This window comes from Manis javanica, chromosome 3 (genome assembly GCF_040802235.1).
Source record: "Manis javanica isolate MJ-LG chromosome 3, MJ_LKY, whole genome shotgun sequence".
NCBI lineage: Eukaryota > Metazoa > Chordata > Mammalia > Pholidota > Manidae > Manis > Manis javanica.
The window spans coordinates 138,114,064-138,186,152 of NC_133158.1; positions in this window are offsets into that span (position 1 = coordinate 138,114,064).

A 72,089-nucleotide genomic window follows, 5' to 3' on the forward strand; every position below is an offset into this window, starting at 1 on the left:
TTATATCTGGGCTCTATTCTCTATTCTGTTCTATTGATCTATGTGTCTTTTTCTGTACCAGTACTATACTGCTCCCATTATCATAGCTTTGTAGTAGAGTTTAAAATCAGAGAGTGTTTATCTCCAGCTTTGTTTTTTCTCTAGATTGCTTTGGCTATTTGGGGCCTTTTGTGGTTTCATGCAACTATCTTTGCACGTTGACACATGGCAACTACACTTATTATGGTAAGCATTTAGCAATACATGTGATTGTTGAATCATTATATTGTATACCTAAAACCAATATAATATTGTATATTAACTATATTTCAGTAAGAAAATAAAGAGGACAGGATACAGAAAGAGCAATTTTCCTTGAGGTAGAGGGGGAAAGCTGCTGTCCCACATAATACCTACATGTACATCCTGCTCTGTTCCCAGCACCAGGGTATATAGATTTGGTAACTGTGCAATAAACAGTTTTCATGAACATATACAGAAATCCTGAATAGACAACAGTTTTTTAGAAGATAAAGCAGGGAAAGTATTTTTGAGTAAGTTTAGAATTCAAAGAAGAGAAGTAGAAATTAAATCACTGATAAATAGTGTCTGTTCATTCTCTTAAGTTTCTTCCACAGAGTGAGCATTTTATTTTTAATCAGGTCCAACTCATTAATTAAAAACAAAAAACAAAAGTAAGAAATAATGTACTGGAAAATGATTCCTTATGACTTATGTGCTAATGAGTTTAAAAAAACCTAAAGGATTATAGGATTTTAATATTATATAATTTGCTTTTTCATATACAAATGCAAATGTAAATATAGATATAAAAATGTGTGTATACTAGCTTTTTGTAATACTAAAAATAAACATATCTGCCAATGTTCAATAGAAAATACTATCATACTGATATGTAGTGGCTATGATTTGGTGCAGAAAGCTAAGAATAGATTCTATTACAAAATAATGCTCTTCAATCTATATAATTCTTCTGGTGTTTTTTCTTGAGTGATGTGGATTTTCTCTTGTTATAAATATAGATGAAGATCTAAAGGGTAAGTAAAATGCTGTAGAATTTAGATAAGCTTTTAAGTTCTTTCCCATGTGCCATAGAGCAATACTGAGTCATTTTTTGGATGGAGTATAATCTCTCTGGAGTCTTGGTGAACTGTTCTTATTAAGACCATGAGTTTATTTGTTGCTTTAAGCCACTAAGTGATTTCAGTTTGTTGTACTTTTTTACCTAGTCAATCCTTTGAAATTCTTTAAGAAGTAGGCAAGTTACAGACATTGTAGACTTTTGTGGAACTGATCTCTGAACTTGAAAATGTTTTGATCTACTGCTATTTTGGAGAGATTCATTTTTTTAAAAAATTAATTGACTTGAGTGAACCTTTTCAATGCATAGAATTTCAAGATGAATTTCAAGTGTGATTCCTAGATCATGACTGGAAGGAAGGAAGGAAAGAAGGAAGGAACGAAGGAAGAAAAGAAGGAAGGAGGGAAGGAAGGAAGGAGGGAGTGTGGGAGGGAGAGAAAAGAAACTGGGAGTATTTACTAGTGCCAAGCATGTAAACTAGATTCAAATACAATGCATAGTATTAACTGACAATTGGTCATGGGCAAGTTAATCATTAATTTCCTTTTTGTGAAAAGTTAAAATACTGAATTAAATATATTCCATAAAACCTACCAATTTCCAAGTGTTGTTAATCTGTGTAAAGTAGATCACAATAAAGTGTCTTAGTATTGTGGCACTTACAAAACAATGTAGACTCTATGAAATAATTTAACTTACAGGAACTCATGGCTAGGCAACAACTTATCAAGGTTTTACTAGTGAATTTCTTTATTGATCACATTTTAGGAGTGTCCACCAGGGAAAAAGTAAGCTAGACCATTCTATTAGTATATCTCTGTTTGAAATTTCCTATTTAATTATGTAACTATAGGAAAAATACCTCTTTTATGCCCATTGTGAAGTGATTTTTTGCACAAAAAGACCATAAAAGTTTAGCTTGAGTAATTTCTACGTAGAGAATACTACTAGATTGGATCACATTACCAAAAAAAATCTATTTGTACATACTAAAGATTTATATCATCCAACAATTAGTAGATAGAAAACCATGAAAGCCAGAGGAAGAATCAAGAATAGTTAAAATAGTTTGTATAAAGAAAAAGAACTTGGTAGAAGAAGAAAAGAATAGTAGTGATACTTTTGGCCAGTAGAGAAATATATTGTAATTCAAGAGACTGAAGACACATTTGTCTGGTAAACATTCCCAGTCGTTAAGTGATCAGAATCCTTTGAAAACTATTTCCCCTATGTGAATATTTTTCCAAAGCTGTTGAACTGAAATATGACTTTAAATAATTTTAATTTAACAATTGTATTCTCATAAAAATTAAAAATACAGAAAAGGCAAATGTATCTTTTGATCTACTTTCTCCCCCAAGTTCTACTTTCTTCTCCAAGCACAATTAAGTGTAATTCATAATTTCAATTTTCTATAAATATATGTGCACATAGAAATATATAGTTTGGTTTTGACTGTGTGTCTATTTTCAATAGTGTAATACAGAAATGAATGATTCGGCAACTTAGATTATTTGTGTTCAAAACATTTTGTTTTGTTTTTGTTTTGTTTCAATTAACTGTATGTATAGGAAATCTTTCCATACAAGTACACAGAGATCAATTTTACTTTTAAAACAATGTCATACACATTAAGATATATTGCTTTCATTATATTTTAAATTTTTTATTGCTACTAATCAAAAATATTGATGTGTATGAATTTTGCATTTGTCATATTCATTAAACCCCTTTATTAGGAAAAAGTTTATCAGATTATTCTTATTAAATGTCTGTACTTAAATATTAATAAGATATATATTTAATATGCACAATAAGATATATGTTTAACATGTATGCTAAAATATATACAATTTTTCTTTGTCATGATAATTCATGGAGCTTCCAAAAATATTAGGAAATAGTGTTTTTTTTCTTATATTTTACTTTAATGCAAATTATTTTAATTAATTCTTCATTAAATATGATATTGTAGTTCCTTAATAGATATCAAGCTAACAAGGAGGCTTATTTTTATTCCCCTTTTGTATTGAATAAACCAAATCAGAAATTCATTTATCAAATGCTTTTTCTTCATTCACTGAGATTTTATAATGCTAATAATATTCTAACTCTTTAATATGAACCAGTTTCCCAATGTACCATTCTTGAATCTCTGAAACAAAATGTACTTACTTATCACGTTGAATGCAGTTTCAGTATAATGATTTTTTATATAATTGCATTCATGTTCAAAATTTAGTGTAAACAATATAATTTTCTGTGTCCAGTTTTGCTTTCAGGGCTATGATATCACATACAAAGTGAGTACAAAAGCACCAAACTATATGAGCCCTTATATGAAATACAACCAGTCTCAACATTCCAAGTGGAAAATAAGTATCACCATACTGTTTTAAAAATAAATGCAGGACATTTGTAATGGACAAAAATTTATGTAAAAACATGAAAAATTTTAAACTAGTAAGATGGACACAGACACAATATGAAAATACTTGCCTAAAATGGTAAAAAAAATTAACAGCAAAATATACTTTGATGAGAAAATCCTATTAGAGATAAAGAATACTTGATAGTGAAAAAAGGGTTTACTCAAAGAACATAAGAATCCTACATTTGTTTGAATGATTGAGACAACTTGAAAATACATAAGCCATTAGTTTCAATAATTAAAAGGAGAAATGAACAATTCAAGATTATAGTTGGAGGATTTTAATACACTACTTTTCAATAAGTAATAGAACAAACAGACAAAATAATAAGTATATAAAATTAGAAAATAATATTAAGTGGACATAATTTATATTTTTACACATTACTACCAAAACACTTTTCTTGAGTGAATGTGATTCATATTCCAAAATATACATACTATAGGCCATAAAGTAAGTCTCAAACATTTAAAAACCTTGAAATAAATGGAGATTTTCTCTGAGTAGATGAAATCACACTGGATATCAACAGAGAGTTAAGTAGAAATTTTTAAATGTTTGAAAACCAATCAACCAATTTTAAAATAGCCTGTGGAACAAAAGGGAGTCAAAATAGTTGTTAGAAGATATTGGACTGAAAAATAATGAAATGTCACATCTCAAAGATTTAAAACAGTGAAAAATCTACAATTTAATGTTTAGTCTCAATGTTCTAGATAAATACTGCATAGAAAAGTATAAGAGATTAGAAAGTAATTAATTTAGAAAAAGAAATTAAGCAATTGAATCAGTGTAAACAACATCAGATATACATTAGACAAATAAACAAAGAATAACCATGAAATAATCTAATATTTAACAGTCTAATATCAAAATCCAATAGAAATGGGGCAACATTATTGATTCTATAAACATTAAAAGGATAACAAGATTTGAAAAACAGTTATTAGTAAATTTGAGAACTAGGATGAACAAGGATTCATTGATTTCTAAAATTAACACCAGAAGAAAAAGATATTCTAAATAGAGACAGACTGCGTTTCAGGATTAAGTTGATGCATGGGTGATATCGATGTTGATGGTGAGGGGTCAGTTGCAGGGGCGAGAGCTAGTGTTAGGGTTGGGTGTTCAGAAAACTGTACCAAGAGGATATAGTTGCGGTTAGATTTCTTGTCTGGCTGTCATGTGAGAGTGACAGCGAGATTTAGAATCAGGCTTACAGTGAGGCTTGGGGGACGTTGATGGTGACTGTGAGGGTTCTGGCCAGGAGCCAGAGCTAGGGTTAAGGTTAGGTTTTTGCTAAGGTGTAAGGGTTGTAGAAGGTTATGATTAGAGTTAGGTTCTAACTCTGTTGTGAAGGCGAGGGCAATATTGAGATTCATGGTTGTGGTGAGACATGAGTGATGGTGATACTGACTGTGAGGGGTCAGGTCCATGTGCCAGGGCTAGAGTTAGGGTTAAGTGTTCGGTAAGGTGTACGGTGAGGATCGGGTTGTGGTTTGAGTTGGGTCAGGATCTTATGTGAGGGCAAGGGCAAGATTTAACCTCAGGGTTATGGTGAAGTGTGGGTGACAATAAGGGGTCAGGTCCAGGGGGTAGGTATAGGGTTAGGGTTATGTGTTTGTTTAAGTGTACTGGGAGGACAGGTAAACAGTTAGAGTTACGGTTTGGCTCTGATGTGAGGGCGAGGATCATATTGAAGTTCAGCATAATGGTGATGCTTGGGTGACCTAGATGGTGACTGTGAGGGGTCAGGTCCTGGGGCCAGGGTTAGGGTTGGGGTTAGATGTCCAATAAGGTGCATGGGAAACATAAGGTCATGGTTAAATTTTGGGTTTGGCTCTGATGTGAGGGCAAGGGTGAGATTGTGATTCAACATTAAGGTGATGCGTGGGTGATGTCAGTGTTGACAGTGAGGGGTCACGTACATGGGCAAGGACTAGGGTTAGGGTTAGGTGTTCGGTGAGGTGTATGGGGAAGATAGGTTCAATATTAGAGTTTGGGTCTGGCTCTGATGTGAGGGCAAGGGTATGATTGAACTGTTGAGTTATGATGAAGGGTTGGTGACAGTGATGGGTTGGGTTCAGGCATCTAGGGCTAGGGTTAGGGTTAGGTTGTTCTGAAAAGTGTATGGAGAGGATATGGTTGCGGTTAGATTCATTGTCCGGCTTTCATGTGAGGGTGAAGGCAAGATTTAGGATCAGGCTTACGGTGAGGCATGGGGGACATCGATGGTGAATGTGAGGGTTCACGCCAGGAGACATGGATAGGTTTAGGTTTAGGTGTTTGATAAGGCATACGGGCAGAATAAGGTTTTGTATAGAATTAGGGTAAGGCTCTGATGTGAGGGTGTCAGTGAAAATGAATTTCAAGATCATGCTGAGGAGTTGGTGATGTCTAGGCTGATGGTTAGGTGTCAGGTCAAGGGGCCAGGGATAGGGTTAGGGTTAGGGGTGTGCTAAGATATATGGGGAAGATAGGGTTATGGTCAGAGTTAGGGTCTGGCTCTGATGTGAGGGCGAGGGCAAGAGTGAACTTCAGTGTTATGGTGAAGCAGGGTTTACCATGAGGGCTCAGGTCCAGGAGAACATGGCTAAGGTTAGATTTGCATGTTTGGTAAGGTATACTGGAAGGATAGGTTTACTGTTAGATTAGGTCTGGCTCTGAGGTGAGAGCATGAATGAGATTGAGGTTCAGGGTCACAGTGAAGCTTGTGTGACGTCGATGGTGATGGGTCAGGTGCAGTGGCTAGGGCTAGGATTAGTGTTAGGTGTTCAGTAATGTGTATAGGGTGGGTAGGGTTATTATTAGAGTTAGGTTCCATCTCTGATGTGAGAGTGAGGTTGAACTTAAATTTCAGGATTAATGTTGAGGTGTGGGTGATGTCAATGCTGATGGTGAGGGGTCAGGTCCAGAGGCCAGGGCTAGGGTTAGGATGAGGTGTTCGCTAAGGTGTATGGGGAGGATAGGGTCATGGTTAGAGTTTGGGTTTGTCTCTGATTAGAGGACGAATGTGAGCTTACACTTCAGGGTTAAAGTCATGCATGGGAGATGTTGATGTTGATGGTGACAGGTCAGGTGTAGAGGTGAGTGTAGGGTTAGGATTAGGTGTTTGGAAAAGCATACAGAGAGGATATGGTTGCAGATAGATTCATTGTCTGGCAGTCATGTGAGGTTGAGGGAGATATTTAGGATCAGGCTTACGGTGAGGCATTGGGACATTGACGGTGACAGTGAGGGGTCAGGTACAGAGGCCAGAGCTAGGGTTAGGGTTAGGTTTTTGCTAATGTGTATGGGTTGTAAAAGGTTACAATTAGAATTAGGTTCCAGCTGTGTTGTGAGGGTGAGGGAGATATTGAGATTCATGATTATGGTGAGGCATCAGTGATGTCGATACTGATGGTGGGGGTCACGTCTAGGGGCCAGGGCTAGGTTTAGATGTTCAGTATTGTGTACGAGATCTATACAGGTATGATTAGAGTTAGGTTCTGGCTAGGAAGTGTGGGCAAAAATGAGATTGAGGTTCAGGGTAGCAGTGAAGGTTGTGTGACATTGATGGTCAAGGTGAGGCATCAGGTCCAGAGGCCAGGGCTACATCTAGGGTTAGGTATTCGGTAATGTATATGGGGTGTTCAGGTTCATGATCAGAGTTAGGTTCCGGCTTTGATGTTACGGTGAGGACAAGATTGAGAATCAGTGTTATGGTGAGGAATGGGTGATGTCGATGTTGACGGTGAGGCGTCTGATACAGGGGTGATGGCTAGGGTTAGGATTAGGTGTTCCGAAAAGTGTAGAGAGGATGTGGTTGTGGTTATATTTGTTTTCTGTCTGTTTATGTGAGTGTGAGGGCGATATTTAGGGTCAGGCTTATGGTGTGGTGTGGGGAATGTTGATTGTGACAGTGAGGGTTCAGGCCAGGAGCCAGGGCTAGGTCCAGTGTTAGGTGTTCGGTAAGGCATAAGGGTAGGATAGGGTTTTGGTTAAAGTTAAGGACTGGCTCTTATGTAAGGGTGACAGTGAAAATATGAGTTTCAAGATCATGGTGAGGTGTTGGTGACATCTCGATTGACAGTGAGGGGTCGGGTCATGGGGCCAGGGCTAGGGTTAGGGTTAGAGGTTCAGTAAGTTATATGGTTAGGATAGGTTTACAGTTAGAGATGGGTATGGCTCTGATGTGAGGGCAAGGATGAGATTGAGGTTTAGGGTCATGACGAAGGTTGCGTGATATCGATGGTGATGGTGAGGGGTCAGGTCCATGGGCCAGGGCTAGAATTTGGCTTAGGTTTTCATTGATGTGTATAAGGTGAATACGGCTACAATGAGAGTTAGGATCAGGCTCTGATGTGACTGTGAGTATGTGATTGAGTTACAGGGTTAAGGTGAGGCATGTGTGATGTTGATACTGATGGTGAGGGGTCTAGTCAAGTGGCCCAAGGATTAGCGTTAGGTAAGTGCAGGATAGGGTTACGGTTAGATGTAGGGTGTAGCTCTGATGTGAGGGCGAGGGCGAGATTGAACTTCAGAGTTATGGTGAAGAGTGGGTGACAGTGAGGAGTCAGGTCCAGTGGTTCAGGGCTAGGGTTACGGTTATGTGTTTGGTAAGGTGTACTTGGAGGATAGGTTACCAGTTAGAGTTATGGTCCAGCTCTGATGTGAGGGCAAGGATGAGATTGAGGTTCAGAGTCACGGTGAAGCTTGAGTAATGTCGATGGTGACAGTGAGGGGTCATGTCCAGGGGCCAGGGCTAGGGCTAGGGTTAGGTGTTCGGTAATGTGTACTAGGTCTATACAGTTATGAATAGAGTTAGGTTCCGGTTCTGAAGGTGTTTGGTAAGGAATATGGGAAGGATAGGTTTTCGTTAAGAGTTAGTGTCTGGCTCTGATGTGAGGTCGAGTTTGAGAATGAGCTTCAAGATCATGGTGAGGTGTTGGTGACATCTCAGCTGATGGTGAGGTGTCAGGTCCCAGAGCCAGGGCTACTTTTAGGGTTAGGTGTTCCGTAATGTGTATAGGGTGTACAGGTTTAGTGTCCAGCTCTGATGTTAGGGTGAGGGCAACATTGAGGTTCAGTGTTATGGTGAGGCATGGGTGATGTTGATGTTGATGGTGAGGGGTCATGTACAGGGGCGAGGGCTAGCGTTAGGGTTAGGTGTTTGGTAAGCCATATGAGAAGGATAGGGTTTTATTAAGAGTTAGTGTCCATCTCTGATGGGAGGTCGAATTTGAGAATGAGTTTCAAGATGATGTTGAGGTGTCGGTGACATCTCTGCTGATGGTGAGGGGTCAGGTCAAGGGATCAGGGCTAGGTTTAGGTTTAGGAGTTGGGGAAGGTGTATGGGTAGGATAGGTTTATGGTTAGAGCTAGGGTACTGCTCTAATGTTAGTGCGAAAATGAAATTGAGGTTAAGGGTCATGGTGATGCTTGGGTGATATTGATAGTGATGGTGAAGAATCAGGTCCAGGGGCCAGGGCTAGGTTTAGGGTTAGGTGTCCAGTAATGTGTATGAGGTGAATATGGTTACAATTAGAGTTAGGATCAGGCTCTGAATTGAGTGTGAGTATGTGATTGAGTTTCAGGGTTATGGTGAGGCATGGGTGATGTCGATACTGATGGTGAGGGGTGAAGTCCAGTTGCCAGGGCTAGGGTAATTTTAGATGTTTGGAAATGTGTACCAGGAAGATAGGGTCACAGTTAGAGTTTGGGTCTGGCTCTGATGTGAGGGCCAGGGCAAGATTGAACTTCAGAGTTATGGTGAAGGGGGAGTTACAGTGAGGGCTCAGGTCCAGGGGACAAGGGCTAGAGTTTGGGTTAGGTGTTGGTAATGTGTACAAAGAGGATATGTTTGTGGTTTGATTTGTCATGTGAAGTTGAGGGTGATATTAAGGATCAGGCCTATGGTTAGGAGTGGGGGACATCGATGGTGACTGTGAGGCATCAGGTCAATGAGCCAGGGCTAGGGTTAGGGTTAGGTGTTCGCTAATATATATGAGGTGGATAGGGTTACAATTAGAGTTAGATTCCAGCTCTGTGTTGAAGGCAAGTAAGATATTGAGGTTAAGGGTTATGGTGAGATATGGGTGATGTCGATACTGACTGGGAGAGTTCAGGTCCAGGTGCCAGGGCTAGGTTTACAGTTAGGTGTTGGGTAAAGCTTATGAGAAGGATAGGGTTTCATTTAGGGTTAGGGTTTGGCTCTTATGTGAGGGCATGAGTGTGAATGAGCTACAAGATAATGGTGTGGAGATGGTGACGTCTAGTCTGATGGTTAGGTGTCAGGTCAAGGGGCCAGGGTAGGGTTAAGGTTAGGAGTTTGGTAAGGTTTACTGGGAGGATTGGTTTACAGTTAGAGTTAGGGACTGGCTTGATGTGAGGCCGAGGATGAAATTGAGGTTCAGGGTCACAGTGAAGCTTGGGTGACGTCGATGGTAATGGTGAAGTTTCATGTCCAGTCGACATGGCTTGGGTTTGGGTTAGGTGTTTGGTAATTTGTACAGGGTGGATAGGGTTACAATTAGAGTTAGATTATGGCTCTGATGTAAGGGAGAGGGTGAGATTGAGGTTCAGGGTCATGGTGAAGCTTCAGTAACGTCGATGGTGATGTTGAGGGGTCAGGCCCAGGGGCCAAGTCTAGGGTTAGGGTTAGATTTTCACTAATGTGTACGGTGTGGACAGGGTTACAATTAGAGTTAGGTTCTGGCTCTGTTGTGAGCCAAAGGCCATATTGAGATTAAGGTTTTGGTGAGGCATGGGTGATGCTGATACTGACAATAAGGGTCAAGACCAGGGGCCAGGGAAAGGGTTAGGGTTAGGTGATTGGTAATGTGTACAGATATAATCACAGTTAGAGTATCGGTCTAGCTCTGATGGGAGGGTGAGGGTAAGATTCTAAATCAGACTTATTGTGAAGGGTGGTTGACAATGAGGGGTCAGGTCCAGGGTGTACACTCCTCACCGTAAACCTGAAGCTCAATCTCACCCCCACCCTCACATCATAGCCGGATCTTAACTGTAACCATAGACATATCTTGTCTTTACACCTTACAGAACACCTAAACATAAACCCAAGCCATGTCCCCCGAATCTGACCCATCATCAGAATCAACATGACCAATGCCTCCATGCAACCCTGAAGCTCAATCTCAGTGTAGCCCACACATTACAGCCAGACCCTGAATCTAATAGTATCCTATTCATCCAGTACACCTTAGTGAACACCTAAACCTATCCCTAGTCCTGGCCCCTGGACATGACCCCTCACAGTCAACATTGACATCATCCACACTTCAAAGTAAACCGGTAGCTCAATCTCGACCTCACCCAGACATCAGAGATAGGTCCTCACTGAAACTGTAACCATATCCTGCCTGTACACGTTGCTGAACACTTAACCCTAACCATAGCCCAGACCCCTGGACCTGATGCCTCACCATAACCATCAATGCACTCGTACCTCACCATAAACCTGAACCTCATTCTCGCCCTCATCCTCATGTCAGAGGAGGATCCTAACCCTAACCACAATGCTGTCCACCCTGTACACCTTGCAAAACACATAACCCAAACCCTAGCCCTGCCTTTGCTCCAGACCCCTCATCATCACCTTGGCATCACCAATGCCTCCCAGTAAATCTGAGGCTCAATCTCACCCTCTTCCTCATATCAGAGCCAGATCCTAACGGTAATCAAAATACCATGTTGCCCATACATCAAACCAAACTCCTAACCCTAAACTTAGCTCTGGCACTTTGATATGATTCCTAATTATCACCATTGAGAACACCAATGATTCAACATATACCTGCAACGCAATCTTGCCCTCTCCCTGAGATCAGAGCCAGAACCTCACTGTAACCATAACCCTATCCTGCCAGTACTCATTTCCGAGCACAAAACCTAACCCTAGACCTGTCCCTTGGACCTGACACCTCACACATATCCAGTCCATACACCTTGCAGAACACCTAAATATAAACCCTAGCCCTGTCCCCTGGATCTGACCCATCATTAGAGTCAATGTCACTGATGCCTCCCTGCAACCCTTAAGCTCCATCTCACTATTGCCCACACATTAGAGCCAGACCCTGACTCTAACAGTAAACCTATGCATCCAGTACACCTTAATGAATACCTGAACCTATCCCTAGTGCTGAATCCTGGATCAGAAAGCACACCCAAAATTTCAATATGAACCCAGGCAAAATGTAAACCTGAAATACAATCTTGCACTCACCCTCACATCAAAGCCATACCCTAACTCTAACTGACACCCTATCCTCCCGGTACACCTTCCTGAACACCTAATCCTATCCCTAGCCCTGGTCTATGGAATAAACCCCTACCATCACCATGGAGGTCACCCATGCCTCACTGTAACAATGTGACTCAATCTTGCTTTAGCCCTCACATCAGAGCCGGATCCTAATGTAACCATAAACCTAACCTGCCTGTACACCTTACTGAATACCTAACCCTATCCCTAACCATGGTCACCCGAACTGACTTGTCACCTTTACATCAACAAGACCGACACTTCACTGTAAACCTGAAGTTCATACCCACACTCACCCTCAAGTCAGAGAAGGACCCTAACTCTATCCATAATGCTATCCTCCCCATACACCTTCTGGAACACCTAACCCTAACCTTAGCGCTGCCCTTGGACATGAACCCCCATGGTCAACATCAGCACCATCCACACCTCACTGTAAACTTGCAGCTCCATCTCGCTGTCACCCTCACATTAGAGCCAGATTCTCAGTGTAACCGTAATGCTATCCTGCCCATACACATTACTGAACACTAAATCTAACCCAGCCCACAGCCTCTGGGCCTGACACCAGACCAATGGCATCGATATCCCCCACACCTCACCATAAACCTGAACCGCATTCTCGCCCTTATCCTCACATCGGAGCCAGATCCTAAGTCAAACTGCAACCATATCCACCCTGTACACATTATCAAACACTTAACCCTATCCCTAGCCATGGCTCGTGGACCACATCCTTCCCATAGCCACCGACATCACCCACGCTTCACTATAAGCCTGAGTTCAGTCTCTCCCTCACTCTCAGATTACAGCCTGACACAAAGTGCAACCAAAATCCGATCCTCCCAGTACAGTTTATGAACATCTAACCTTAAACCTAGCCTTGCCCTTGCACCTTATCCCTAATGGTCAACATTGAGGTCCACCAAGCCTGCCTGTAAACCTGAACCTCACTCTCACCCTCACCCACACTTTAGAGCCAGTTCCTAACTACACTTATCCTGACTGTACACCTTATCAAACTCCTAACCCTAACCCTAACACTGGCCCTTGGACCTGACCCCTAACGGTCAACATCGACATCACCATCTCACCATAAGCCTGTAGCTCAATCTCGTCCTCACCCTCATATCAGAGCCCTATTCACACTGAAACCAACATGCCTGTACATATAACTGAGCACTTAACACTTAACCTACCCCTGGCTTGGGGTCCAGACCCTTTCCACCACCATCGACATGACCCATGCATCACTGTAAGCCTGGAGTTCAATCTCTGCTTGCCCTCACATCAGAGCCTGATGTTAAGTGTAACTGACATCCTTTCCTCCCAGTGCACCTTACGGAACACCTAAACATAACCCGAGACCTGGTATCCCTGATGTTCATACTCACACTTGTGATCACATCAGAGCCTGACCCTAAATACAACTGAAACACTTTCCTCCAATTAGGCCTAACTGAATACCTAACCTTAACCATAGCCCTGCCTTTGTAGCTGACTCCTCGTGGTCACCTTTGAAGTCCATCATGCCTCCCTGTAAACCTGAACTTCAACCTCAGCCTCGACTTCTCATCAGACTCAGTTCCTGACTGCAACCATAACACAATCCTGCCCATACACCTTACCACACTCCTAACCCCAACCCTACCTCTGGCTTGTGGAACAGACCCCACCCCACCAAATTCACCCATGTTTCACTGTGAGTCTGAAGTTCAATCTCTCCCTCACCCTCACATAAGAGCCTGATGCTAAGGGTAACCGACATCCTTTTGTCCCAGTACACCTTACGGAACACCTAAACCTAACCCTAGCCCTGCCCTTGCACCTTATCCCTAATGTACAACATCAGTGTCCACCACACCTGCACATAATCCAGAACCTCAATCTCAACCTCACCCTCACTTTAGAGCTGGGTCCTTACATTAACCGTAACACTATATTGACTGTACACCTTATCGAACTCTTAACCCTAACCCTAGCCATGGACTTTGGACCTCATACCTCACAGTCACCATCGACATCACCAATACCTCACAGTAACACTGAAGCTCAATCTCGCCATTGCTCTCACATCAGAGCCAGATCCTAAATGTATGCTCTCCGTACACCTTTCCGAATACTTAATCCTAATCCTAGGCCTTTTAACTCTGATGTTCATACTCATACTTGCTCTCACATCAGAGCCTGACCCTAAATGTAACTGAAACCCTTTCCTCCAAGTACACCTTACCAAACACCTAACCCTAACCATAGCCCTGCCTTTGTACCTGACCCTTCATGGTCACCTTTGAAGTCTACCATGCCTCCCCATAAACCTGAACTTCAGTCCCTCCCTCGACTTCACATCAGACCCGGTTTCTGACTGTAACCATAACACAATCCTGCCCGTACACATTGCCACACTCATAACCCTAACCCTTGCCTAGTCTCCCGGACCTGACCCCACATTGTCACCATCGACAACACCCATGATTCACCATAACTCTTATGTTCATACTTGCAACTGTGCTCACATTAGAGACATATACTTACTCTAACCATAACACTCTCCTCCTCATACAACTTCCAGAACACCTAACCTTTACCCTAGCCCTGGCATTTGGACATGACCCCTCATGGTCAACATCATCATCACCCACACCTCACCGTAAACATGTAACTTAGTCTCAGCCTCACCCACACATCAGAGCCAGATCTTCACTGAAACTTTAACCCTATCCTGCATGTACACATTACTGAACACTTAACCCTAACCCTAGCCCTGGCCCCTGGACCTGACTCCTCAACATAACCATGATGCACCCCACACCTCTCCATAAACCTGAACCTCATTCTTGCCCTCGTCCTCATGTCAGAGCCAGACCCTAACTCTAACCACAGCCGTGTCCATGCTGTACACCTAACAGAACACCTAACCCTAGCCCTAGGCCTGCCCTTGCTCTGAAACCCTCATGGTTGCCATGGACATCACAAAAGCCTCCCCATAAGTCTGAGGCTCAATCTAACCCTCTCCCTCACATCAGAGCCAGATCCTCATGGTATACCTGCAGCTCAATCTTCCCCTCATCCTAACATTAGAGTCAGATCCTCCCTGTAACCATAACCCTCTCCTGCCACTACACATTACCGAACACAAAACCTTACACTTAGCGTCGTGCTCTGATGTGAGGGTTAGGGAGGGATTGAAATTCAGGCTTACAGTGAAGTATGGGTGATGTCGATGGTGATGGTAGGCATCTGGTCCTCGAGCTATGGCTAGGTTCATGGTTAAGTGTTTGGTAACAGTACAGGGTGAATAGGGTGGCAGTTAAAGTTGGATCTGGCTCTGATGTGAGGACGTTGGCTGAACTGAGGTTCAGGCTTATGGTGAGGCATGGGGGATGTCGATGATGTTGGTCAGGTGTCAGGTCTAGGAGCCCTGGGCTTTGGTTACCTTTAGTTTTTGGTTGTATGTATGGTCAGGATAGGGTTACATTTATACTGAACATCTGGCTCTGATGTGAGAGTGACAGCGAGATTGAGATGCAGGTTTACGGTGAGGTGTGGGTGATGTTGATGTTGACCATGAGGGGTCTGGTCAAAGGGCAGTGCTAGGGTTAGGGTTTGATGTTCCTCGAAGGTGTATGGGGAGGATATCATTACCGATAGAGTTAGGGTCCATCTCTGATGTGAGCGCAAGTGTGAATATGAACATCAGTGTTATGGTGAAGCATGGGTGTTGTTGATGATGATGAGGTTTCAGGATGAGTGGCCAGGGCTAGGGTTAGGGTTAGGTGTTCTCTAAATGGTACAATTGGGATAAGATTATGCTTACATTTAGGATCTGGCTCTGATGTGAAGGCAAAAGTGAGACTGAGCTGCAGTGGTACAGTGAGGCATGGTTGACGTCGATCGTGATGGTAAGGGTCAGATTTACGAGCCAGGGCTAGGGTTAGAGTTAGGTGTTTGGGAAGGTGTACAGGGTGGATTGGGTCTCAGGTAGAGTTAGGGTGGTGCTGTGATGTGTGGGTGAGTGTGAGATTGTGTTTCAGGCTTATGTTTTGGCAGGTTGACAGTGAAACAGATGGTGAGCATTCAGGTCCAGGATCCATGGTTAGGGATAGGTTTGGGTGTTCATTAAAGTGTACTGGATGAAAAGGGTTACTGTTAGAGTCAGGGTCCTACTGTAATGTGTGGGCAATAGTGAGATTTAACTTCAGGTTTGAGGGGAGGCATCAGTGATGTTGGTACTGATGATGAGAGGTCAAATACAGGCAACAGAGCTAGGGTTTCTGCTTAGGGGTTTTGTAAAATGTAAGCACAGGATATGTTTACAGTTACAGTGAGGATCCTGCTCTGAAGTGAGGGTGGGACTAGATTAAGCCTCAAGTTTACTGTAAGCTGTGGGTAATGTCGATGGTGACTGTGAGAAATCAGGTCTAAGGGCCAGGGCTAGGGTTAGGTTTTGTGTTCTTTAATGTGTACAGGCAGGATAGGGTTATGGTTACAGTGAGGATCTATCTGATGTCAGAGCAAGGGCGAGATTAAGATGCAGGTATACAGTGAGGCATGGGTGATCTCAATGGTGATAGTCAGGGATCAGGTCCACGGGCCAAAGCTAGGATTAGGGTTAGGAATTCGGTTACATGTATGGGCAGCATAGTATTACAGTTACCATTAAGGTCCGGCTATGATCTGAGCGTGAGAGTGAGATTGAGCTTCTGACTTATGGGGAGGCATTGGTGATGTCCATGGCAATCATGAGGGGTCTAGAGCAAGGGCAGGGCTTGGGTTAGGTTTCGGTGTTCTGGAAGGTGTTAGGGGAAGATTTCATTACCTTTAGAGTAAGGGAACATCTCTGATGTGAGTGCAAGTATGAGTATGAACATCAGTGTTACAGTGAAGCATGGGTGCTGTGGAAGGTGAAGTTGCGGGGTCAGTTACAGGAGTCAGTGCTAGGATTAGGGTTAGTAGCTCGGTAAGGTGTACAGGCAGGACGGGGCTATGATTTCAGTGAGGATCTGTGTCTGATATGAGAGCGAGGATGTGATTGAGCTACAGGTGTACAGTGAGGTGTGGATGATGTCAATGTTGACCTTGTGGGGTCAGGTCCAGGAGCCAGGGCTGGGGTTAGGTTTAGTAGTTTGATAAGGTGTACGGGCAGAATTGTGTTGCATTTACAGTTAGAAAACGGCTCTGATGGGAGGTCGAGGGCAAGTTGAGGTTCAGGTTTACCAGGAGGCATGGTGGACGTTGAAAGTGACCATGAGGGGTCAGGTGCAAAGGCAGGGCTACAGTTAGTTTTAGGTTTTCGGTATGGTGTACTGGGAACAAAGGGTTTCATTTACATATAGGGACAGGCTTTGATGTGAGGGCAAGGGAGAGATTGAACTTCAGACTTACAGTGAAACGTGGGTCACCTCGATGGTGATGGGATTGTTCTGTTCAACTAGACAGGCCTGGGGTTAGGTTTAAGTGTTTGATAATGTGCACTGGATATAGTTGCGATTAGAGTTAGTACACAGCTTTCATGTGAGGACAAAGGTGAGACTGAGGTTCATATTTATGGTGAGGCGTGGGGGACATTGATGGTGTTGGTCAGGTGTCAACTTCACTGGTCCTATGTTAGGGTGGTTAGGTTTATGTTCGCTAATGTGTACAGGCCTGATAGGGTTATGGTTACACTGAGGATCTGTCTATGATGTATGGGTGACAGCAAGATAGAGCTGAAGGTTTATGGTGAGGTGTGGGTGATGTTGAAGTAGACAGTCAGGTGACAGGCCCAAAGGACAGGACTGGGATAGGGTTTGGTGTTCCTCAAGGTGTGTGTAGAGGATACCATTACGGTTAGAGTAAGGGACTGTCTCTGATGTCAGAACAAGTTCAAGTATGAACATCGGGGTTATGTTGAAGCATGAGTGTTGTTGATGGTGACACTGTGGGGTCAGGTCCAAGAGCCAAGGTGAGGGTCACGAGAGCGGTAAGGTGTATGATCAGGATTGTGTTACTGTTAGAGTAAGGAGCTGGTTCTGATGTGAGAATGAGTGTGAGATTGAGATTAGGTTTACTGTGAGGAGTGGGTGAATGTCGATGTTGAATGTGAGGGGTCAGGTTCAACGGCCAGGGCTATGGTTAGGTTTTGTGCTTGGTAATGTGTACTGGCAGGAGAGGGTTATGGCTGCGGTGAGGATATGGCTTTGATGTCAGAGTGAGGCCAAGACTGAGCTGCAGGTGTGCGGTGATGCATTGGTGATCTCAGTGCTGATTATCAAGGATCAAGTCCAAGGGCCAGAGCAAGGGTAAGGGTTAGGAGTTCGGTAAGATGTACAGGCAGCATAGTATTATGGTTACCATGAGGATCCGGCTCTGATGTGAGGGAGAGGGTGAGATTGAGCCTAAGAGTTATGGGGAGGCTTTGGTGATGTCTATGGTAACCATGAGGGGTACAGAGCAAGGGCAGGACTAGGGTTAGGGTTAGGTGTTTGGAAAAGTGTACAGTGTGAATAGGGTCGTGGTTAGAATTAGGATCCGGCTCTGATGTGAGGATGAGGGCAAGAATGCAGTTTAGGTTTATGGTGAGAAGAGGGGGATATCTATGAAGTTGGTCTGGTGACAGGTCCAGAGGCCCTGGGCTAGGGTTAGATTTAGTGTTCGGTAATGTGTACGGGCAGGATAGTGTTATGGTTACACTGAGAATCTGGCTCGGATGTAAGGGCTATGGCAAGATTAAGCTGCAGATTTAAGGTGAGGTGAGGATGACATCAATGTTGATCATAAGAAGTCAGGTCCAAGGGCAGGTGTAGGGTTAAGGTTACATGTTCCGGAAGGTGTATGGAAGGGTAGCATTATGGATAGTGTTCAGGTGTGGCTCAGATGTGAGGGCCTATGTGGATATGAACTGCAGCATTACAGTGAAGCATGGGTGTGGGTGTTGTTGATGGTGATGGTGAGGGGTCAGGGCGAGTGGCCAGGGCTAGCATTAGGGTTGTTTCCAGAAAGCTGCATGGGGAGGATAGTTTTACAGTTACAGTTAGGATCCAGCTCTGATGTGAGGGCAAGGGCAAGATTGAGCTTCAGTGTTACTGGGAGACATTGGTGATGTCAATGGTGACCATGAGGGATGATGTCCAAGATCCAGGACTAGGATTAGGGTAAGGAGATTGATAAGGTGTACAGTGAGGATAGTGCTATGGTTACAGTTAGGAACCAGCTCTAATGTGAGGTTGAGGGCGAGATTGGGGTTTATTATTATGGGGAGGCATGGTGGACATCAATGTTGACCATTAGGGATAAGTTGCAAGGGCAGGGCTAGGGTTAGTGTTAGGTGTTCCATTAAGGAGTACTGTGAGGAAAGAATTTCACATACACTTAGTGTAATGCTCTGATATGTGGACGAGGGAGTGACTGAAGTTCAGGCTTACAGTGAAGCATGGGTGACGTCGATGGTAGTAAGAGTGGTCTGGCCCACTTGCCAGGGGTACTGTTAGGGATATGTTTTCAGAAACATATACAGAGTGAACAGGGTTGCAGTTAGACTTAGGATCCGGCTCTGATGTGAGGACAAGGGTGAGAATGAGGTTCAGGTTTATGGTGACATGTGGGGTGCATCGATGATTACGGTGAGGTGACAGATTCAGAGTCCAGGACTAGGTTTAGGGTTAAGTGTTTGGTAATGTGTGCAGGCAGGATAGGGTTATGGTTTCAGTGAGGATCTGGCTCTGATGTGAGTGTGAGGTCAAGATTGAGCTACAGGTTTATGGTGAGTTGTGAGTGATGTCATTGTGGACCCTGAGAGGTCACGTCCAAGGGCCAGGGCTAAGGTTAGGGGTTAGGTGGTCCGGAAGTTGTATGGGGAGGATAGCATTATGGTTAGAGTAAGGGTCCCTCTCTGATGTGAGCAGAGGTGCAAGTATGAACATCAGGGTTACAGTGAATCATGGGTATTGTTGATGGTGATGGTGTTGTGTCAGGTCCAGGAGCCAGGGCTAGGGTTAGGGTGAGGAGTTTGGTAACATGTACTGGCAAGTTTGTGTTATGGTTACAGTGAGAATATGGGTCTGAAATAAGGTTGAGGGTGACATTGAGGTTCAGGTTTACAGGGAGGCATGGTGGACATAAAAGTTGACCATGAGGGGTCAGCTTCTAAAACAGAGTACGGTTATGTTTACATGTTCGCTAAGGTGCACTTAGAGGAAAGGGTTTAGTTTACATTTAGTGTCAGGCTCTGATGTAAAAGCTAGGGAGATATTAAACTGTAGGCTTACAGTGATGTGTGACTCACATTGATGGTGACGGTAGGGGTCTGGACCCTGAGCCAGGGCTAGGGTTAGGGTTAGGTTTTCGGAAAGGTGTACAGGTAGGATAGGTTTATGGTTACATTTAGGATCCATCTCTGATGTGAGAGCGAGGGCCAGATTGAACTTCAGTGTGAGGTGTTGGAGATGACGATAGTGACTATGAGGGATGAGGACCAAGGTCCAGGGCTAGGGTTGTGGTTGGGAATTCGATAAGGTGTACAGTCTGGATAGTGTTACAGTTCCAGTAAAGAACCAGCTCTAATCTGAGAATGAGGGCAAGATTTAGGTTCAGGATTACGGGGAGGCATGGTGGACATCAATGTTGACCATTAGGGACTAGCTGCTAGGTTTAAGGTTAGGTGATACATAAGGTGTACTGGGAGGAAACTATTTTGGTTATACTTAGAATCATTCTCTGATATGAGGGCGAGGGAAAGACAGAACTTCAGCCTTACAGTGAAGTGTGGTTGATGTCGAAGGTAATGGGTGGGTTCTGGTCCATGAGCCATGGCTAGGGTTAGAGTTTGGTGTTCAGTAATGTGTACAGGGTGGATAGGGATGCGGTTAGAGTTTGGATATGGCTATGATGTGAGGATGATGGCGTGAATGCGGTTCAGGTTTATGTTGAGGCATGGGGGACATCGATGCTGTCGGTCTGGTGTTAGGCCAGAGGCCCTGGAATAGGGGTAGATTTAGTGTTCAGTAATGTGTATGGGCAGGATAGTGTTACGGTTACACTGAGAATCCAGCTCTGATGTGAGGGTGACAGCGAGATTGAGCTGCAGGTTTATGGTGAGGTGTGGGTGATGTTGAGGTTGATATTGAGCGTGAGGGCTCACATCCAAGGGAAGGGCTATGGTTAGGGTTAGGTGTTCTGTAAGGTATACAGGGTGGACACCATTGTGGTTAGAGCTAGGGTCCAGCTCTGATGTGACGGCAAGTGTGGTCATGAACTTCAGGGTGACAGTGAAGCATGGGTGTTTTGGATGGTGATGGTGAGAGACCGGGGCGAATGGCCAGGGCTAGGGTTAGGGTTAGGTGTTTGGTAAGGTGTACCAGCTAGATAGGGTTATGGTTACATTTAGGATCTGGCTCTGATGGGAGGGTGACAGCAAGATTGAGCTACAGTGTTACAGTGAGGCCAGGATGATGTCAATGGTGATGGTTGGGGTCTGGTCCACAAACCAGCAATAGGTTAATGGTTAGGAGTTTGGAAAGGTGTATGGGGAGGATAGGGTTTCAGTTAGAGTTAGGGTCGCATTGTGATGTGAGAGTGAGTGAGAGCTTGTGGTTCAGGTTTACATTTTGGCAGGTTTGACATTGAATTAGTGTTCAGGGTCAGATCCAGGGACCAGTGATAGGGATAGGTTTAGGTGTTTATTAAGATCTCCTGGATGCATAGGGTTATGGTTACAGTCAGTGTCTGGCTCTAATGTATGGGCTATAGTGAAATTGAGCTTCAGGGATTTCAGGAGTCACCAGTAACGTTGATTCTGTTGAAAGGTGAGATCCAGGGGACAGGACAAGGGTTTATGTTTAGGGGTTATGTTAAGTTTAAAGACAGGATATGCTTACGGTTACAGTGAGGTTTCAGGCTCTTGTGTGAGGGCAGAGGCGAGACTGAGCTTCAGGTTTGTGGTAAGGAGTGGGTGATGTCGATGGTGACTGTCAGGGGTAAGTTCCAAGGGCCATAGCTAGGGTGTGCGGGTTGGGAGTTAGGTTAGTTGTATGGGCAGCATAGAACTATGTTTACCATGAGGATATGGCTCTGATGTGAGTGTGAGGTTGAGATTGAGCTACAGGTTTACAGTGAGGTGTGGGTGAAGTGGGGGTTTAGGTCCAAAGGCGAGAGCTAGGGTTCTGGATAGGTGTACCGATAGGGGTATCAGTAGGATAGCATTATGTTTAGAGTAAGGGTCAATATCTGTTGTGAGTGCAATTACGAGTATGAACATCAAGGTTACGGTGAATCGTGGGCACTGTCGATGATGACAGTGAGCTGTCAGTTCCAGGATCCAGGGCTAGGTTTAGGGTTAGGAGTGTGGTAAGTTGTTTGTATAGGATTGTGTTATGGTTACAGTTAGGAACCGGCTTTGATGTGAGGTCAAGGGCAAGATTGAAGATCAGGCTTACAAGGAGGCATGGTAGACCTGGAAGGTGACCATGAGGGTTCAGGTACAAAGGCAGGTCTCTGGTTAGGGTTTGGTTATCCTTAAGATGTACTTGTAGAAAAGGGTTTGTTTTTCATTTAGGCTCAGCCTCTGATGTGAGGGCGAGTGAGAGCCAGAACTTCAGGCTTACAATGATGCGTGGGTCTCGTCGGTGGTGACAGTACGGGTCTGGACCCAGAGCCAGGGATAGGGTTAGGGTTAGATTTTCTTAAAGGTGTACGGGGAGGATAGGTTTACGGTTACAGTTACGATCCTCCTCTGATGTGAGGGTGAGAGCGAGACTGAGCTTCAGTGTTACTGTGAGGCATTGGTGATGTCGATGGTGACCATGAGGGATGAGGTCCAAGTTCCTGGTCCAGGGTTAGTGTTAGGATTTCGATAAGGTGTACGTTCAGGATAGTGTTACAGTTACAGTTAGGAACCGGCTCTATTGTGAAGGTGAGGGCGAGATTGAGGTTCAGGATAACGCAGAGGTGTGGTGGACATTGATGTTGACCATTAGGGATAAGGTGCAAGGGCAGGGCTAGGGTTACGGTTCGTTGTTCCATATGGTGTACTGGGAGGAAAGGATTTCAGATACACTTAGTGTCAGGTTCTGATGTGATGGTGAAAGGAAGACTAAACTTCAGGCTTACAATGAAGGGTGGGTGATGTCAATGGTAATGGGAGTGGTCTGGTCCACAAGCCAGGCCTAGAGTTAAGGTTAGGTGTTTGGTAACGTGTACAGGGTGGACCAGGGTGTGGTTAGACTTAGGACGCCACACCGGCATCCTCTCTGATATGAGGATGAGGGCGAGGAAGCGGTTTAGGTTTATGGTGAGGAGTGGGGTAGGTTGAGTATGCCGGTGTGGCGACAGGTCCAGTGTCCCTAGGCTAGGGTGAGATTTAGTGTTCGGTCATGTGTACGGGCATAAAAGTCTTACAGTTACACTGAGAATCCGGCTCTGATGTGAGGGCTACAGCGAGATTGAGCTGCAGGTTTACAGAGAGGTGTGGGTGATGTTGATGTTGACCATGAGAGCTCAGGTCCAAGGGCAGGGCTAGGGTTAGGGTTAAGTGTACCAGAAGGTGTACGGGGAAGAGAGCATTTTAGATGGAGTTAGGGTCTGGCTCTGATGTGAGAGCAAGTGCAGTTATGAACTTCATGGTTACAGTGAAGCTTGGGTGCTGTGGATGGTGATGCTGAGTGGCCGGGGTGACTGGCCAGGGCTAAAGTTAGGATTAGGTGTTCGGTAAGGTGTACCAGCTGGATAGGGTTATGGTTTTATTTAGGATCTGGCTCTGATGGAAGGATGACAGCGAGATTGAGCTACAGTGCTATAGTGAGGCCAGGGTGATGTCGATGGTGATGGTAGGATTCCGGTCCACAAGCCAGCACTAGGGTTAGGGTTAGGTGTTTGGGAAGCAGTACGGGGAGGATAGGGTTTCAGTAAGAGTTAGGGTCCCACTGTGATGTGAGGGTGAGTGTGAGCTAGTGGTTCAGGTTTTCGTTTTGGCGGGGTTAACATTGAACCTTGTGTTCAGTGTCTGATCTGTGGACCTTTGATAGGGATAGGTTTAGGTGTTTGTTGAGGTCTTTTGGATGCATGGGGTTACTGTTACAGTCAGGTTCTGGCTCTAATGTGTTGTCTATAGTGAGATTGAGCTTCAGGGATATGGGAAGGCATCGATGATGTTGATTCTGTTGATGGGTGAGATCCAGTTGACAGGGCTAGTTTTATGTTTAGGTGTTCTGTTAGGTTTAACGACGGGATATGTTTATGGTTACAGTGAGGATCTGGCTCTGATGTGAGGGCAGAGGAGAGATTGAGCTTCACGTTTGCGGTGAGGAGTGGGTGATGTCGATGCTGACTGTGAGGGTTCAGGTTCAAGGATCAGAGCTAAGGTGTAAAGGTTGGGAGTGCGGTTAGTTGTATGGGCAGCATAGTATTATGTTTACCATGAAGATCTGGCTCTGGTGTGAGGGAGAGGGTGAGATTGAGCCTCAGAGTTATGGGGAGGATTTGGTGATATCCATGGTAAACATGAGAATTCTGGAGAAAGTTCAGGGCTAGGTTTAGGATTAGGTGTTCTGTAAGTTATACAGGGTGGACACCATTGCGGTTAGAGTTAAGGCCTGGCACTGACATGAGGGCGAAGGAGAGAATGAGGTTCAGGTTCACAATTTGGTGTGCGGTGGGTTGATTGTTACGGTGAGGTGTGAGGTCCATGGGCATGAGCTAGGGTTAGGGATAAGTGCTTGTTAACGTGTACAGGCAGGATGGGGTTATTGTTTCAGTGAGGATCTGGCTCTGATGTGAGGGTGATTTCGAGATTGAGCTACAGGTTTACAGTGAGGTGTGGGTGATGTCATTGCTGACAGTGGGCGTTTTAGTCTAAGGGCAGGGGCTAGAGTTCGGGTTAGGTGTACCAGAAGGTGAATGGGTTGGATAGAGTTATGGTTAGAGTAAGGTTCCATCTCTTATGTGAGCAAATTGTGAGTATGAACATCTGTGATATGGTGAATCGTTGTTCCTATCGATGGTGACAGTATGCTGTCAGGTGTAGGAGCCAGGCCTAGGGTTTTGGTTAGAAGTGTGGTAATATGTTCAAGTAAGAATGTGTTGCAGTTACAGTTAGAACCCGGTTCTGATGTGAGATCAAGGGCGAGATTGAAGATCAGGTTTACAAGGAGGCATGGTAGACCTGGAAGGTGACCATGAGGGTTCAGGTACCAAGTCAGGTCTCTGGTTAGGGTTTGATTATCCTTAAGGTGTACTTGGAGGAAAGGGTTTGTTTTTCATTTAGGCTCACCCTCTGATGTGAGGGCGAGTGAGAGCCAGAACTTCAGGCTTACAATGATGCGTGGGTCTCGTCGATGGTGACAGTATGGGTCTAGACCCAGAGCCAGGGATAGGGTTAGGGTTAGATTTTCGTAAATGTGTATGGGGAGGATAGGTTTACGGTTACAGTTACGATCCTCCTCTGATGTGAGGGTGAGAGCGAGACTGAGCTTCAGTGTTACTGTGAGGCATTGGTGATGTCGATGGTGACCATGAGGGATGAGGTCCAAGTTCTTGGTCCAGGGTTAGTGTTAGGATTTCGATAAGGTGTACGTTCAGGATAGTGTTACAGTTACAGTTAGGAAACAGCTGTATTGTGAAGGTGAGGGCGTGATTGAGGTTCAGGATAACACAGAGGTGTGGTGGACATTGATGTTGACCATTAGGTATAAGGTGCAAGGGCAGGGCTACGGTTAGGGTTCGTTGTTCCATATGGTATACTGGGAGGAAAGGATTTCGGATACACTTAGTGTCAGATTCTGATGTGTGGACGAGGGGGAGACTGAACTTCAGGCTTACAATGAAGGGTAGTTGACGTCGATGGTAATGGGAAGGGTCTGGTTCACGAACCAGGGCTAGGGTTAGGTATAGGTGTTTGGTAATGTGTACAGTGTGGACACAGTTGTGGTTAGACTTAGGGTTTGGCTCTCATGTGAGGATGAGGACGAGAAAGCAGTTTATGTTTATGGTGAGCAGTGGGGGAGGTCGAGTATGTCCACCTGGTGACAGGTCCAGAGGCCCTGGACTAGGGTTAGATTTAGTGTTTGGTTATGTGTATGGGCACGATAGTGCTACCTTTACACTGAGTATCCGGCTCTGATGTGAGGGCTACAGCGAGATTGAGATGCAGGTTTTCAGTGATGTGTCGGTGATGTTGATGTTGACCATGAGGGCTCAGGTCCAAGGGCAGGGCTATGGTTAGGGTTAAGTGTACTGGAAGGTGTACGGGGAAGAGAGCATTACGGATAGAGTCAGGGTCTGGCTCTGATGTGAGGGCAAGTGCCGTTATCAACTTCAGGGTTACAGTGAAGCATGAGTGTTGTTGATGGTGATGGTGAGTGGCCGGGGAGAATGGCCAGAGCTAGGGTTAGGTATTCGGTAAGGTATCCAGACTGGATATGGTTATTGTTATATTTAGGATCTGGCTCTGATGTGAGGACGACGGCGAAATTGAGCTACAGTGTTATAGTGAGGCCAGGGTGATGTCGGTGGTGATGGTAGGTGTCCAGTCCACAAGCCAGCACTAGGGTTAGGGTTAAGTGTTTGGGATGGTGTACGGGGAGGATAGGGTTTCAGTTATAGTTATGATTCCACTGTGATGTGAGGGATAGTGTGAGCTAGTGGTTCGGGGTCACATTTTGTTGGGGTTGACATTGAACCTTGTGGTCAGTGTCTGATCCAGGGACCTGTCATAGGGATAGGTTTAGGTGTTTGCTAAGGTCTCCTGGATGCATAGGGTTACTGTCACAGTCAGGTTCTGGCTCTAATGTATTGGCTATAGTGAGATTGAGCTTCAGGGATATGGGAAGGCATCGGTGACGCTGATTCTGATGATGGGTGAGATACAGGGGACATGGCTAGGGTTTATGTTTAGGTGTTCTGTTAGGTTTAAGGACAGGATATGTTTACAGTTACAGTGAGGATCTGGCTCTGATATGAGGGCAGAGGCGAGATTGATCTTCACGTTTGTGGTGAGGAGTGGGTGATGTCGATGCTGACTGTGAGGGTTCAGTTCCATGTGCCAGAGCTAGTGTGTAAGGGTTGGGAGTGCTATTAGTTGTGTGGGCAGCATAGTATTATATTTACCATGGGTATCTGGTTTGTAAAAGTGTACCGAGATGATATGGTTGCAGTTAGATTTATTGTCCTGCTGTCTGTATAGGTGAGGGCAAGATTTATGTTCAGGCTTATGGTGAGGCATGGGGGATGGTGACTGTGAGGGCTCAGGACAGGAGCCAGTGCTTGGTTTATGGTTAGATGTTTGGTAAGGCATATGGGAAGGATAGGGTTTCAGTTAGAGATAGGGTCCATCTCTGACCTGAGGCCAAGAGTGAGAATGAGCTTCAAGATCATGGTGAGGTGTTAGTGACGTCTAGGCTGATGTTGAAGGGTTAGGTCAAGGGGCCTGGGTAGTGTTAGTGTTAGGGGATTTGGTGAGGTGTACCAGTAGAATAGGTTCACAGGTAGAGCTAGAGTTCGGGTCTGTTGTGAGTGTGAGAATGAGACTGAGATTCAGGGTAACAGCAAAACCTGGGTGATATAGATGGTGGCAGTGAGGTGTCAGGTCCAGGGGCCAGTGCTAGGATTAGGTTTAGGTGTTTGTTAATGTGTACAAGGTAGATACGTTTAAGAATAGAGTTAGGGTCAGGCTCTGATGTCAGGGAGAGGGCGTAATTGAAGTTCAGCATTATGGTGAGGTGTTGGTGATGTCAATGTTTACACTGAAGGGTCACAACCTGGGGCCAGGGCTAGGGTTAGGATCAGGTGTACAGTAAGGAGTTCGGGGAGGATAGGGTCACGGTTTGAGTTTGGGTTAGTCTCTGAAGGGAGGGCGCAGGTGAGGTTGTTGTTCAGGTTTAAATTCATGCACGGGAGATGTTGATGTTGATGGTGAGGTGTCAAGTAGAGTGGTGAGGGCCAGTGTTAGGGTTAGGTGTTTGGAAAAGCATACAGAGAGATTATGGTTGGGCTTAGACTTACTGTCCAGCTGTTATGTGAGGGTGAGGGCGATATTTAGTATCAGGCTTATGGTGAGGCATGGGGGACGTAGATGGTGACAGTGAGGGGTCAGGTCCAGGGGCCAGGGGTAGGTTTAGGATTAGGTTTTTGCTGATGTGTATGGGCTGTAAAAGGTTACGATTAGAGTTAGGGTCCAGATCTGTTGTGAGGGTGAAGGTGATTTTGAGGTTCATTGTAATGGTGTGACAGGTATGATGCTGATACTGATAGTGAAGAGTCAGTTCCAGGGGCCAGGCCTAGGGTTAGGGTTAGGTGTTCTGTAAGGTGTACAGGGAGGATAGGGTCATGTTAGAGTTTGGTTCTGGCCCTTATGTGTGGGCAAGCACAAGATTGACATTCAGTCTTATGGTGACATGTGGGTGACATTGAGGGGTCTGGTCCATGTGCCAGGACTAGTGTTAGGGTTGTGTGTTTGGTAAGGTGTACTTGGAGCATAGGTTTACAGTTAGAGTTCGGTTCTGCCTCTGATGTGAGGACGAGGAAGATATTGAGGTCAGAATCACGGTGTTGGGTGACGTCAATGGTGACAGTGAAGAGTCATGTCCAGAGGCCATGGCTAGGGTTAGAATTAGGTGTTCAGTAATGTGTACGGGGTGGATAAGATTACGGTTAGAGTTAGGTTCTGGCTCTTATGTGATGGCGAGGGTGAGATTTAGGTTCAGGGTTATTGGGAGGCACGGCTTGATATTGATGCTGTTGGTGTGGGGTCAGGTCCATGGGCCAGGGATAATGTTTGTGTTAGGTGTTGGTAAGGTGTATGGAGAGGGTCATGGTTAGAGTTTGGGTCTGGCACTCATGTGAGGACAAAGGCAAGAATGAACTTACATCTTACATAGAATGGTGGGTGACATTGAAGGGTCAGGTCCAGGGACCAAGGCTAGGGTTAGGCTAGTGTGTTTTGTAAGGTGCACTTGGAGGATAGGTTTATAGTTAGAGCTAGGGTCTGGCTCTGATGTGAGGGAGAGGTTGAGATTGTGGTTCAGGGTCATGGTGAAGCTTGGGGGTTATCGATGGTGACAGTGAGGGTTCAGGTACAGGGGCCAGGACTAGGGTTAAGGTTAGGTGTTTGGAAGGTGTATGGGGAGGTAAGCATGGTTAGCATTTGGATCTGTATGTAATGTGATTGCGAGTGCAAGATTGAATTTCAGAGTTATGGTGAAGGGTGGGTTACAGTCAGGGTTCATGTTCAGGGGCCTGGCTAGGGTTAGGTTTAGGTGTTCGGTAATGTGTACATGGTGGATACGGTTATGATTAGAGTTTGGTTCAGGCTCTGTTGTGAGGGTGAGGATGTGATTGAGGTTCACGGTCACAGTAGAGCTTAGGTCACATCAATGTTGTGGGTGAGGGTTCAGGTTCAGGGGTCAGGTCTAGGGTTAAGGTTAGGTGTTCGGTAATGTGTACGGGGTGGATAGTGTAACGATTAGAGTTTGTTTCTGGGTGTGAGATGAGGGCAAGTGCAAGAGAGATTGAAGTTCAGGTTTATGGTGAGGCATGGGTGATGTCAATGTTTATGGTGAGGGTTCAGGTCCAGGGGCCAGGGCTGTGGTAAGGTATAAGGGGAAGATAAGGTCATGGTTAGAATTTGCATCTGGCTCTGAAATGTGGGTAAGGGTGAGATTGCACTTCAGGTTTAAAGTAATGCATGCGAGATTTCAATGTTGATGGTGAGGTGTCAGGTGCTGGGGCGAGGGCTAGGGTTAGGGTTAGGTTTTCAGTAAAGCATCAGGGCAGCATAGGGTTTCAGTTATAGTTCGGGTCTGGCTCTGATGTGAGGGTGTGAGTGAGAATGATCTTCAAGATCATGGTGAGGAATTGGTGACGTCTTGGCTGTTGGTGAGGGGTCAGGTCAAGGGGCAATGGTAGGGTTAGGGTTAGGTTTTTGGTAAGTTGTACAGGGAAGATAGGTTTACAGTTAGAGTAGGGTCCAGCTGTGATGTGATGGTGAGGATGAGATTGAGGTTCAGTGTCACAGTGAAGCTTGGGTGACACCAATGGTTATGGTGAGTGGTTTGGTGCAGGGATGAGGTCTAGGTTTAGGATTAGGTTTTCACTAATGTGAACTGGGTGGATAGGGCTACGATTAGAGTTAAGTTCAGGTTCTGAAGTGAGGGCAAGGAGGGTATTGAGATTCAGAGTCATGGTGAAGCTTGGGTGATGTCAATGGTGAAGGTTAGGAGTCAGGTCCAGGGACCAGGGCTAAGTTTAGGGTTAGGTCATCAGTAATATGTATGGGATGGATAGGTTTACAATTAGAGTTAGTTTCTGGCTCTGATGTGAGGGTGAGGGTAAGATTGAGGTTCAGTGTTATGGTGAGGTATGGGTGATGTCAATGATGACAGTGAATGTTCTAGACCTGGGGCCAGTCCTTGGTTTAGGGTTCGATGTTCAGTAATGTATATGGGGAGGATAGAGTCACAGTTAGAGTTTGGGTCTGGCTCTGATGTGAGTGCGAGATTGCACTTCACGGTTAAGATGATGTGTGGGTGATATTGATATTGACGGTGAGAGGTCAGGTACAGGGTCGAGGGCTAGGGTTAGGCTTAGGTGGTAGTAAAAGTGTATGGAGAGGATATGGTTGCAGTTAGATTTATTGTATGGGTGAGGGCGATATTTGTGATCAGGCTTATTGTGAGGCATGGGGGATGTTGATGGTGACTGTGATGGGTCAGGCCATGAGCCAGTGCTAGGTTTAGGGTTAGGTGTTCAGTAATGCATGCGGAAGGATAGGATTTTGGTTAGAGATAGGGTCCATCTGTGATCTGAGGTCGAGAGTGAGAATGAGCTTCAAGATCATGGTGAGGTGTTGATGACAACTAGGCTGACGTTGAGGAGTCAGGTCCTGGGGCCTGGGTAGTGTTAGTGTTAGGGGCTCGGTAAGGTGTACTGGTAGAATAGGTTTACAGTTAGAGCTATAGTTCGGCTCTGATGTGAGCACGAGAATGAGATTGAGGTTCAGGGTAACAGCAAAACCTGCGTGATATCGATGGTGACAGTGAGGGTTCAGGTCCAGGGGTCAGTTCTAGGATTAGGTTTAGGTGTTCATTAATGTGTATGAGGTGGATACGTTTATGATTAGTGCTTTGTTCAGGCTCTGATATGAGGGTGAGGATGTGATTGAGGTTCAGGATCATGGTGAAGCTTGGGTGATGTTGGTGGTGATCGTGAGGAGTCAGGTTCTGGGGTCAGGTCTACAGTTCAGGTCCAGTTTTCCCTAATGTGTATGGAGTGGATAGAGTTATGATTAGAGTTAGGTTTCAGCTCTGACATGAGGGCGAGGGCAAGATGAACTTCAGAGTTAAGGTGATGGGTGGGTGACAGTGAGGGTTCAGGACCAGGGGCCAGGGCTATGGTTATTGTTAGAGGTTTGGTAACATATATTGGGAGGATAGGTTTGCAGTTAGAGTTAGGGTCCATCTGTGATGTGAGAGCGTGGATGAGTTTGAGGTTTAGGGTCACAGTGAAGCTTGTGTGACATTGATGGTGATGGTGAGGGTTCAGGCCCAGGGGCCAGTGTTAGGGTTGGGTTTAGGTGTTCATTAATGTGTATGGGGTGATAGGTTTACAATTAAAGTTAGGTTCAGGCTCTATTGTGATGGTGAGGCCAAGATTGAGGTTCAGGATTATGGTGAGGCATGGGTGATGTCAATGCTGATGCTGTAGGGTCAGGTCCAGGGCCAGGGCTAGGGTTAGGGTTAGGTGTTCAGTAAGGTGTATGTGTAGGATAGGTTTGAGGTTAGAGTTTGGGTCTGGCTCTGATGTGAGGGTGAGGGCAAGACTAAACTTCAGGCTTACGGTGAAGTTTGGGTGACATGAGGGGTCAGGTCCAGGTGCTATGACTTTGGTTTGGGTTATGTGTTTGGTAAGGTCTACTGGAGGTTAGGTTTAGAGTTTGAGTTAGGGTCCAGCTCTGATGTGAGGGCAAGGATGAGATTGAGGTTCAGGGTCACCATGAAGTTGGGTGATGTCAGTAGTGAGTGACAGTGATGAGTCAGGTCCAGGTGCCAGTTCCAGGGTTATGGTTAGGTTTTCAATACATAAAATTGATATCTATATGTGAAACATTAACATAAACCATTAAATATGTTCCTTTGACTAGGTATTGATAATAACTTGGATATCTGATTTTAGAATTAGCTCCGTTTTGCCATGGTAGTTTCAATACAGTTGTCACTGCCAACAACTGACAAAGTAGTCAGTATACATTCTTAATTTTAGAAGTTTTAAAGCACCAGAATGAATTTATGCATTAGTTATTATTGACTGCCATTCATATTACAAAGCAAGACATTAATTCAGGAAAGAATTGGTTATTTAGCAAAGGAAAGAGAATATAGGAAGACCTACAATGTTGATCAAAAAATGTTTGGATATTTGGACATTTTTAGAACTAAAATAGTAAGAGATAAACTTAAAGGTTTTGAATGGTAGAAGCTTATTAAAACAGTAATTCTCTGCAGCAAATAATCAGATTAGTTTTTTTTCTTTATTAAAGACTTAAATTTGAAGAGAATCATATTACCAAGGAAAGTATAAGCCTAGTCTAAAGCATTCTGTGACTCTTCCATTCATCTTGGAGCCATTTCTGAAGAGTAATTTCCCTCATTGCCCAGAAAGCAATAAGGGGATACTTGGCAATGCTCATTGGAGATAAAACCAGAGAAGTTAGTCCATAAACAGTAACCTCCAAAAATGTAGAATAAAACAAAGAAAAATAGAAACAACTTTCTTCCACAGAATAGAATCACAGCCTAAAATGAAACTTGCAAAATGCAGACTATAAGAAATGCTAGTGACCTCTTACAGCTCTGATCTCCTAGTTTTACTATAGTCATTTATTATGGGCACATTTTGGGTGACTGTTTCTCCTGCTCCATTATTGTAGTTAGATTGGTTAGGGTTGTTGGTGTGTAGAAAAGTTCTTAATTCTTATGTAGGCCATCCACAAGGATTCAAGTTGTCACCTGACACAAAGGACTGTATATCCTTTAGAGATTCTTGAGGTTGAATTACATGCAGCCATTGGATGAAATTGTGAGGTGTCTTCAAAAACAAGTGTTTAAATACATTCTAAGTAGGAGAGCAGGAGTAAAATATACATTTAGTTAGCAAAATATTAGATTTTGTTAGAGATTGTTCTATGCTCATAAAACCCAGTTTTGTGATCACAAGTCCGATTGCATACCCAAGTGGGTGAGTTGGGATGGGAAAGTGTTCTAGAGGCTGAAGAGAAGACCTAGAAATACCGTACGAGACAGGGAAGTTTATTTAGACTTATGTACAGGGAGTCTAGGAACATCTGTCTGGGCATGGTTGAGCACTGGTATCATGGACAGAGAGGGAATTGCTTATATGGGGTGAGAAGCCAAGACTACATGTGTGCCTGGGATAAGGCAACAAAGAGTCTGTGCATGCTAAAAACAATACATGATTTATGACTATACTTTGTGTTTTGCTAGAAAGAATCATTCTTGTGTGACCAGTGCCCCGAGGAACAGAACCTTTGTCAGAGGGGTCTACATGCCACCAAGATGTTTCCATTCATAACATGGGTCTGGGTTTGTCCAGACCCAGGCCATTAACATACCACATACTTAGCACATCACCTGAAGAGGGGACTACGTGGACATTGGGTTATTCTGATACCACAGGTTATAAGCGGTAGTGTTGTCTCACACCAATATACTCTTTCTCCTGAGTTTCCAGTTAGAATATCTTTCCTGTGCCATTTGGGAGTGAGGTTGAGCCACAGTACTGAGTTGTGAACAGTGGAATGTAGATGAAAGTGACATATGCTATTTCTATGACAGGCTATAAGTTCTTCTCTAAGAGCATCCATATTTCCTTTTTTCCTATTGCATATCTGATAAAGAGGATACATGGAATATTCTGCTACACTAGGTGATAGTATTTAGTCACTGAATGGTTATGTGTAGATACACGTTCTGCAGATGTACACACATAATCTCAGACCCACAGTGAATTTTTCTTTGAGATATAAAAAGGTTTGCAGTAATAAACTATTGTGGTTTAGTTTTTTAGTTTTTATTTTAATAACAGTTACTAGTGTTACTTTCTCTAATAACATCCATGTCTGTGATGAGTAAAACTTTTATTAGAACATAGGAGGATTAATTCAATTATCATGAAAGTTTTAATTGATTTTGAAAAAAATGGAATATTTTTTTCTCATTTCCAAATCTCTGTTATATAATATGTAGCCATTTGATATATTTAATTCCTCTATATGTTATTTTATTTCACATTTCTTATCTATCTTTTTTGTGTTATATGTTTTACATTATTGTGGTTATATTTATAAAATGTATGCAATACATTTACTTCTTAGTTTTTATCTGTCATCTGTTTCTAAGAGATGGTTTCCCATTTTTCTTTATATTTTTGCAATACCTTATTTTTTTCATTTGTCTTATAACAATCATCTCTAAAACAAAATGCAAGAGACACTATTAGTAATAGTTTAAGGGCATTGCAGAAACAGTGCTATGAAAGCAAGGTTTTCATTTGCAAGAGCAATCAATGATTTATGGAGAAAGAAAGAAATATTAGGTTCCAACAAGTCAGGTATTTAAGCACCTGGACCACATTATTTATTCTTGGATCCACAAAATATTAACAACTATATGATGACAGAAGCTTTTTCCACCTAACTATAATTAAGCTCTTGAAAACCCAGATGGGAGAAGACAATTGAGTCATAATGACTTGGGTTTTAAAACTGATAGATCCCTCAAAAGGGCCGAGAAAACTTACCTCCATGGGTTTACATTCAATGATGGAAATTTATTATAATAATCTAATAGAAGTACAGAGAAGTGGTAGGAAAATCCTAAAGCAGAGGAGAAGTTTGTTTCACTTTAATGGTGTGGAGAAAGGATTTTGAATCTCCTAGGGAATATCCCTCTTAAACATTTTTCCTGAAACAGGGGAGTGAATGTGAAAGTCTCTCTCTGCATATGGATCTTAGAACAAAATTTCAGTGACCAAAATACTCCGAAGATAGTAGAAATTCTAGAGTGATTAATGAACTGAAAAAAACTGAGACAAAGAGTTTGCTAGTCGATGAATGTCATGCCTAAAGGTCATATTAATGACTGGATATTATTCCAGGACACAAGGCTCTGAGATCAGGCCGAAACAGTGACATAGAGATGGAGGCCAGAGTAAAAAGTAATGCATGTGGATGCGCAATCCTCTTGTCCTACCTTAGGACAATACATCAATTAATATGAATATCTGGGCTGGTAAAAGATTAGAGACCTGAAGCCTGAACTTGGAAAAATATTTACCAAAAATTAGACTGTTGAAAAAAATAGAATAAAGTTGGCAAGATTAATTTTTCCACCATAACTAGAAATGGGAGCTTATTACCTAAGTTAACTTTATTCTACATTGGAACAAAAGTCACATTTTCTGTGTATGAGATATATTATCAAAGTTTTTAACTGACATTATTTTTGAGTACACTTGCTTACAACACTTGCCTTGAATAATATTTACCTGGTGCCTTTCTGTGAATTTCATTACTCTTATTCTTTTTAGAGAGTATTAGATATGCATAATTTAAGTAGATATTTATAGATATTTTGATTAATCATCATTTATATGCTTTATATTAAAATGCAGGAATTTCTACTTTCAGTCTTTTAACATGCACATTTACTATGATAGCTTATGTACTTATATTTATTCTTACTGCCTTTATTTGAAACCCACCAACCTATAATATGTCCTCATTTTTCTTTTCTAAATTTTCCTGGATAAATTGAATTTCATTTGTTATGTACTATTTAGAGTTAGAATTTATATCTCCTATATATTGATCTGAATGGTGGAAAAAAAAAATAAAATATGTTTTTATTTCTTGGAATACCAAATTAATAACAGTGCTGTACTGCAGATGCTATTTGGAATTCACAAAATAATTACATTTTTTATAAGTATTTCAATTAATTAAAGTGAACTAAATATTTCAAAAATTAGGGACACATTTTATAACAAATAAACAATAATTTAAAAATGCCAAACATACATGATTATTCTAACATATTTGTTAACAGATTAAATCAATTCAAAATTATACAAAAATAAATATATTACAAAATGAAAAAATAAAAATTTTCATATATTAAAATTATATAATGGTGTTTTTTTAAACTTCCAAAGAATTTTTAATAATAGAGGAACAAAGATCCCTACACAGCCTAAGTGAGATACAAAGCCAGACATGTGTAGCTGGATACCAATTACATACATAGACTCTCTCAAATATCTCTCACACACATACGGAGGAGAAAAAAACACATTGATGAGGATTATTCTGTGCTGTACAATTGTGGATAATATTTCTTTTTTCTTTTTTCTTTTTTTTTAATAGAACCCACATTTTCTAAATATCTTCAACTAAAGCCTAGAAGGAAGAAGCAAAAACAATGGCATGTTGCATTCACTTTTATTTTGAGACTTCAATAACAGAACAGGCCTTCTGAGGACTGTATCCTGTGGCCCACTCTGGGGAGTGTACACCCGGGGAGAGGTCCTGCTGCTGCGCAGCCCTCTCCTCACCGTGCCTGGCCTGTCAGCAATCTGCAGGTAACCTGGAGAGATACTATTCCGTGTTCTGCTGGAAGGCTTCCTCAACGAACTTCTGCCATTCCTTCAGCTTCATTTCCTAGGGATTGTCCGCTTCCAGGACCTTCTAGGTGTGCTCTTCATCCAGTTCAGTGCTGAAGGTCTGAAGTGCCTTCCTCTTATTTTTCTTGTAATTTGTTCAGTTGTTGGGAATATGTTTGATCTTTCTAATTCACACTGCTCTCTTAAATCCTCTATATTCAGCAGGTCATTTTTTACCTCCTCAAAACTAGCTTTTAAATGAGTCATATTTGCTGTCATGGCTTCAGAATCTGCTATTAAACCTGGAAGCTGCTGAAGTTGTTCCTGTAACTCTTTTAGGCTGGTCTTCTTTTTCTCCCATTATGCTCACAGCGAGATAGTCTGTAACTCCGGGGGGATATACCTTCCTGGCCTGGGGCAAAATACCTTTGAAACCAAACCAGTCAAATGAAGAAATAAAGTGGGAGAAACCTGTTTATGGCTTAAAGGAAGTCATCCACTTCTGTTTGCCTGTGTCTCTCGTGACCTGGCTGCAAAAAGGGACCCACCCAACCTCTCTGCTCCAAATATGCCTTGCTCCCCCTTGTAATCACGTATCGATATGGAGATGGACTACTTCTCTCCATACCTTGGAAACACCTATTAATGTGGAGATGCACTAAGGCCAGGTGAGAGATTCTGGAAACAGTTTTATCCACAGCCCATTGCTCCAGAAATCTCGCCTCACAATCTACTTACTTCCCATCTTCCGCAGTGGTCCCTGTATAGGAAAACTGGAACATTGTAACCAGACTAATAACATACAATAACAACAGCAAGAAAATTATGATGATCCTCAAGCCAGAGGATTCAGCTAGGTTCGAAGTACTATGCAGATTAAGTCCACAGGCTGTCAGTAGCTGAACAGGTAGGGAGTTAAAAGCAATCATCAAGTGGCAGCTGCATCTAGGGGGTGGGTCCAGGGAACAGAGATTGCAGAAGAAAATAACCTTCAGGGTGATAAGATACATGTTTTAATGACACCAGCATAGGCAAATCTTGTCCATCAGGTAGGATGCATGCAAGAGAGTGGTCTTGTGATGGGACAGTGGCAGGAATGGGATCTCATCCTAGTCTAGTATACCTGAATTTCACCCTCATTCCTGTGGGAGTTACAGATGGGCCAATATATAGGGCTATGGGAGACACATGCACTGGCCATAAAGATAAAACAAAACTTTCCCCATAAGATGCTTATACCTTCTGGACATTTTGGATACACTATCATGATCTTAGTAACAGCAGGTGCCACCCTGCTGTTACTATAGGAAGACACAGGAGGCTAGCTTCCAGGTGTTTTCTCCAAGGCACCAGAAGGGCCAGCCATTGCTTATCCATGTGTCAACAAGTCCAGGCCACATCCACTCAACAGAATCTCCAGGGTTTAACAAAGTTGAGGCTGGCCCCAGGACGTTGCGTTGCTGGCCATATCCTGGATTTAATAACTCCTCTTTGGTTTTCACTTACAGTTGTATAGGAGAGGCAGTAATGTGTGTTAGCATCTCCACAGGGCTCAAGGCTCCTTTTCAGGGCTTCTCATTCAAACGCCATAGCACTATCCATAAGCAAACTGACCAACGCCACTGACTATTGGTGCCCAACTTCAGGCCAGATTTCAACAAACCATTATACCTCTCTATCATGCCTGCCTCAGTAGTTATATGGTACATGAAACTTCCACTCTATTCCTAATTGCTGTACCCATCCTTGTAATGAATGTCCAGTAAAGTGGGTGCCTTCATTCTCTCAATCACCTGTGGCCAGCCGTAGGCTGCAAAGACATGCTCTAGGCCCCTCTTGGTGGTTTGCTGATCTACATGACATGCAGGAAAAGCAACTAACAGTCCATTAGCCATGTCTACATAAGTCATGGAATACTGTATCCTTCTGATATGGGCAGAGGCCCTATATATTCATTTGCCACCTGAAAGAGGTATCAGCCCCCTTACTATTATCCCATATTGCTGTGGGACTTGGTGAAAGTCCCTTTTAGAGCACATAAGGCACTCCTTCTGGGCTCAGCTGACTTCTTCAAAGGTCAACAGCAAGACCTACTGATAGGCTACAGCCCACATTGTCTTTTGCCCCATGGGCAGCAAATGCTGGTGTAACCATTGGGTTATAATGAGATTTGGGCTTTCTTCACTCTAATTGCCTTACCCCATAGCCATATATCACAGCAGGGATCCCAGGAAAATGCTCACAGTTACCATAAATCAGAGAACACTCAGCTCTTGGGTCTACCAAAGCCAGCACATATTGTACATTCACAGGGGACCAATGAATTGCTCATTCTACATGTGGCCTCCAGTTCCCACCATGTGCCCCAAGGCGGGGACCTTGACCCCCACCCATGTCAGACCACAATGCCCAATCATCCTTCTGTGGGGGCAAGGGCCCAGGTGGAGCCTGAGAACTGACCTCCAGAAAGTCTTGCAGGGACACAGACTGGACATGAGGCTTTGCCTTTGGCTTCTGTGTCCTGGACCTCAGTGACTCGAACTGCTGCTCTGGCTTTAATTGGTGCCATAGTTTCAACAAGATCAAGTTTTTCTTTCACTACCCTGGCCTTTATCAAATCAACCCATATCTGGGTCCTTGAGACCTTCATGATGCCTTTTGCACCTCTCCTCTCAGTTACATCTCATGCTTCCTTCCATTCTCTTACTATTTCAACCTCCCCCAGATCTGCTAAAGTACGAGTAGCCTCACTTATGGTTTGCCCTATGTGGGGAGCAAGAACAGTCACTAAGGATCCAAAAAGAGATGGGGGAGCTGTATGCAGCACCAGATTTCTCATTTCTACAGTGAACAACTCCTCATTGGGGTTCTGGGGATCCATATTACAAATGATATTTTTCATGCCCAGGTCCTGTAACACCTGCTGGAGCTCTGCATTTGTTTTCCAGTTAGTGGTTAAGTATGGTAAATCACTCTGATTAGGCCAAACTGCCCTGATGGCTGCTGTCAGCCAATCCCAAAGTGCCCGATTCCCTGAGGTGTGATGGGCACTTTGCAACTGCTACCAGAGAGAAGGATGAGTCATCAGGGAAGCCAGTCTACCCATTTCAGAACCTGACATAACAAGGTTTTCCACCCCCATATCCCAGAGATACAAAAACCTTGTAGGCAGAGGTTTTGAGGTCTTCTGCTGATACTGGACACTCATGTCCACCAGCTCATCTTGGGTACAGGCATGGAGCATGGACTGCTTCACAATCTGGGGAGGGGACAGCTCCTCCCTCTGAGGAGCCCATGGTTGTTGTGTTTTTTATTTTCTTAATCACAACCAGGAAGGCCTTTAATACAGGAGAGTCTGGTGCCTCCTGGAGTGGTCTCAGCAACAGAACTGCCTTCAGCTACACCCCCTCATCTTCTCCCGACATCTCCTTTACCATTTCTCAGGCTGAAGGCACCACTCTTCCGTTCCTCTCCCCCATGGCCTCCTGCAATGTGGCTTCTCCTGCTGCTTCCCACCTTGCTTCTGCTGAGGTATCTTCCAGGAGTGACCCATCTCCTCAATAACTGTCTCTCTTTCTTAAGAATAGCCCATAGGTCATCAACCAACTCCTCCAAGTGACACCAAAGTGTGTTTCTCTCCTCAATAACTCTTTTTACTCTTTCAATAAACAGATATCCCACAATCCCATCTGCTACATGGCCACTCAGGGCCTCTAAGTAGTCCTCTATCTCACGGAGGGCTAATTGCACAGCTTTTGGTGTCTTCACACTTCCCTAGTTCTGGTGAAGGCCGCACCCCTCTAGGATGTGGTTTACCCTAGACCAGTTTCACACTAGGGTCTCTCAATTGAAAGTCCCACAGATAGTGTACTCCCAGGCAGAGCTGTACTCTCCACTGCTTCAGCCACTGGGGCCTCTCCACCATCCACAGTTGGGTTTCCAGGTATCTCCACACCATCTCTAAGGGCAGCTTGCCCAAGGGCCACACCCATGAAGACAGATTTTGGCTTTAGAGGTCCTGCTGACTACCTCCAGATGTAACTCCATGGGGAATACACCTTCCCAGCCTGGGGCAAAATACCTTTGAAACAGAAACCAATCAAATGGAGAAATAAAGTGGGAGAGACCCATTTATTTCTTACAGGCAGTCATCCCCTTGTGCCTGGCCCATGTCTCTCACTACCCAGCTACAAAAAGAGACCCCCCTCAACTTCTCCCACCCAGATATGTCTTTGCTTCTCCTTGTAATCACCTATTGATATGGAGATGGACTACTTCACTTCACCCCTTGGAAGCACATATTGATATGAAGATGTACTAAGGCCAGGGAGAGATTCTGAAAATGCTGCAATTTTACCTACACCATCTATCCACCAACTCTCCAGCACTTGCACATTTTTGATTCTGTTGTGAAATGCCTGCTTCATACCTGATAAATAAATCTAGTCCAGCAAGGTACTTGGGCAAAAATAGAATATTTGGTGTCAATTTTTCCAGTTGTTGTAAAGTTTTCTGAATTCTATTAGCTAAAGGTAATTATAGAAAGATGATTCTAAGCTAACTCTAAATATTTTTATAAGATTTCTTTTATCTTTAAATAGTATCTCTTCTCAATGGCATATTTTAAAATCTTTCTTAAAGTAATGAGCCATTTTAACTTGTGCAAGTTCTGCTTTTTGATGAAATAAAGCATTCACAGTTTTCCTTTGTCTTCTTCAGTTTCATCATGCTTAGATCCCAGTGCAGTCTATATAACTTAGAATACCCTCATTTTCTTATTCTGTCTATTCAAAAGCTTTTGAATGGGAGAAAGAATTATTCTAGCAATAAAAGCTCTGCTTCGTAAATTATAATTGTCTTCCCTCTCTGGAGGACTTTTTGATTTAGAATTCTTTTTGAAGTATGGTGTTCTTTGTTCTATTCAAAATATTATTGTAGAATTTCCAAGTACCCCAAGGATAATGGGAGCATTTTAAATTTGAATTTCTGCACATTTTCTAAGGGGGAAGAATTGCAAATCAATAAAGTTATATAATAAAATCATCCACAGTTAATAATAATAGCATAAGGAGGACCGAGAGAACGCTATACACTTCAAATTACTTGAATGGTAAATAACCACCCAAGATCACAGAGTGTGTTTAATGTTTCTACTTAAGTGGAGCCTGCACTTGAATGTAGTGTCACAGGCAATTGTGATGAATGTAGGAGAGAAGTCCAGGGTCCCAGTGAGGATGATGCAGATAACATTTAATAATATTCGTCTTGAAAAGTAGAGGGTTCTAACCAGGGTAAGAAACACAAAAACCATTAAATAAGGAATTAAATGGAATGCACTTCAAAAATGTGTGATGACAATAACAGCAGTGTCATGAGGGCATCAACTCTGGAGGCAATGAAGGATCCTTGAAAAAGGGCTCCTGGGAGGCTTGGCTGTAAAGAGGAATAAAGAAGCTCTAGTGGAATTAGGAAATAGCAAAGCTGTACTGAAATTAGAAAGTAGCAAAAATCATAAAATATTACATCAGAAAAGATTCCATGTTCCCATTTGTTGAAGAAATCACTGTAGCAACAGGAAAGTTTGCTCTTGAACTAAGAAATGAAACAATTCAACAAACCTCACCTCTGTAGACTCTTTGTATTGTTAATCCCAGAATATTCAATACAATAATCAAAAACAACAACAAAATGTGAACTGAACCCATCAGAGGGAAGAATAAAAGAAAGCATGAGTATTATATTTCTTAACCAAAAAAAGTTATCTAAGCAAGGTAAGAAACAAGGAAGAAGTGTAAAAGCCATCCTGATTTAAATTAATGTAATTTAATTATGAATTAAATGTAATTAAAACAGCATTTGCAAAATTGAAATAATACCACAAATGAAAAATGCAAATACTCTGAGTACAAATGGGCAAATAAAAAAAGGATTTAAAATAAAAACTGACTGAATTAAAGAAATGACAATACAGAAATGAATACTAAATTACAAGTCTCTAATGGAGAATAGATACAATCAAAAACATAATGTAGGTTGTATATTTGAAACCAATATAAGACTGTATATCAATGATGCTTTAATAAAAAGAAATGTAGGATTAATAAAATAAAAGTGAAAAAAGCCAAAAATAAACATTTAAAACGGTAAAAGAAATGTGTGTATATGTGTATAAAGAAGATCCAATAAAGAAGATTAAAGACATAGAGCAAATTAGATGAATTTTTATAGAAATGTTCTAGTTAATAAATGAAAAAGAATGATGGACTTAAACTATAATTTTTTAAACCTAATATTAATTGATCAATGGGCTATTAATATGACAAAATAAGGGATAGTAGCAGATTATAACTTCCTTCATGGAAAGTCATGACATACTAATCTGAAAGAAAAACACCTTTTAGATCTAACTAGGAATTGACAGTATGTAAAAAAAGTCAGGGAGGGTATGTTAAATTATAGGGGATGCAATCAGCAATATCCAGGCAGTGAAAGGAAAGACTATCAGGACAGGAAATGTGTTCCTAACACACTATGTGTTCTCAGTAAATAAATTATAAGGGGGAGGAAAAAAAGAGCAGTGGAGGCTAAGCTAAAAAGACACTCTAAGAGATATAGCAACTAATATGAAGATCTTATTCAGATTATGACTCAAAATCATTATCAGATATTTGAAAATTGGAATACTGAGTGAATATTTGACAGTACAAAATAATTATTGGCAATTATGCTTAGATACCATTTTACTATCTTTATTTTTTAAAATCCATTTTCTGATAGAGACTGAATTGCATATCTATGCTATTTTTTTCTATTTAACAAAGTGAAAACAGAATCATGTGGTCTGCCAAGGTGAAAGGAAAGCTTATCTCGCTGGAATCTGTAGGTCAGGATTTCTCTAATGCTCTTAAGGTTCTTGGAGTTGGCAAGCAGTTCCGTCAGCCCCAGGAGTCCTTAGATCTCATCCCTGTGGTCCTACTCTGACACTGCACACTCCATTTCACAGTTTATCCTCACAGTGGTTATCAATAAAGGAAAATTCACAGCTTCACACGTTAACTCCAACTAGAGCTCCACTATAGCTTATTTATCAAATAAAATTAAATGCTAAATTTGTTGGGGATTTTGTTTAGGGATTTTAATTCTGAACTTTTTTTATTCAAGTATACTTGATATATAATATCGGTTTCAGGTATATAACACAGTGATCCACAGCTATACACATTATTAAATCCTCACCCCAAATAGTGCAATTACTATCTGTCAACACAGAAAGCTGTTACAGAACCATTAACTATATTCTCCATGCTGCACTTGTATCCCCCTGACCAAATTACATTATGATTGAGATTTTGTGCCTCCTTATGCCGTTCACCTCTTCCTTCTCCCTAACCCCTTCCCCATGGTAACCACAAGTCTCTTTAGAGTGTCTATGAGTGTACTGCTCTTTTGTTCAATTTGTTTGTTTTTATATTCCACAAATAAGTGAAATCATATGGATTTTGTCTTTCTCCACCTAGCATATTTCACTTAGCTTAATACTCTCTTGGTTTGTCCATGTTGTTGCATCTGACAAGATTTCTTTCTTTTTTATGGCTGAATAATATTCCATTATGTATGTATCCTTCTCCTTTATTCATTCATCAATTGATGTGCACTTTGTTTCCTTCTATATCTTGGTTATTGTAAATAATGTGGCAGTAAACATATTTAACATATGTACCTATATATTTATATACACATATACAAGATTCAAGAGCTTCCTTCCTCTTTCAGTGGCCCAGGATAAAGTGCTGAACAAAACCATGTATCCAGTCTCACTCTGGTGGAACAGGGGAAATGAAAAGTGGGGCTAAAACTTTTATCCAGCTAAAGTTCTGGCACATGTTAACTGTGGACTTAAGACACTATTTTTTTCTTTCTAATCTTTAATATGCCACATGCAAATGAGAAACTCCTGTTTGAGCTAACAAAATTGTATTGTTGGTCAAATGATGTTATATGATAAAGGGCCTTTTCCACCACAAAAAGCAAGATTTCTGCTTGACTAAGTTATTTGATTTATTGAATCATGTAATTTTCCCAATATTTTGTCAAATTTAAATCCCAATAAAAAGGAAAACATACAAAATCTCTCTGCAAGTTTTATTGAAATTAAAGGAGAGTTCACATCAAATGCAACTAGGTATAAGCATTGTAGACTCTATTCTATACATATGTGCAAATATACATATACAGATATGCACATACTTACACATTTTGTTATAATATTCCTAGTATTAAAATTATAGCAAAATTATTTATAATAATTCTCAATGCAGAGAGTATATATTACCAAACTCATACTTCATAAATATTTATTTAATGTTTTTATACCTGAAATATAATCACATTATGGTACAATTTATACTTTGAATGATGATTCAAAAAGGATTATGGAAAAGGATACATTCACTAATTTTTCTTCAAAACCAAAATGTTTAAGCTGAAGATAAAGCACATTGTTAACTAGGGTAAAAAAAGTGACTCCTTACAAACTGTGACTGGAAGTAAAAATCAGTTAAAACACGACAGCAGTGGTAACTTGACACTCATATTTTAGATAAAATTAGAAACAAGATGATCTATCAATTCCAGTTTTAGTAATATTTACTGACCTTGGAAACATGTCACAAAATTAAGTAAAAATGCAATTTGCATAAACATTAATACACTATACTTTTATAATAAACATATTTCTATAAATAGACATAAATTTGGCATTCAAAATATAATATATAACATAAAGCATTGGAAAATACTTGATTAAACAATTAAGAACAAGAAAAAAATCACTAAAGTTGATTATTTTATCTTGTGTATTATGTGATAATAGCCACTTCGGTGAGAATATCTTTTAAAGTTTTTTTGTTTCTTTAAGTATTGATTATTTTCAGAAAAGCAGGTTTTTAATAATACAAATATGGAAAATTGGCAAGGGCAATAATAAAAATTACAATGTCTATAATACCACATATGTTAATATTAACACTATATTTGTTATAATATGAAAACATGACGTTCAAATCAAATGACACCTTATTTTCCCCTTTATTATTCTTGTAGGAAGACAAGTCTTTGACGTTTTCATCAATGTTAATAACGAACCTATTGTTTAATAATTCAAAATATATTATTACCTTCTGCTGCAAGCTAGAACCATCAGTGCAAGAATTAGTCAAGAGAGAAGTGAAGGTCAGTTGAATTCTTTTTTAGTAGTTGTCTAATCTATTAATATCTTTAAAAAAATGGACTCTCCTCCTGAAACACATAGGAAATGGTTGTTATAGAATTTAGAAAGCAAAATACTTTGCAAAATTTTGAATTATTATTTTGATAATTTCAATTTTAATATCCTCTCCAGAACTACAAAGCTCATCATGATTATTAAATTATTTATATCTTCTGACTTTTTTATCAAATGGCAAAATAAAGTAGAATTTTCACAAATAACAACTGTTCATTACACAATTAGGGCACCTCAAAAGGAACATAATATTCAAAAAAAATTATTTGTCAATTTTAACATTTTTGCTCTTCAAGAAATAAAAACCTTAGTTTCCTACAGTGAAAATGGGAAACAGCAACAAAAAGGGAACCTAGATATGAATTATGTAACATATTTGTTTACTTCACTTTGTGAGACTCTCTGAAAGATATTTAAACAGGCAAGCAATTCCATCTCTTTAGCAATTCCATTGTTTAGGCAACAATAAAACAGCCATTCTTTCCAAAAAATACAATAGTATCTCTATTCAAGGGCTTCTATAAATTATAGATAATCCATTGAATAAGTATAAAAAGCATGAGCCTTGAAGGTGAAAATTCCTGGGTTCAAATTTTGGCCCCACTAGTAACCAGAAGTTTGATTTTTGACAAGATCTGACCCTTAGTTTCTTCATCTTTGAAATAGGTTAATAACTGTGCTTATCTCATAGGATTATTGTAAAGAATAAAATGATTAATATCAGAGACAAAACATACAATATGAAATTTAATAATTATTTTGTTATCATCACTTCTGTTGACAACACTATATCTACAATTATTAGTGTTAGTAATACTAAAGGTATCATCATCTGAATTTTATTTGCAATAAAACTTCAATAACCTCATCTGATAGTCCTTGGTAGAATACTAATTTTAATTTTCTGAACCTGACATCATTCTTAAAGTACAAGTAAAATCTTTTAGTGTTTTGTGGAAGAGAAATAAGCCCTAGGATGTAAAAGCATTCATTATCTGTAAGTTAAGATTATTATGTAAAAATTTTAAGCATGCTATTAAAACTTTACAACAATCTTGAGGAATAATTATTTTTGTTCGTATTTTACATATGCTGAAACTGAGTTGTATTATAAATATTTGGGAGAGCCAACAGTGCTTTCTATAGACAAGGGAAATAAGTAAGCCTTCGGCCCACAGTATTATAGTTAAGCCATTCTTTAGACTTAATACAAAGTTGCCCCATGTGTTTATTTTTCTCATGTTGAAGTGGTACCAATTTTCACATTATATGTTTGGAGATGTAGGATTATGAGAGTGTTGCTCCAGAGCTTGAGAAACTTACCTTACATAAATCACAGAGTTTCTTTGTGAGCCCAAGGAAATATTTGTGGAAATGCTTTGTGAGTGGGGAGATTTATGCCACTGGAAAACTACATTGGTTTGAGAGTGTTGTGGTGGGCTTTTGACAAAATTGGAGTATTCTGTAGAACTTTTAAGAAGTCGTGTTGGGAGTCTCACATACCCAAGCAGATATGTGGTAAACTTTTTATTTTTACTTCTTTATAATACCATAATCAACATTTGACTTCTCTTTTTAGAATACTCTGTGCTAAATGTTGTTTGGCTTGTATTTCCTTTAAATTATTTTAACATACTATAAACTTTCATTATTACTCTATATCACTCATTTAATATTCTATAGACATTATTTAAGTCCTTGAGTACTTACTTGCCTCTTGGTATTTGTCAGTAGAGATAATCTCAACATTTTCATTTTGGATTTTTAAAAATCTTTTTATTAAGGAATAGTTGACATGCAATATTACATTAGTTTCAGATGTACAACATAGTGATTCAACATATAAAATGAAACTAACATAATATTGCATATCAACTATACTTCAATTACATAAATAAATAAAAATAGTTCCAAAATTTAAACCTTGGTATTATCTCTATATACAAATTCCAAAAGAAAGCAAGTTTTCAAGGACCATGATTGACTATATATAGTATAATTTAAAAAAGAAAAGAAAAGTCAAAACAACATTTGGCACACAGTATTCTACAAAAAAAAGAATTCATGTTATTAACTTCAAGAATAATTATTCCAAAAACACAAATACTCATTGGGATTTTACATAACTTCTTAGATGGTACTTCCTTTGGATATGTTACATTTACTATAAATAATAATGTCTGCAATGAAATTTGTATTTTCTGAGGTAGTAATCAACATCATCATAGAATCGGTAGTTACCATAGATAATAATTTTGAATGGTTGTAATATGTCGGTCAGTCTGCTAAACACTTGCATTCTATTTCATTTTCACAACCGTCCCTTGAGAGGACTTGTGTAATTCTCTCTATTAAAAGATTGAGGTTGCAAGAACTTGGTTAAATTTTCCAAAATATCAAAGTGAGAGAAATACAAACTTAGGTCTCAAACTTGAGCCAGGTTTCAGATAAAAATATTTGACTTTGAGACCCTTGTATCACTATGAGATGCAGGGTCTTGCTGAGTTATGATTACTATGTGAAATATCGAATTAGAAAAATTACGAAGTACTCTCTTTTTCTCTTTATTTATGTTAGGTGAGTATCTTTTAAAAATTAATGCTAAATCTTAAATCCCCAAAGAGTTCAAGAGTTAAACCTTTAATTCCCACCCACTTGTTAACTATTGAAAGAAACGATGGTGAATTCTTAATCATTGTGTCCTAGTTTTGAGTTCATCATCACCATTGTAAACATTATTAAATATTTGAATAAGGCTTACTATATTTCAGGCACTGTTATAAGAGCATTATATAGCTTCAATATCCTCAAATTTCATTCCCTTTAATTTTATAGAATAAACTGCACTCTCCTTTACTAGATTGTTTTGTAGAATTCAATTTTTTGGTCTAAAAATGCATCATATCAAGACATGTGTACTTGCTTCAGATTTCTTTAAAAGTTGTATTCATATCGTCAATTAAGTAACTGCATATTTTACATGTGAACTGAAACACTTTTGAAAGTGAAATGGGCACTGAAAATAAATGTGCCAGAACAAGAGATTAATGTGGGACTCACCTAGCAAACCATCCAACCCAGTCATAATGAATAAATTAGAGCTCTCAATGGCAGCAAATACGACAATTGAGCTTCCCTTTTTACATTTTCACTGCATGACTATCTTTTTAAAAAATATATCCTAATGTTCAGTATTTCAAGAGTTAAATCAAATAACACCCACTGTTACCATATTTGGTGGTATCTTTAAAGTCACAACGATTGTTTTTTCAGCTGTAGTATTACACATAAAAGAATCGCTAAAGCAGAGGGGAGCCAAGATGGCGGGTGAGTAGAGCAGTGGAAATCTCCTCCCAAAACCACATATATTTTTGAAAACACAACAAAGAAAACTCTTCCTAAAAGAGAGACCAGAAGACATAAGACAACAGCCAGAACACATCCACACTTGCGAGAACCCAGCACCTTGTGAAGGGGGTAAGATACAAGCCCCAGCCTGGTGGAACCCAAGCACCCCTCCCCCCAGCACCTGGTGGGAGGAGAGGAGTCAGAGCAGGGAGGGAGAGGGAGCCCAGGACTGCTAAATACCCACCCCAGCCATCCACACCAGACACAGTGCATGCGTGAGGTGCTAGAAACTAGGGAAAAAAGACAGTAAGAACTGTGACAGGGTCCTTGCAGATGTTGCACCTGGGACAAAGAAAAGTGAGTGCTTTTTGGAAGTCTTAAAGGGACAGGGACCACATGGCCAAAAGGAAGCATCCTGGGACACTTAGTCCAGCAGCAGAGAATCTGGGAATCTCTGGGCACTCTAACCCCCTGGGAAGCAGGTTGCATAGAGGCCCCTCATTGAGATAAATAGCCTCCCGGCCATACCCACTCCAATGTGGCTCCACCATTTTGAAGCAGCAGCCCAAGGCAGGTCACGCCCACAGCTACAATGGAGATAAACTCCATAGCAGCCAAGGAGGAATCAGAAGCCCTTTCTGCGTGCAGCTGCCCAGCACAAGCCACTAGAGGTTGCTGTTCTCCCAGGAGAGGAAGGCCACAAACCAATAAGAATGGAAGTTCTTCCAGCCATCACTCGTGCCAGCTCTGCAAACTATCTCTATCACCATAAAAAGGCAAAATTACAGGCAGACCAAGATCACAGAGTCAACACCAGAGAAGGAGACAGACCTAACCAATCTTCCTGAAAAAGAATTCGAAATAAAAATCATAAACATGCTGATGGAGATGCAGAGAAATATACAAGAGCTAAGGGATGAAGTCCAGAAGGAGATTACAGACATCCAGAGGGAGATCACAGATGCCAGAAAGGAGATTACAGAAGTGAAACAAATTCTGGAAGGATTTATAAGCAGAATGGGTAAGATGCAAGAGGCCATTGATGGAATAGAAACTAGAGAACAGGAATGCATAGAAGCTGACACAGAGAGAGATAAAAGGTTCTCCAGGAATGAAACAATATTAAGAGAACTGTGTGACCAATCCAAAAGGAACAATATCCATATTATAGGGGTACCAGAAAAAGAAGAGAGAAAAAGGGATAGAAAGTGTCTTTGAAGAAATAATTGCTGAAAACTTCCCCAAACTGGTGAAGGAAATGATTGAACAGACCACGGAAATACACAGAACTCCCAAAAGAAAGGACCCAAGGAGGACAACACCAAAACACATAATAATTAAAATGGCAAAGATCAAGGATAAGGAAAGAGTTTTTAAAGGCAGCTAGAGAGAAAAAGGTTACCTATAAAGGAAGACCCATCAGACTATCATCAGACTTCTCAACAGAAACCTTACAGGCCACAAGAGAAAGGCATGATATATTTAATGTAATGAAACAGAAGAGCCTTGAACAAAGGATACTGTATCCAGCACATTATCATTTAAATATGAAGGAGGGGTTAAACAATTCCCAGTCAAGCAAAAGTTGAGGAATATGCTTCCCACAAACCACCTCTACAGGGTATTTTAGAGGGACTGTCTCTAGAAGGGAGCACTCCTAAGACAAAATAGATTTCACCAGAGAAAATAAAATCACAGCAAAGAAAGCAGACCAACCAAATACTAACTAAAGGCAAAAAATAAAATCAACTACCCACTAAAAGCAGTTAAAGGAAACACAAAAGAGCACAGAATAAAACAACCACCATATAAAGAATGGAGGAGGAGGAACAAGAATGGAGAGAAGAAAAGAATCTCCAGACAATGTATATAACAGCTCAATAAGCAAGCTAAGATAGGCAGTAAGATACTAAAGAAGCTAACCTTGAATCTAAACCACGAAAACCACGAATCTAACCACGAATCTAAATCCTGCAATGACAATAAGTACATATCTCTCAATAGTCACCCTAAATGTAAATGGACTGAATGCACCAATCAAAAGACACAGAGTAACAGAATGGATAAAAAAGCAAGACCCATCTATATGCTGCTTACAAGAAACTCACCTGAAACCCAAAGACATGCACAGACTAAAAGTCAAGGGATGGAAAAATATACTTCAGGCAAACCCAGAGAGAAGAAAGCAGGGGTTGCAGTACTAGCATCAGAAAAAATAGACTTCAAAACAAAGAAAGTAACAAGAGATAAAGAAGGATATTACATAATGATAAAGGGCTCAGCCCAACAAGAGGATACAACCATTCTAAATACATATGCACCTAATACAGGAGCAGCAGCATATGTGAAACAAATACTAACAGAACTAAAAGAGGAAATAGAATGCAATGCATTCATTTTAGGAGACTTCAACACACCACGCACCCCAAAGGATAGATCCATTGGGCAGAAAATAAGTAAGGACACAGAGGCACTGAACAAGACAATAGAACAGATGGACCTAATAGACACTTATAGAACTCTACATCCAAAAGAAACAGGATACACATTCTTCTCAAGTGCACATGGAACATTCTCCAGAATAGACCACATACTAGCTCACAAAAGGAGACTCAGTAAATTCCAAAATATTGAAATTATACCAACCAACTTTTCAGACCACAAGGGTATAAAACTAGAAATAAATTCTACAAAGAAAACAAAAAGGCTCATAAACACATGGAGGCCTAACAACATTCTCCTAAATAATCAATGGATCAATGATCAAATTAAAATAGAGATCAAGGAATATATGGAAACAAGTAAAAACAACACAAAGCACCAACTTCTGTGACACGCACAGAAAGCAGTCTTAAGAGGAAAGTATATAGCAATCCAAGCACACTTAAAGAAGGAAGAACAATCCCAAATGAATAGTCTAACATGACAATTATCAAAACTGGAAAAAGAAGAACAAATGAGGCCTAAAGTCAGCAGAAGGAGGGACATAATAAAGATTAGAGAAGAAATAAACAAAATTGAGAAGAATAAAACAATAGAAAAAAATCAATGAAACCAAGAGCTGGTTCTTTGAGAAAATAAACAAAAAGATACGCTTCTAGCCAAAGTTATTAAGAGAAAGAGAAATAGAGAATCAACACGTATCAACAGAATCAGGAATGAGAATGGAGAAATCATGACAGACTCCACAGAAATACAAAGAATTATTAAAGACTACTATGAAAACGTATATGCTAACAAGCTGAAAAACCTGGAAGAAATGGACAACTTCCTAGAAAAGTACAACCTTCCAAGACTGACTAAGGAAGAAACACAAAAGTTAAACCAATTATGAGCAAAGAAATTGAAATGGTAATCATAAAAATATGCAAGAACAAAACACCCGGGCCAGATGAATTTACCTCGGAATTTTATCAGACATACAGAGAAGACATAATACTCATTCTCCTTAAAGTTTTCCAAAAAATAGAAGAGGAGGGAATACTCCCAAACTCATTCTGTGAAGCCAACATCACCCTAGTACCAAAACCAGGCAAAGACCCCACCAAAAAAGAAAATTACAGACCAATATCCCTGATGAATGTAAATGCAAAAATACTCAATGAAATATTAGCAAACAGAATTCAACAGTATATCAAAAGGATCATACACCATGACCAAGTGGGATTCATCCCAGGGATGCAAGGATGGTACAACATTCTAAAATCCATCAACATCATCCACCACATCAACAAAAAGAAAGACAAAAACCACATGATCATCTCCATAGATGCTGATAAAGCATTTGACAAAATTCAACATCCGTTCATGATAAAAACTCTCAGCAAAATGGGTATAAAGGGCAAGTACCTCAACATAATAAAGGCCATATATGATGACCCCACAGCCAACATTATACTGAACAGTGAGAAGGTGAAAGCTTTTCCTCTGCAATCAGGAACAAGACAGGGATGCCCACTCTCCCCACTGTTATTTAACATAGTACTGGAGGTCCTAGCCATGGCAATCAGACAAAACAAAGAAATACAAGGAATCCAGATTGGTAAAGAAGAAGGTAAACTGTCACTATTTGCAGATAACATGATATTGTACGTAAAAAACCCTAAAGACTCCACTCCAGAGCTACTAGAACCGATACTGGAAAACAGCAAAGTTGCAGGATACAAAATAAACACACAGAATTCTATGGCTTTCCTGTACAACAGCAATGAACCAATAGAAAGAGAAATCAGGAAAACAATTCCATTCACAATTGCATCAAAAAGAATAAAATACCTAGGAATAAACCTAACCAAAGAAGTGAAAGACCTATACCCTGAAAACTACAACACACTCTTAAGAGAAATTAAAGGGAACACTAACAAATGGAAACTCATCCCATGCTCATGGCTAGGAAGAATTAATATCATCAAATTGGCCATCCTGCCCAAACCAATATACAGATTTGATGGAATCCCTATCAAATTACCAGCAACATTCTTCAATGAACTGGAACAAATAGTTCAAAAATTCATATGGAAACACCAAAGACCCCGAATAGCCAAAGCAATCCTGAGATGGAAGAATAAAGTGGGGGGGGGATCTCACTCCCCAACTTCAAGCTCTACTACAAAGCCATAGTAATCAAGACAATTTGGTACTTGCACAAGAACAGAGGCACAGACCAGTGAAACAGACTAGGGACTCCAGACATTAACCCAAACATATATGGTCAATTAATATTTGATTAAGGAGCCATGGACATACAATGGGGAAATGACAGTCTATTCAACAGATGGTGCTGGCAGAACTGGACAGTTACATGTAAGAGAATGAAACTGGACCACTGTCTAACCCCATACACAAAAATAAATTCAAAATGGATCTAAGACTTGAATGTAAGTCATGAAACCATAAAACTCTTAGAAAAAAACATAGGCAAAAATCTCTTAGACATAAACATGCGTGACCTCTTCTTGAACATATCTCCCTGGGCAAGGAAAACAAAAGCAAAAATAAGCAAGTGGAACTATATTAAGCTGAACAGCTTCTGTACAGTAAAAGACACCATCAATAGAACAAAAAGGTACCCTACAGTATGGGAGAATATATTTGTAAATGACAGGTCAGATAAAGGCTTGACGTCCAAAATATATAAAGAGCTCACCCACCTCAACAAACAAAAAACAAATAATCCAATTAAAAAATGGGAAGAGGAACTGAACAGACAGTTCTCCAGAAAAGAAATACAGATGGCCAACAGGCACATGAAAAGATGCTCCACGTCGCTAATTATCAGAGAAATGCAAATTAAAACCACAGTGAGGCATCTCCGCACACCAGTAAGGATGGCTACCATCCAAAAGACAAACAACAACAAATGTTGGTGAGGTTGTGGAGAAAGGGGAATCCTCCTACACTGCTGGTGGGAATGTAAATTAGTTCAACCATTGTGTAAAGCAGTATGGAGGTTCCTCAAAATGCTCAAAATAGACTTACCATTTGACCCAGTAATTCCACTCCTAGGAATTTACCCTAAGAATGCAACACTCCAGTTTGAAAAAGACAGATGCACCCCTATGTTTATCGCAGCACTATTTACAATAGCCAAGAATTGGAAGCAACCTAAGTTTCCATCAGTAGATGAATGGATAAAGAAGATGTGTTACATATACACAAATGAATATTATTGAGCCATAAGATGAAAACAAATCCTACCATTTGAAAAACATGGATGGACCTAGAGGGTATTATTCTCAGTGAAGTAAGCCAAGCAGAGAAAGAGAAATACCAAATGATTTCACTCATCTGTGGAGTATAAGAACAAAGGAAAAACTGAAGGAACAAAACAGCAGCAGAATCACAGAACCCAAGAATGGTCTAACAAGTACCAAAAGAAAAGGGACTGGGGAGGATGGGTGGGTAGTGAGGGATAAGGGTAGTGAGGTAGATAGGGGGTATTATGACTAGCATGCATAATGTGGGGGGTGGGAGAAAGGGGAGGGCTGTGAAACACAGAGAAGACAAGTAGTGATTCTACAACATTTTGCTATGCTGATGGACAGTGACTGTAATGGGGTTTGTGGGGGGGACTTGGTATAGGGGAGAGCCTAGTAAACATAATGTTCTTCATGTAATTGTAGATTAATGATAAAAAAAAGAAAGAGAAAGAAAAGGGGTATTACTCCCTGATAGGATAAAACTAACTGCAAATCAATGATTAATGCATGCTTTACATATCCTTAATTTTGATCTTTCAAAGGGTTTCAGATGATCAGCTATGGAAGTACATTTTTCTGATAATATTCCTTTCTCTTAAAAAAAAAGCAGTTACTGTGTGGTGATCTCCAATAGGTTCTTCACAATGGTATAAAGGTCATATCAAAGTGTGGGCAAAGAGTTTGTTTGTGTTTATACAGAGGATGAAAGCCTAATTTGGCTACACAGAAAATGAATTAAGGTACAATATGAAGAAGAACTTCCAACATCAACATCCTCTGGAAGAGTCATTCCAGAAAATGAACATCAAAAAACTTCAACAAATATCCTGGCACTGCTGCAGTTGTAGCTGCAGTCATCCCACCAGTTCCTGGACTTGCCATTGGAATGAAGAAGGAGATATCTAAGCTGGCCTGTGCTTACAGTAAAACAACAAATTTGACTGGATCTATACTGTCGGAAATCAACCAAGAATTAGGAGAAGTTCAAGTTGCAGTGCTCCAAAATCGTGCGACTATAGACTATCTACTGTTAAAAGAACACATGGGAAGTGAACAGTTCCCAGGAATGTGTTGTTTTAATTTGTCTTGATTTTTCTCAAACTATTCAAATTCAGTTAGACAACATCCATCATACCATCGATAAGTTTTCACAAATGCCTAGGGTACCTAACTGGTTTTCTTGGGTTCACTGGATATGGCTGGTAATTGTAGGTCTGCTTTTGTTATGTAGCTGTATTCCTATTATGTTAGTGTATGTGCGCAATATAATTAGTAGTTTAAAACCTATACATGCTTATGTTACTCTACAAGAAGATTTATCAAAGAAATAATCAATCTTCCCATGTTTTCTTCCATCTGCTACTTCTATAGCTTTTCTTCTTCCTTCCTAATTGCAACCCTTTAGTAGAATTCGTGCCTCATATCAAAAATTACCGAGTATCGTAATTCTTCCAAGTGGTAAAGATACCTCAAGACGAATGCTGGGTATAGAAGCCACAGGGCATAAATCTGCAAAGAAGTAAAAAGCTAACCTTTTCAAAGTATATTGCTTCTCTCTCACTTATCAACCTTGTATTTCCCTGTATGGCCCCAGAAGATGACTGGTTAGCCAGAGACGGGTAAGATTCCTCAAGGGAGGAACAACCTAAGACAGGCACAGTCGCAGGGGGGCCATCAGGTGAGAAATTGGGGAGCAACAGAGGTGAGGCTTAGAACCTCACCCCCCCTGTTTTGAGAGAAATCTTCTGCATCCGTGGATGTCTTGTTGCCCTTGTCTAGCTTGGATTAATACTTAGTCTATAGGCACAGACCTGATCATCTACATTTGCCCTCTTACAGCATTTCTACCTTTATCTTGCATCTACCTACCACTTCAGCATTTTATTAAAAAAATAATAATAATCATAATGGAGAAATGTGGGATTCACATATAAATCATGTATTAAAATCAAATGAATAATCATATCTGACTTGATTGTTTATAGTTCATGATGCCTGATCAAAACTGAATGTTTCTATGATATGACTGCCCTTGCACTGTTCACCATGTAAGAACTTATTCACTATGTAAGACCTTGTTCTCCATGTAAGAACTTGTTTCTTATGCTTCAGAACATTGGAGACTGTTGAGATATAGGCCTGGGGTTGATTAATGACTGTGCATTGAGTCCCCTATACAGAATTTTATTGTTGTTAACAGCCATTTGATCAATAAATATGAGAGATGCCCTCTCAAAAAAAAAAAAAAAAAGAAAAAGAATCGCTAAAGTCTTTAATTTCAGACGGTAATTGTCCTAAGAAAACATATTATTTGGCAAGTTCATTTTACAGATGAGGAGATCCCAACACAAAGAATGGGTGAGGCAGATCCTGAACCCAAAGGCATCGCATTCCATTGCCTCCTAAGAATTTAGAGTCTGGGGGCAGTAAGGATTCTGTCAACAGAAAGTAGCCAAAGTGGCTCAACCTGCTTATATTCTATTTAGCATGCAAATAATTTGAGGAAGCTTAAATCTATTTGTAGGTTTTATGAGTTGAATTTCAGAAATGTAAGTTTCATTAAAAGAGTTTCAGCATTACCATTTTGAGCTTTTGTGACTTTACAGGTTTCCTACTGAAAGAAGTGATTGTGAATTCTTCACCATTGTATACTGACCAACACTAATCATCATCATACAATATTTGTATAATTCTTATTATATTATTACACAGTAATGACTATACTATATTATTATTCTTATATAACAATAACTTACTATATTTTAACACAGTTCTAAGAGCATTGGAGAGATTATCTATATCCTCACAGTCACACAAGATTAAAGCTATTATTATCCTATTGATTTCACAGATAAGGAAATTGAGGCACAGAGAGGGTAAGTTCTTGCTGAGGGTAGATAACTGGAAAGTAGCAAATCGGTATTTAAAATCCAGAAATTGGTTGTTCAGCCTGCCATTTTACCATGTTACTTCCAATATATGTTCTGTTAATGATGCATTAATTATCTCATCCGGTTTTTAGTATAGCCTAGTAAAGTACTATGGAAGGTAACTGTAGTCTCAAAATTACAGATAAAAATAATCCAGTAGCTCAGACATATTCAAAGCCACACCTATGATTGTGCAATAAGCAGTATAACAAAAAAGCTTGTGTAATAAGTAGCAACCAGAAAGGGAAAACTTACATATAATTAGTCCTCTTTCAACTATATCATCCTGAATTAACAGGCTACAATACATCAGAAGAATGGGCTGCACTGAAGATCCATTTTAAACTTAAATTCGTTTCTTGTTTTCTAAGGTAAAATACATGTTGAAATATGTTTTGACAGTAAACCATAACTTGGGGGCATGAGCACAAATGCAGACACAAGAGCAAGGCGAAGAATGATTTTGCAAATGGCTCTAATAAACTCATTACACAGAATATTTTAAAGGCTCAGCAAGCACTCTCTCACTGTTGCTCATGACTCATCATCTCATGTAACACCTCCATAGTCTTTCTTATTGTGTATCTTTTGGGTCTCCTGCTTTAAATGCCCATTTTTAAAGAATCATTAAACTAATAGGAATGTGTACTGGGAAATTCATGATAAGCTGAATACTGATATAACTTCTGCTTACTTTTCCCCCCAACTAAAACTTGAAAAAAATGAAAGACTATATTAGAAATGTCTTGTTCCTATATAATCTTCAAGTATTGAACTCCAGAGTAATGATCTTAATCAACTTCCTGGGGTCCCTGAAACAGCAATTTCTTCACCTGAAACAAAAGAAAAAAAGTGGTATTTTAATTACTTAGTTGTTAGGATCAAATATATAGGATTATATCTAAGAAAGGTATATAAAATGTAAATAAATTACTTAAATATATTACAAGAGATCTATGTAAATCATATAAGTTCTTACAAAATGTTAAGTGCTTTGTGTAGTGTTGTTAACCTTTTCTGATGTATTTTTGATGTCTGGCAGTGTAATAGAACATAGAAAAAGAAGTAAACGTTAGGATTTTATAATGAGTTACAGTTTTTTCAATTATTTTCCATAAGAATAGTAGTATGAAACCTGTTTTCTGAGACTCATTTTTAGCCTACCTCCTCATTTACAATTTAGTTCTTGTTTTCTGTTGATTTGTTATTCACCTCCCTCCTGAACAGAGAACTCTGATCCTGAAACTGGATAAACGAACTCAGATACCACCAAGCAGTTCCTCCTAAATAGAGTGAAAATTATGATCATTTGATTTGGGTAGTCAGTGAAGATAAATACCTAATGGTGAATAAATAGTGGATGTTTATGAACTTAAATTTAAGCTACTAGATTAATAAAATTTCTGCTCTCTACTCTGCATTGGCTTCTGACTATGTTTCATTTCCTGCTGCCCTATTTTCTCCTTATTTCAACTTCAACAGGACTAACTCAAACTGAACATCTTGGTCCCATATTTCTAATTAGTATTTAGTCTACTTCAGTCTGGCATCTTTCATCACTGAAATTTGCTATCCTTGTGAATATTTGAATCTTTATGTTTCTTTTATTCTTTTCATGCTTGAAACTATTATTCATTACATTCTTCTGCAAAACCAATTTTGTATAGTTTGTATTGTTCGTTGAATATTCCTTCTCAATCTGCGTCTCTCATTTCTCTTTCTTCTTTGCCTTTCTTATCATTTCCTTTCCCTCTCTCCCTCCCTCTGTTTCTTCTCTCTGTCATCTCATTCTAAAATGTCTCCCTTTACTATTTAAACCATTCTCTGGTTTCCTGGTCATATTCTGACTGTTCCTAAATCTGTATCTCTAGCCTAGACCACTATCCTGTGAGAAAAATGTATTACTGAGAAATGTAATCTTCTCCTAGACCTCTCATGAATATGTGACACATGCTTGTCCTCACTATTTCTTGTGTTAATTTATGACACTACAGACTAACAAATTGTTAAAGACAGAAATTATAGCTGCAATTTAATCTACTCATGCACTTTTAATCCTTTCTTTTGGATCTGTCATTACATTCTGTATATTCAACTTAATATAATGTCTATCTACAACTCTGCAGTTTCTGGTCTCATAATGTCTTGGATATTCATATCCAGTATCATAGTACCTAGGACTGTAATGTATAATGTAAGGTCTCATGGCCAGGAGTGCCCCACAGAAGGTCTCTTTCCAACTGTAAATTTGGTACATTCGCTAAAATTAAAATTGAGTTATTTTGTTTTCCCACTTGAAATCATTCAATGGCTTCTGTTAACTACAAAATAGATCTTAAACTTCTAGAAATGGAGTAAAAGATTCATTATGATTTTAGCATTCTTACCTTTGCAATATTTATGCCATTATTTTCTTTTTTATCTCTTCAACTATAGTAGTAGTTGGCTATCTCCATTTCTAGAACATAACTAATGTATTATGCTTTCAGGTCTATATTCATGTATTTTTATCTGCCTGGAATGTGTCCTTCCCCTGTATATCCTACACATTTATCAAGATTCTGTTAAAGCATCATAATAGAGTAAAATGTTCACTCAATAACTAATCCAGGATTATCTTGTATACCATTCATTTTTTGATCAATTAAATTATATATTTTTTCCAGATCCATATGCAGTTGACTTAGAAGCTCCTACTTATCTTGTGATTATTCTTCTCTGCTAACTCCACTGCAGTATCATGTTACTTCTTAGCAGTTAGACCTCTCATCTCTCACCCCAGGGATGCCACTTGCATTTGATGGCAGACATTGTGTTCACTCTGCTTTCCCTTGATAAGCTGACAATTGTACACTGTCTATATTCATCTATTGTCAGGTTACATAATACTTTGCATAAGTAGCCTAGACTCATACCTACATTGCAGAGGAGGATTAGAGAGCTTTACTTAAAGTTAAGTTTCCATATCCTATGTGGTGCTGTGGCAAAATGAATGACTGGGAGATTTGTGTAATTTCTCTGTTGGGAAAACAAGGCCCTTGGAATTAAGCACTTAATCGAGTCTTTGTGGGCCAAAGGCCTAGTTATTTCATCACAGTAACAATGAGCTTCACTGAGGCACCCTCCATCACCTCTCGTTCCCACTAAGTGAAACATTTCAAGAAAATAAAGAGAAAATTTCAAGTCTGCATTGCAGATTTCAGATAACAGATCTCATGTAAACCTAAGTTCTTTCTTTTAAAGCCTTAATGAGGTTTAATTTATGTACAATCAACTACATATACTTAAATTTTGATAATTTTTGATAATTTTTGACATATTTATAACATATCAAGTCATCACATATTCAAAGTACTAAAGCTTTCTATTAAACTCTACAGGACCTTGTGGCTCTAATTGATACATCCTTCACTCAATCCAATCCCTAAGCAAAATATGATCAAATTTGTACCAACATTGAACTGATTGCATGTTACAAAATTTTATGAGAATTCAATAACATCATATGCAGTCTTTTTATAGTTTTCTTTTATTGAGTAAAATGATTTTCCATGTTGTATGTAGCAATGGTTTATTCCTATTATTGCGGAGTAGTATTCCACTGTATATATATACACACACACCACAACTTGTTTATCCATTCTTGTCTTGATGACATTAGATTATTATAAATACATTTATTTCTATGCATGAGTGCACACAACACTCTTGAGCATATAATTTCTCACTGTAGTGAGTTGTAAACCAAATTGGTTTGCAATGTTTATTGGTCTATGTTACAGTATGAGCGGTATTTTTAAATGGCCAGTATTCAAATACTGGGTATTGAAATGGTATCTCTATAACCCTGGACAAGGCCTACATGCCACTTCTGTCATCTGTAAAATAGGGATAAAAATATAACTCCATTTAAGGGTAATCATGAGAAAATATAATAGTTTACATGTAATATAAAACACAGTCCTTGGAAACATGCAAAATGTCCAAAATTGTATTATTATTATTATTATTATTATCAGTTTCATGGCATCACATAACTGGTAGATTGTAGAAAATCTTCAAATGGCAACTTAATAATTCCACAGATAAGCTTTTTGAGAATTAGATTTTGCAAATATGACAAAACTATCCATAACATTATGATTTCTTTGATTTATTTCTCTTGGTTTCTATAAATTAGTGTGCAATTAGTAAAGTTTGTTACTTAATGGTCATATGGATAAGTTTGGCTCCTACACTAAATTCAACTAATTTTCAACTCAGTCTGCTGTAGACGTGTGTGTTGTGTATGAAAATATTCCCTTATATGAAAAAAGTGATTTCCTTGAATTATAGGATAATTTTCAGAATTTTATGATCATCTATTTTTTACCCTTATAGATGTATTCAGGATTATAATTCATCTTTCTTATCTTACTTTTAAAAGCCACTTTGATTAGTTACCATTAGAAAATCTGGAGAAATAATTAGTCTCTTAAGCTATATTGAAATTACATTAAAGTGCATTAGGTGGTAGATGATTTTTATAAGCCATTTTTTTTAAATGGGAGAAAAAAATTAACCTTATGTTAACTAGATGTTTGCAAGGTCTTTCTTTTCAATTTTTCTTGGGAAATGGTTGTACTGTTACTTTATGTGTAGGGCAACTTCCATTTAATTCACACGTTTATATGAATAGAACTTACAAAACTAATTCAAGTTCACAGTTGATTTATTGTGAAACACCTATTTACTTAAGTAACAGTGAATGTGATGTATTGGGAAGGTTTTATACACAAGCTATGTTCGTTCCCTTCGTTCACCTCAGCGGGTGAAGTCTTCTTGACTGCTGTTAGGAAAGCTCCTATTATATAACAGTTGGCTTGCTTTTGCTTTTTGGTAACTTCAATAAAGGCAATCTTCTAAACTGTCAGAGATTTCCATCTCCGTAAGAAAGTAATAATTTTAAAGAATACAATAAACAATAAGGCCTGGACACATGAAAGTGAGGAGATGAATCAAGAGAAGTATGGAAAAGGAAGAAAGGAAAGAAATGTATTTTGTGGAGAACACTATAGAATAATAAAAGATAAAATGTTTACAAACTCAAGACCACAAATAACGTGTCATAACATACTATATAAATAAATATTCAATGAGAAGAGAAAAGAGGAAAGCAGTAGTCTACTTAATCTCTTTAAATTCTCAAAATATCATTGTAAAGTATTTCTCTGATCTCTTCCTCTTACACTCACATATGTTAGCACAGGAAAAAATGGTTTGAAATGCAGAAGCATATATAAAGTTAAATACAATAATGGTTTTGGGAAAATGATAAATTACACGGCTGAGTTACCAAGAATGCCCACAGGCTAAAAATTTTCTTTTATAATTATTTAAAATGAGAAGAAAAGTAAATAACAAGAGAAACAAAACAGGTTGATCTTTCAAGATAGATATTTAATGTTGTCATATGTCTCCATATATTGCTTGATCGCTGTTTCAATTTGGTAACTGTCCATTGATTATTTAGGAGCATGTCGTTAAGCCTCCATTTGTTTGTGAGCCTTTTTGTTTTCTCTGTACAACTTATTTCTAGTTTTACACCTTTGTGATCTGAGAAGTTAGTTGGTAGAATTTCAATCTTTTTAAATTTACTGTGGCTCATTTTGTGGCCTATTCTGGAAAATGTTCCATGTGTACTTGAGAAGAATGTGTATCCTGCTGCTTTTGGGTGGAGAGTTCTGTAGATGTCTGTTAGGTCCATCTGTTTAGTGTGTTGTTCTGTGCCTGTGTCCTTACTTATTTTCTGTCTGGTGGATCTGTCCTTTGGAGTGAGTGGTGTGTTGAAGTTTCCTAGAAAGAATGCATTGTATTCTCTTTCCTCCTTTAATTCTGTCAGTATTTTTTTCACATATGTAGGTGCTCCTGTGTTCAGAGCATAGATACTTACAATGGCTATATCTTCTTGTTGGACTAACCCCTTTATGATTATGTAATGTCCTTCTTTATCTCCTGTTACTTTCTTTGTTTTGAAGTCTATTTTTTCTGATACAAGTACTGCAATACCTGCTTTTTTCTCCCTATTGTTTGCATGAAATATCTTTTTCCATCCTTTTACTTTTAGTCTGTGTATGTCTTTCGGTTTGAGGTGAGCCTCTTGTAAGCAGCATATAGATGCATCTTGCTTTTTTTTTATCCATTCTATTACTCTGTGTCTTTTAATTGGTGCATTCAGTCCATTTACATTTAGGGTGATTACTGATAAATATGTACTTACTGCCATTGTAGGCTTTGGATTCGTGGTTACCAAAGGTTCAAGGGTAGCTTCTTTACTATTTAACCATCTAACTTTAACTCACTTATTACACTATTATAAATATAGTCTGATGATTATTTATTTTTCTCCCTTCTTTTTCTCTTCCTATACTCTTTATATGTTAGGTGTTTATTCTGTACTTTTTTGTGTTTTCCTTGACTGATTTTGTGGATAGCTGATTTTATTTTGCCTTCAGTTAGTATTTGGTTGGTGTGCTTTCTTTGCTGTGGTTTTATTTTCTCTGGAGACAGCTATTTAGAGTTAGACATACTTCCATCCTGAGCAGTCCCTTTAAAATATACTGTAGAGATGGTTTGTGGGAGGTAAATTCCCTAAACTTTTGCTTATCTGGGAATCGTTCAATCCCTCCTTCAAATTTAAATGATAACCTTGCTGGATACAGTATTCTAAGTTTGAGGCCCTTCTGTTCCATTGCATTGAATATATCATGACATTCCCTTCTGGCCTGTTAAGTTTCTACTGAGAAGTCTGATGATAGCCTGATGAGTTTTCTTTGTAGGTGATGTTTTTTCTGTCTTTCCGAGTCTTTGATCTTTGCCATATTAATTATTATATGTCTTAGTGTTGTCCTCCTTGGGTCCCTTGTGTTAGGAGACCCTTTTCCATTAGATGTTTGGTTCTAGTATATGTAGCTTGGCTTGTGTATTATATCTTCTGGTCACTCTTTTAAGAATAGTTGTATTTGCTGTGTTTTCAAAATATATATGGTTTTGGGAGGAGTTTTCTGCCACCCTACTCATGCCACCATCATGAGAATCTCCATTCCTTGTCTATTATATATATATATATAAGTTTATTCCTACTATCTGTGAGTTGTCTGTCCTTCAATTAAATTTTAAAATTATGATATTATTAAATTTTTTGATAATATTGTGGTTTATATATTTATGGCATAGTTTAAGAAACTCTTTTTCTAGGAAAAAAATAGTTTTATATTAAATGTCTTCTTTTTTATTGTATCTTTAATATTTATGTCTTCAATCCATTCAGATTCTACTTTGGAACAGTGAATCAATAACAGGATGGGATAAATTATGCTGTAGTGATAAAATCTCAAAACCTTAGTGACTGAACATTCACAACAAACACTTATTTCTTGTTCACACTACGTCTACAGCATGCGTCAGAGAAGTTCTAGCCACTGCAATTGTTCAAGGATTTTATAATTTTTAGGATATTGAATTACCACATCAGTAAGATGGAAAATGTCAAATTAGAAATCAACTTTTAAAAACTTTGGTGACATTTCTTTACTCAAACCGAGTCACACGAGCATTGAACTTAGTTTAAATGGTGAGAGGAAGGAAGGGGTGAAATCTTATCATGTACCCTGAATATAAGAATTGTAATATTTGTGAATGGACCACCATCTGAATCTCTTATTAGTTGATATCTTCTTTCTGTAGAAAGGATAGGTAGATATATCCTTTCCTAGTGGAGAAAAATCCAAGTGTATCAGATATGGCATTTGGTTCAAAGTCCTAGATTTCTAAGAAACATATGTTAGTCTTCATATTACATTTTGATTCGGTTCTTCTTAATCCATAGGCATAAGAAATAAAAACAAAACAAGTTATCTACTTACCATAGAGTCAATAGGAATGGTAGATAAAGCATAGGAAAACTGCAATAAACTTCTTTTCAAGAAAACGGAAGAATGGGAGACACACAGCAGTCACTAACCCACAGCAATTTTGTGATACAATTGTGCAGAGAATTTTTTAGGGTCCTGCAACCTAGGGCTAGGGGATTTTCCTTGATTAATCCCTAGTTCCTCTCCTTGGGTGTTTTTCTCTTGTTCAGTGTGCTCCATGGCACCTGGGTCCTTCTTCTAGGAAATTCTTCCTTTTATAATAACCTGTCTAGATTCATTCAATATAATCTTTAAAGTATATGCTGTATTAAATGATTAGCATCTTTATCAGCCCATTATTTGCTTATTGAAGCAAGAAGACACAAGGATCATTTTAGACCTTAAATAGTAATACTCTCAGTAGAGGCTGGTGTTCTTTTGAGACTCATGATTCGGTGTGGAAAATGCACCTTCATTCTCTCCTTCCTATACTATTTTTCTTCCATTTAGTTGGCTCCATATTTTTAGTTGGACCTTTAATCTGAGACACCTATTAAAATATTTTTCATAGTATTGATATTTTCTGAGAACTGTTTTAATCAGCTGGTGCTATTCAAAAGTCTCAGCATATATATTATGGTAATTACAATTGAGAAGCAATTGCTTCTTTGAAAGCTACAAATCCCTGCTTTCTGCACACCAGACAATTATTTGTACTGAGTAGTCAAATTCAGCAACATATTCTACTGTCATGCTATTTTCAAACTCTTCATCCAAAGCCAGACAAATATTAATAATATTTCCTAAGTTTTCATACATGATATGTAAATATTTTTTCCATTGCCTAGATTGGTTTTATTCTTTGAACTCTTTGTTTCTGAGTCTCTTCTTCTGACATATACATATGCATATTGGCATATGCAATGCCACAGATTTTAGGATCCTTTTACATTCCGTCCCCAGTATTTGGTGCAATAGTTTATACCAGTCATGGTGTACTAGGCTCTGCTTCAGTATCAACCTCAAAATCTGTCATTTACACAATAATTTTTTTATGTGAGTTAATAGAAAGGATGGGCTCTACTCATAGATTTTGTCTTCTAAATAACATACTTTTGAAAAATAAAAATGATAGATTCTGCAGAGTAGAAACTTTATATCACTGCACAATATCTATTCTATGTGTCATTGTCTCATCTGAGGGCTTCAGCCCTGGGTAAATTCATTCTGGATTCTCTGAGACTGAAACGTTCTTGGGATGAAAGGGTTTATACCAGCTTTGTTTTTATGGGGGTAGGTCAAGTGCTAGAATCCTGTCTGCCTCAGGGCACAACTGCACGGAGCAAGCAGGTCTCTGCCCCAAGCCTCTCTACCATCCTGCAGTCTGGCAACACTGGGTGGAGATCTTTATATAGAGTCAATAATAGCTAATTGCCCACACATGAGCAAGCCTGCACCTGCGAGCATTGTACATGCCCAGTGGGCAAACACACCAAGATCAGGAGAGAACTCTGGTCCTGAAACTCTCATTTTCTCTACAGCCATTCATATTGTCTTCTTTAAACACACATTCACACAGCTGTGGTTTAACCATGTTTAGTCAAATTTATAAAGTTAAGTTTTACAAATTCAGCTATGCAAAGGAACCAACATAAAATCTATATAAAATTTACAACCAAAGAAAAAGTTCCAAATTGTCTCACTGGGCAGTAAATTTCCAGTTAAATTGATTAAATAATGGCACACTCATGAATTTCTATTGCTCTCAAATCTCTTTATCTACATATAGGTTTATGTGATGTTGAAAAAGCCTCATCTACACCCACATTTCTTCAAGTTCACATATACCCAGTTTGTTTTCCCAGGTAGGCTCAACTCTTCCTGTTTCTTCAAAGTTGTGATGATTGTTCTCAGAAATTCTCCACAATTTCCACATTTTTTGGAGGCTCAAGAGAGGCCTTGTTCTGGTCACTTGAGGAGTAAGTCAGAGTTAGAGATACTGCCAGTCCTTGGGTACTCATAACACTGTGTGTAGTTTCAGATTTCTCTTAAGGACAGCTTCCCAGTCCACAGATCAAACTTGACATCTTTCAACATCATCTTCTCTGTTCCTCTTATTTCCTATTCATCTTTTTCTGTCTACAAGCAGTTTCTTAATGAGGTCTTTTACATGGAAATTCAGATGTCTTAGATACTTACTGTCTTCAGGGTAAAGAAATGGTTGGCAGACTTTTATCTTTGACCAGGTGATGTGGCGTTCCTGTCACAGTGCCCATGATGGCTGAAGTGTGGAAGTTTTGGAGCCCATATGTCTTTCAGTACATGTTTACATTTGTAGGCTATCCCACAGGTATCTGTTTACTGGAGTAGTGGGCAAAATGCTTTATTTTTGAAGCTAATGTGAATGAATCTTCCGTTTTAATGTCAAAATTTTGAACATCTTCTCTATTACTTGCCTCTTCCCTTTTTGACATTTTTACTTTTGGGAATATTTAGTTTCCTTTAAGTATAATGATTTTACTTTGAAAAATAGATAAGGTGACTATGTATACATGATGACAAACTACAGATATGAAATCATTGGGCTTAAACACAAATAGATACACAATATTCTCAAATTAAAATATATATGTTACAATGGGTTCAATATCTCAAGACACATTCTATGAAAAGCTTGTAAAATATTAAAATGCAATGACCATCTCCTTATAGAAGGTCAAAAGTTCTTTATATGTGTATGTATGTGTCTCTTGGAGTCTTGACATAGTTCAATGCCATCCTTCCTTTTTTTTAATATCTAAGAACTTAATGCTTTGGTCTGTGGAGAAAATAGTCATCCCCCAATCTGAAAATGCCAACTATATAGCAAACTCAAGAGGCCATCACTGAGGTACACACAGACATTATGCAAATGTTTCACGTCACTTGTGTTTTATCACAAGAAAGGTTTATCCAACCTAGCAAATTTTATAAGTACAAGCAAAACAGACAATATTCTCTCTGTACTTCCTCTGAGATGTTCTCTTTTCATTGTTTTCTTTAAATGTAAGGGATCAATTTTCTTCTTTATTCAGTTAATACAAATGAGTAGTTGTCCCTTGCTTTAGTGTAAAAATTTGATAATGATTCGCAGGAAAACTATTTGAGTCTTTTCGGGTTTTGCATATTCAATAGTAATTGTTGCATTGTGCTTGCTTTTAAATTGTGCATATCGATTGCAATTATATTACAACAACTTCAAGAGTTCTTGTCATTTGCCCAAAGAATTTAGACACCAAATCAGAAAAAAAAAAGAAAAAGAAAAAGTTTTTGCACTGTAATTACAAACTTAATGTAGAGTGATTTATATCTATGCTTCATGTACACAGGCTGGGTTTTATTTGCTCCCTCTAGTTCCTGGCATGAGGGTGTATCTACTATTAGTGATGTTTTCCCAATACAATTAATTATGAGATAAAATCTAATTCATAGCATTTTAATAACAAACACCTATTCAAAAAATTTCTGGTGATGTCACTTTTTAACAATGGCTATTTTCACAAGTTTTTATTTTACTTTTTAAATGGAGCATCACTTAAGGAATAGTCCGTATTTTTCAATGTTGTTTCACTATTAATAGCATTTTACTGTAGTTAACTTTGCTCAACAATTGTATTTGAGAGATGCCCCATCCTTTCCTGTTTAACACTTTATGATTCACTGAAATTTGTGACTAAATGAAAAAGAAAGGAAGAGACTACCAAAATTGATAATGTTAAGATTGACAGGTGTGCTAAGAAAGCAAGTCATCAACCAAAGTCACTGAAACCAAAAAATGCTGCCAACATCAAATTGAATTGCTTTCTGATGGTGGCAACTGTGCTGGGAAATGACCAGGTAAATCTATATTTTTATCTTCACTGAACCGTATAGATAAAGATATATAGATGTGGATATATAATAACAGTGTTTTATATACAAATATATCATTATATATATAAAAACTAGCAGTATACAACTTAAACTAAAAATAATATCATCTTATCCTTCTGCATTCTCCATCTTACTGGGACAAAACCCAACTTATGTTATATTTATTCTGGTATTTGTCTTGGTATTTCTAGATGAGATTTTCATACAGATATTTTAAGATGTATCAATTGGAGATAACCATTTAGCTTCCTTATCACAATACAATACACTTCTCACAGTTTACTCTTTAGTTATATCACATTTTCTGATCCAGTCAGTCATTATTTTCATGGTGTGTTATACAAGAAGTGTACCACAATTCTTTTTTCTTACCTTGCGTGTGGTTTTATAATTGTTATAAGTGATTAATAATTGCCATGATTTTCCGCTGCAGATTTTCTCAAACTCCAGTTCTTATATTGATCTTTAGTTCTTGTATAGTTTGAGTAATTTCTTTCCCCAAAAGTCTGACTTACTATGGTTATTTCCTGGAGGCATTTTTTTTTGGATATCGTTAATGTACAATAATTTGAACAACATTTTAGTTACTAGATTCCCCCTATTATCAAGTCCCCCCCACATACCTCATTACAGTCACTGTCCATCAGCATAGTAAGATGCTATAGAATCATTACTTGTCTTCTCTGTATATACTGCCTTTCCCGTGTCCACCCCCACTACATTATGTGAGCTAATCATAATGTCCCTTTTCCCCCATTGTCCCTCCCTTCCGACCCATCCTCCCCAGTCCCTTTCCCTTTGGCAACTTTTAGTCCATTCTTGGGTTCTGTGATTCTGCTGCTGTTTTGTTCGTTCAGTTTTTTCTTTGTTCTTTTACTCCACAGATGAGTGAAATCATTTGGTACTTGTGTTTCTCTGCCTGGCTTATTTCACTGAGCATAATAGCATAATACCCTCTAGCTCCATCCATGTTATTGCAAATGGTAGGATTTGTTTTCTTCTAATGGCTGAATAATATTCCATTGTATATATGTACCACCACTTTTTTATCCATTCATCTACTGAAGGACACTTAGGTTGCTTCCATTTCTTGGCTATTGTAAATAGTGCCGAGATAAACATAGGGGTGCATATGTCTTTTTCAAACTGTGCTCCTGGATTCTTAGGGTAAATTCCTAGCAGTGCAATTCCTGGGTCAAATGATATTTCTATTTTCAGTTTTTTGAGGAACCTCGATACTGCTTTCCACAATGGTTGAACTAGTTTACAATCCCACCAGCAGTGTAGAAGGGTTCCCCTTTCTCCACATCCTTGCCAACATTTGTTGCTGTTTGTCTTGATTGGTGGACATCTTAACTGGTGTGAAGTGATATCTCATTGTGGTTTTAATTTGCATTTCTCTAATAATTACCGATGTGGAGCACCTTTTCATGTGCCTGCTGGCCATCTGAATTTCTTCTTTGGAGAACTGTCTGTTCAGTTCCTCTGCCCATTTTTTAATTGGCTTATTTGCTTTTTGTTTGTTGAGGTGTATGAGCTCTTTATATAATGTGGATGTCATTCCCTTATCAGATGTCATTTATAAATATATCCTCCCATACTGTAAGATGCGATTTTGTTCTACTGATGGTGTCCTTTGGTGTACAGAAGCTTTTTAGTTTGATGTAGTCCCACTTGTTCATATTTGCTTCTGTTTCCCTTGCCTGGGGAGATATGTTCATGAAGAAGTTGCACATGTTTATGTCCAAGGGATTTTTGCCTATGTTTTTTTCTAAGAGTTTTATGGTTTCATGACTTATGTTCAGGTCTTTGATCCATTTTGAGTTTACTTTTGTATATGGGTTTAGACAATAATACAGTTTCATTCTCTTACATGTACCTGTACAGTTTTGCAAACACCAGCTCTTGAAGAGGCTGTCATTTCCCCATTGTATATCCATGTCTCCTTTATTGTATATTAATTGATCATATATGCTTGGGTTTATATCTGGGCTCTCTGTTCTCTTCCACTGGTCTATGGGTCTGTTCTTGTGCCAGTACCAAATTGTCTTGATTACTGTGGCTTTGTAGTAGAGCTTGAAGTTCGGAAGCGAGATACCCCTGCTTTATTCTTTCTTCTCAGGATTGCTTTGGTTATTTGAGATCTTTTATGATTTCATATGAATTTTAGAACTATTTGCTCTAGTTTGTTGAAGAATGCTGTAGGTATCTTGATGGGAATTTCATTGAATCCATAGATTGCTTTAGGCAGGATGGCCACTTTGACAATAGTAATTCTTCCTAGCTAAGAGCATGGGATGAGTTTCCATTTGTTAGTGTCCTCTTTAATTTCTCTCAAAAGTTTTTTGTAGTTTTCAGGGTATAGGTCTTTTATTTCCTTGGTTAGGTTTATTCCTAGGTGTTTTATTCTGATTGATGCAATTGTGAATGGAACTGTTTTTCTGATTTCTCTTTCTGCTAGTTCATCTTTAATGTATAGGAATGCAACAGATTTCTGTGTATTAATTTTGTATCCCGCAACTATGCTGATTTCAGATGTTAGATCTAGTTTTGTAGTGGATTCTTTAGGGTTTTTTTTTATGTACAATACCATGTTGTCTG